At 45.7% G+C, this 72,089-nt stretch overlaps 3 protein-coding genes across 5 annotated transcripts; all 3 read right to left on the bottom strand.

The window, feature by feature from the left end:
- Positions 1 to 12,515: 12,515 nt before the first annotated feature.
- On the bottom strand, positions 12,516 to 15,100 carry LOC125517165 (cyclin-P4-1). The gene is made up of 2 exons (XM_048682351.2): positions 14,580 to 15,100; positions 12,516 to 13,025 (listed from the first exon to the last, which is right to left on the bottom strand). The coding sequence occupies exons 1-2, from the start codon at positions 14,954 to 14,956 to the stop codon at positions 12,722 to 12,724; spliced, it is 681 nt and encodes a 226-aa protein (XP_048538308.2). The 5' UTR covers positions 14,957 to 15,100; the 3' UTR covers positions 12,516 to 12,721.
- Positions 15,101 to 28,275: 13,175 nt separating this feature from the next.
- LOC125517349 (bax inhibitor 1) lies at positions 28,276 to 33,466 on the bottom strand. 3 transcript variants are annotated; one of them, XR_015607192.1, is made up of 7 exons: positions 33,074 to 33,466; positions 30,447 to 30,590; positions 30,218 to 30,309; positions 29,400 to 29,586; positions 29,142 to 29,297; positions 28,911 to 29,019; positions 28,276 to 28,610 (listed from the first exon to the last, which is right to left on the bottom strand). XR_015607192.1 is itself a non-coding variant. In XM_048682541.2 (6 exons), exons 1-6 carry the CDS (start codon positions 33,449 to 33,451, stop codon positions 28,963 to 28,965), a joined length of 1,014 nt encoding a protein of 337 aa, XP_048538498.2. In that variant the 5' UTR covers positions 33,452 to 33,466; the 3' UTR covers positions 28,655 to 28,962. The 3 variants fall into 3 exon arrangements, 1 of the variants encoding a protein (XP_048538498.2); XR_007287561.2 differs by having other exon boundaries at positions 28,276 to 28,546; XM_048682541.2 differs by lacking the exon at positions 28,276 to 28,610 and having other exon boundaries at positions 28,655 to 29,019.
- A 30,633-nt stretch (positions 33,467 to 64,099) lies between these two features.
- Positions 64,100 to 68,733, bottom strand: LOC125515908 (AT-hook motif nuclear-localized protein 1-like). The gene is made up of 5 exons (XM_048681394.2): positions 67,829 to 68,733; positions 66,551 to 66,618; positions 66,322 to 66,453; positions 64,717 to 64,878; positions 64,100 to 64,595 (listed from the first exon to the last, which is right to left on the bottom strand). The coding sequence occupies exons 1-5, from the start codon at positions 68,391 to 68,393 to the stop codon at positions 64,308 to 64,310; spliced, it is 1,215 nt and encodes a 404-aa protein (XP_048537351.1). The 5' UTR covers positions 68,394 to 68,733; the 3' UTR covers positions 64,100 to 64,307.
- Positions 68,734 to 72,089: the final 3,356 nt, after the last annotated feature.

The raw sequence follows: 72,089 nt of genomic DNA, 5'->3' as shown, positions 1-72,089 counted from the left end.
TCATGGACGTTGGAGCCATCCACGAGCTCGACAACGCCATGGGAGCGACGCGGCAAGGAACAAGGTGATGCGACGGCGGAGACGCGCGCGACCCCGCTGCGGCGAGACCAAAGGAACCGAGAGGTCCGACGGCGGAGCGGCGCGGCAATGGGTCGCTGCGGCGGCGAAGGGAAGAAGAAGGAAGGTGAGAAGGGGCGGAGCGGGGGAGAGCGTGCGAGCCTCTGCCGCTCCCCCTCCGCCCCCTACTTATAGACCCGCGCGGCGGAGCCGAGGAGGCGTGGTGTGGGGGAACGTGGGATCAACTGCGCCCACTCCCCCACGTCCCGCGATTATTGCGCCCTGATGGCGTAATAAACCGCCGCGGGAAGGCGAGCGGTCCGTTGTGGGCCGCAGAAGATCCGCGCCCGGGCTGAGGCCTAGGAGTGGCGGGCCCGGGCCTGCGGCGGCGTCGCATCACGCGCGTGCGTTGGCAGGATTTCCTCGCCACGTGGCCCGCGGGATGGCGCGCGGTCAGCTCGCAAGCCGACCCACGTTCCCGCCTACAAGAAACGGAGCTTTCCGAAGACGGCGCGCATAAGCAAAGCCGGCTCCTCAGGATAGGAAGCTGACCAAGCTTCTCGTCCCTTTGTCAGCCTCGAAGCTCGATCAGCTTCGGGGACTACTATCGGAGTAAATGACCATGGGTAGCCTAGCCGGCTCCCCCTGGCCCTTCTGAAAAAATTACGAGCCGATCCGGCCCTCAAGAATCCAAGACGTGGGGCCGCCTTCCCCTTGCCGGCTGTTTCCCAGGCCGACTATCGGAAGGCGGCCCGGCTTTAGTCCTCATGAAGAAAGCCGCGGGAGGGCCGGCTCCAAGAAGCCGGCCACGAGAAGGCCGACTCCAAGAGGCCGGCCCCCACAGAGCGGTCAAGATCGTACCCTCAAAGTCTGCGTCCACATAACGGCGATGTGGCGGGGTGTGGCTACAGTAAAGCCTGCCACCCCCAAATCCCGGAGCACGCCTGGCACAGTGCGCCGTACGGGGTGGCCATGACCCGTCCGGCGCAGCACTGTTGCCATGTTGACCCTGATGCCACCCATGATGGGCTGTCAGCGCGGCCCACGAGCGGTGGGCCCCTTCAGGCAGATTGACACCCGAAGGCGGCCAGGCCTCCCCCAGTCAGCCCAAGACAGGGCCGGCTCCCCGCAGCCGGCTTGCCTCCTCACTCGAAGGATACGCCCCATTAAGGAGACAAGACGCGGTGAGTGTTGGGGAACGTTGCAGAAAACAAAAATTTTCCTATTCGTTTCACCAAGATCCATCTAGGAGTTCATCTAGCAACGAGTCATTGGATGCATCTACATACCTTTGTAGATCGCGCACGGAAGCGTTCAAAGAACGGTGATGATGTAGTCGAACACGACGTGATCCAAATCACCGATGACCAAGCGCCGAACGGACGGCACCTCCGCGTTCAACACACGTACGGGACGGGAGACGTCTCCTCCTTCTTGATCCAGCAAGGGGGAAGGAGAGGTTGATGAAGATCCAGCAGCACGACGGCGTGGTGGTGGATGCAGGGCGTCACAGTAGCAGGGCTTCGCCTATACTACGAAGGAGAGACGTAACGGGGAGAGAGGGAGGCGCCAGGGGCTGAGGTATGAAATCCCTCCTCTCCCCCACTATATATAGGAGGGCCAAGGGGGGGTGGTGCGCAGCCTAGGAGATCCAATCTCCTAGGTGCGGCTGCCATGGGGAGGTTTCCCTCCCCCCCAAGGCACCTAGAGGTGCCTTCCACCACTTGGACTCTTCCTTTAAGTGGAACCCTAGGCGCATGGGCCTTTGGGGCTGGTGCCATTGGCCCATCTAGGCCAAGGCGCACCCCCTAGAGCCCATGTGGCCCCCCGGGACAGGTGGCCCCACCCGGTGGGCCCACGGGACCCCTCCGGTGGTCCCAGTACAATATCGATAACCCCGAAACTTGTCCCGATGGCCAAAACAGCACTTCCTATATATAATTCTTTACCTCCGGACCATTCCGGAACTCCTCGTGACGTCCGGGATCTCATCCGGGACTCCGAACAACATTCGGGTTACTGCATATACATATCTTCACAACCCTAGCGTCACCGAACCTTAAGTGTGTAGACCCTACGGGTTCGGGAGACAAGCAGACATGACCGAGACGACTCTCCGGTCAATAACCAACAGCGGGATCTGGATACCCATGTTGGCTCCCACATGCTCCACGATGATCTCATCGGATGAACCACGATGTCGAGGATTCAATCAACCCCGTACGCAATTCCCTTTGTCAATCGATATGTTACTTGCCCGAGATTCGATCGTCGGTATCCCAATACCTCGTTCAATCTCATTACCGGCAAGTCACTTTACTCGTACCGTAATGCATGATCCCGTGACCAGACACTTGGTCACTTTGAGCTCATTATGATGATGCATTACCGAGTGGGCCCGGTGATACCTCTCCGTCATACGGAGTGACAAATCCCTGTCTTGATCCATGTCAACCCAACAGACACTTTTGGAGATACCCGTAGTCTACCTTTATAGTCACCCAGTTACGTTGTGACGTTTGGTATACCCAAAGCACTCCTACGGTATCCGGGAGTTACACGATCTCATGGTCTAAGGAAAAGATACTTTGACATTGGAAAACTCTAGCAAACGAACTATACGATCTTGTGCTATGTTTAGGATTGGGTCTTGTCCATCACATCATTCTCCTAATGATGTGATCTCGTTATCAATGACATCCAATGTCCATAGTCAGGAAACCATGACTATCTGTTGATCAAAGAGCTAGTCAACTAGAGGCTTACTAGGGACATGTTGGTGTCTGTTATTGACACATGTATTACGATTTTCGGATAACACAATTATAGCATGAATAAAGACAATTATCATGAACAAGGAAATATAATAATAAAGCTTTTATTATTGCCTCTAGGGCATATTTCCAACAGTCTCCCACTTGCACTAGAGTCAATAATCTAGTTACATTGTGATGAATCGAACACCCATTGAATTCTGGTGTTGATCATGTTTTGCTCTAGGGAGAGGTTTAGTCAACGGATCCGCTACATTCAGGTCCGTATGTACTTTACAAATCTCTATGTCTCCATCTTGAACATTTTCACGAATGGAGTTGAAGCGACGCTTGATGTGCCTTGTCTTCTTGTGAAACCTGGGCTCCTTGGCAAGAGCAATAGCTCCAGTGTTGTCACAGAAGAGCTTGATCGGCCCCGACGCATTGGGTATGACTCCTAGGTCGGTGATGAACTCCTTCACCCATATTGCTTCATGTGCTGCCTCCGAGGCTGCCATGTACTCCGCTTCACATGTAGATCCCGCCACGACGCTTTGCTTGCAACTGCACCAGCTTACTGCCCCACCATTCAAAATATACACGTATCCGGTTTGTGACTTAGAGTCATCCAGATCTGTGTCAAAGCTAGCGTCGACGTAACCCTTTACGACGAGCTCTTCGTCACCTCCATAAACGAGAAACATTTCCTTAGTCCTTTTCAGGTACTTCAGGATATTCTTGACCGCTGTCCAGTGTTCCTTGCCGGGATTACTTTGGTACCTTCCTACCAAACTTACGGCAAGGTTTACATCAGGTCTGGTACACAGCATGGCATACATAATAGAACCTATGGCCGATGCATAGGGGATGACGCTCATCTCTTCTATATCTTCTGCCGTGGTCGGACATTGAGCTGAGCTCAATTTCATACCTTGTAACACAGGCAAGAACCCCTTCTTAGATTGATCCATATTGAACTTCTTCAATATCTTATCAACGTATGTACTTTGTGAAAGACCTATGAGGCGTCTCGATCTATCTCTATAGATTTTGATGCCTAATATATAAGCAGCTTCTCCAAGGTCCTTCATTGAAAAACTTTTATTCAAGTAGGCCTTGATGCTGTCCAAGAGTTCTATATCATTTCCCATCAACAGTATGTCATCTACATATAATATGAGAAATGCTACAGAGCTCCCACTCACTTTCTTGTAAACACAGGCTTCTCCATAAGTCTGCGTAAACCCAAACGCTTTGATCATCTCATCAAAGCGAATGTTCCAACTCCGAGATGCTTGCACCAGCCCATAAATCGAGCGTTGGAGCTTGCATACCTTGTCAGCATTCTTAGGATCGACAAAACCTTCCGGCTGCATCATATACAATTCTTCCTTAAGGAAACCATTAAGGAATGCCGTTTTGACGTCCATTTGCCATACCTCATAATCGTAGAATGCGGCAATTGCTAACATGATTCGGACGGACTTTAGCTTCGCTACTGGTGAGAAAGTCTCATCGTAGTCAACCCCTTGAACTTGTCGATAACCCTTAGCGACAAGCCGAGCTTTATAGATGGTCACATTACCATCCGCGTCTGTCTTCTTCTTAAAGATCCATTTATTTTCTATGGCTCGCCGTTCAACGGGCAAGTCAGTCAAAGTCCATACTTCGTTTTCATACATGGATCCTATCTCGGATTTCATGGCTTCCAGCCATTTCTCGGAATCCGGGCCTGCCATCGCTTCTTCATAGTTCGAGGGTTCACCGTTGTCTAACAACATGATTTCCAAGACAGGGTTGCCATACCACTCTGGTGCGGAACGTGTCCTTGTGGACCTTCGAATTTCAGTAGGAGCTTGATCAGAAGTATCTTGATCATTATCATTAACTTCCTCTCTAGTCGGTGCAGGCACCTCAGGAACATTTTCTTGAGTTGCGCCATTTGACGGTTCAAGAGGTAATACTTCATCAAGCTCTACTTTCCTCCCACTTACTTCTTTCGAGAGAAACTCTTTCTCTAGAAAGGACCCATTCTTGGCAACAAAGATCTTGCCTTCGGATCTGAGGTAGAAGGTATACCCAATAGTTTCTTTTGGGTATCCTATGAAGACGCATTTTTCCGACTTGGGTTCGAGCTTTTCAGGTTGAAGTTTCTTGACATAAGCATCGCATCCCCAAACTTTTAGAAACGACAGCTTAGGTTTCTTCCCAAACCATAATTCATACGGTGTCGTCTCAACGGATTTCGACGGAGCCCTATTTAAAGTGAATGTGGCAGTCTCTAAAGCATAGCCCCAAAAAGATAGCGGTAAATCGGTAAGAGACATCATAGATCGCACCATATCTAATAGAGTGCGATTACGACGTTCGGACACACCGTTACGCTGTGGTGTTCCAGGCGGCGTGAGTTGTGAAACTATTCCACATTTTCTTAAGTGTGTGCCAAATTCGTGACTCAAGTATTCTCCTCCACGATCTGATTGTAGAAACTTGATTTTCCTGTCACGTTGATTCTCAACCTCACTCTGAAATTCCTTGAACTTTTCAAAGGTTTCAGACTTGTGTTTCATTAAGTAGATATACCCATATCTACTTAAATCATCAGTGAGCGTGAGAACATAACGATAGCCACCGCGAGCCTCAACACTCATTGGACCGCACACATCAGTATGTATGATTTCCAATAAGTTGGTTGCTCGCTCCATTGTTCCTGAGAACGGAGTCTTGGTCATCTTACCCATGAGGCATGGTCCGCACGTGTCAAATGATTCATAATCAAGAGACTCTAAAAGTCCATCTGCATGGAGCTTCTTCATGCGTTTGACACCTATGTGACCAAGGCGGCAGTGCCACAAGTATGTGGGACTATCGTTATCAACCTTACATCTTTTGGTACTCACATTATGAACATGTGTAGCATCACGTTCGAGATTCATAAAGAATAAACCATTCACCATAGGAGCATGACCATAAAACATATCTCTCATATAAATGGAACAACCATTATTCTCAGATTTAAATGAGTAGCCATCTCGAATTAAACGAGATCCCGATACAATGTTCATGCTCAAAGCTGGCACTAAATAACAATTATTAAGGTTTAAAACTAATCCCGAAGGTAGATGTAGAGGTAGCGTGCCGACGGCGATCACATTGACCTTGGAACCATTCCCGACGCGCATCGTCACCTCGTCCTTTGCCAGTTTCCGCTTATTCCGCAGCCCCTGCTTTGAGTTACAAATGTGAGCAACTGCACCGGTATCAAATACCCAGGAGCTACTACGGGCACTAGTAAGGTACACATCAATTACATGTATATCACATATACCTTTTGTTTTGCCGGCCTTCTTGTCTACTAAGTATTTAGGGCAGTTCCGCTTCCAGTGACCGCTTCCCTTGCAATAAAAGCACTCAGTCTCGGGCTTGGGTCCATTCTTTGGCTTCTTCCCGGCAGCTTGCTTGCCGGGCGCAGCAACCTCCTTGCCGTCCTTCTTGAAGTTCTTTTTACCCTTGCCTTTCTTGAACTTAGTGGTTTTATTGACCATCAACACTTGATATTCCTTCTTGACTTCTACCTCCGCTGATTTCAGCATTGAGAACAACTCAGGAATGGTCTTTTGCATCCCCTGCATGTTGAAGTTCATCACAAAGCTCTTGTAGCTTGGTGGAAGCGACTGGAGGATTCTGTCAATGACCGCATCATCCGGGAGATTAACTCCCAGCTGAGACAAGCGGTTATGTAACCCAGACATAGTGAGTATGTGCTCACTGACAGAACTATTTTCCTCCATCTTACAGCTGAAGAACTTAAAGGAGACTTCATATCTCTCGATCCGGGCATGAGCTTGAAAAACCATTTTCAGCTCTTCGAACATCTCATATGATCCATGTCTCTCAAAACGCTTTTGGAGCCCCGGCTCTAAGCTGTAAAGCATGCCACACTGAACAAGGGAGTAGTCGTCAACACGTGTCTGCCAAGCGTTCATAACGTCTTGGTTCTGTGGGACGGGAGCTTCACCTAGCGGTGCTTGTAGGACATAATCTTTCTTGGCAGCTATGAGGATGATCCTCAGGTTCCGGACCCAGTCCGTATAGTTGCTACCATCGTCTTTCAGCTTGGTTTTCTCTAGGAACGCGTTGAAGTTGAGGACTACGTTGGCCATTTGATCTACAAGACATATTGCAAAGATTTTAGACTAAGTTCATGATAATTAAGTTCATCTAATCAAATTATTAATGAACTCCCACTTAGATTAGACATCCCTCTAGTCATCTAAGTATTACATGATCCGAGTTGACTAGGCCGTGTCCGATCATCACGTGAGACGGACTAGTCAACATCGGTGAACATCTTCATGTTGATCGTATCTTCTATACGACTCATGCTCGACCTTTCGGTCTTCTGTGTTCCGAGGCCATGTCTGTACATGCTAGGCTCGTCAAGTCAACCTAAGTGTTTGCATGTGTAAATCTGTCTTACACCCGTTGTATGTGAACGTCTGAATAAAACACCCGATCATCACGTGATGTTTTGAAACAGCAAACTGTCGCAACGGTGCACAGTTAGGGGGAACACTTCTTGAAATTAGTATGAGGGATCATCTTATTTACTACCGTCGTTCTAAGTAAACAAGATGCAAAACATGATAAACATCACATGCAATCAAATAATAAACGTGACATGATATGGCCAATATCACATAGCTCCTTTGATCTCCATCTTGGGGCTCCATGATCATCTTGTCACCGGCTTGACACCATGATCTCCATCATCATGATCTCCATCATCGTGTCTCCATGAAGTTGCTCGCCAACTATTACTTCTACTACTATGGCTAACGCGTTTAGCAATAAAGTAAAGTAATTTACATGGCGTTTCTCAATGACACGCAGGTCATATAAAAGAATAAAGACAACTCCTATGGCTCCTGCCGGTTGTCATACTCATCGACATGCAAGTCATGATTCCTATTACAATAGCATGAACATCTCATACATCACATATAGATCATTCATCATTCATCACAACTTTGGCCATATCATATCACAAACCACTTGCTGCAAAAACAAGTTAGACGTCCTCTAATTGTTGTTGCATGTTTTACGTGGCTGAATTAGGGTTCTAGCAAGAACGTCTTCTTACCTACGTTAAAGCCACAACGTGATTTGTCAACTTCTATTTACCCTTCATAAGGACCCTGTTCATCGAATCCGCTCCAACTAAAGTGGGAGAGACAGACACCCGCCAGCCACCTTATGCAACTAGTGCATGTTAGTCGGTGGAACCGGTCTCACGTAAGCGTACGTGTAAGGTTGGTCCAGGCCGCTTCATCCCACAATGCCGCTGAAGCAAGAAAAGACTAGTAACGGCAAGAAAGTTGACAAATCTACGCCCACAACAAATTGTGTTCTACTCGCGCAAGAAGAACTACGCATAGACCTAGCTCATGATGCCACTGTTGGGGAACGTTGCAGAAAACAAAAATTTTCCTACTCGTTCCACCAAGATCCATCTAGGAGTTCATCTAGCAACGAGTCATTGGATGCATCTACATACCTTTGTAGATCGCGCACGGAAGCGTTCAAAGAACGGTGATGATGTAGTCGAACACGACGTGATCCAAATCACCAATGACCAAGCGCCGAACGGACGGCACCTCCACGTTCAACACACGTACGGGACGGGAGACGTATCCTCCTTCTTGATCCAGCAAGGGGGAAGGAGAGGTTGATGAAGATCCAGCAGCACGACGGCGTGGTGGTGGATGCAGGGTGTCACAGTAGCAGGGCTTCGCCTATACTACGAAGGAGAGACGTAACGGGGAGAGAGAGAGGCGCCAGGGGCTGAGGTATGAAATCCCTCCTCTCCCCCACTATATATAGGAGGGCAAGGGGGGTGGTGCGCAGCCTAGGAGATCCAATCTCCTAGGTGCGGCTGCCATGGGGAGGTTTCCCTCCCCCCCAAGGCACCTAGAGGTGCCTTCCACCACTTGGACTCTTCCTTTAAGTGGAACCCTAGGCGCATGGGCCTTTGGGGCTGGTGCCCTTGGCCCATCTAGGCCAAGGCGCACCCCCTACAGCCCATGTGGCCCCCCGGGACAGGTGGCCCCACCCGGTGGGCCCGCGGGACCCCTCCGGTGGTCCCGGTACAATACCGATAACCCCGAAACTTGTCCCGATGGCCAAAACAGCACTTCCTATATATAATTCTTTACCTCCGGACCATTCCGGAACTCCTCGTGACGTCCGGGATCTCATCCGGGACTCCGAACAACATTCGGGTTACTGCATATACATATCTTCACAACCCTAGCGTCACCGAACCTTAAGTGTGTAGACCCTACGGGTTCGGGAGACAAGCAGACATGACCGAGACGACTCTCCGGTCAATAACCAACAGTGGGATCTGGATACCCATGTTGGCTCCCACATGCTCCACGATGATCTCATCGGATGAACCACGATGTCGAGGATTCAATCAACCCCGTACGCAATTCCCTTTGTCAATCGATATGTTACTTGCCCGAGATTCGATCGTCGGTATCCCAATACCTCGTTCAATCTCGTTACCGGCAAGTCACTTTACTCGTACCGTAATGCATGATCCCGTGACCAGACACTTGGTCACTTTGAGCTCATTATGATGATGCATTACCGAGTGGGCCCGGTGATACCTCTCCGTCATACGGAGTGACAAATCCCTGTCTTGATCCATGTCAACCCAACAGACACTTTCGGAGATACCCGTAGTCTACCTTTATAGTCACCCAGTTACGTTGTGACGTTTGGTATACCCAAAGCACTCCTACAGTATCCGGGAGTTACACGATCTCATGGTCTAAGGAAAAGATACTTTGACATTGGAAAACTCTAGCAAACGAACTATACGATCTTGTGCTATGTTTAGGATTGGGTCTTGTCCATCACATCATTCTCCTAATGATGTGATCTCGTTATCAATGACATCCAATGTCCATAGTCAGGAAACCATGACTATCTGTTGATCAACGAGCTAGTCAACTAGAGGCTTACTAGGGACATGTTGGTGTCTGTTATTCACACATGTATTACGATTTCCGGATAACACAATTATAGCATGAATAAAGACAATTATCATGAACAAGGAAATATAATAATAAAGCTTTTATTATTGCCTCTAGGGCATATTTCCAACAGTGAGGCTACAGCGATCGCCCGCCAGGCGGCGGCACTATAGCCACGCCCACCTCGGCGAAGCCCTCGTCACCAGGTTGAGGCAACAGTAACCAGCCACCGACAAGGCCCTGGACGGTGGGGCCTGCCTGTCGACCAAGGAGCCGGCAGCCGGCGGGACCCAGCAGCCGGCGCAGAAGCCCGCGAGCGTAGACACCAACGGCTGGGGCCCACGCCCAGCCGGATTACCATTGTACCCCCGGGGGGTGGGCCTATATAAACCCCCCGGGGCACCCACGCAAAGGGTTGATCTGAGCTAGTTTTAGACACCACATAGAGAGTAGAGGAGAGCAAGCCGTACCCTTCTTCTTCCTCTCGCCAAGCAGCTCAAGGAGCATCTTGTAGCCACTCGTTCATCTAGTGATCATGCGGAGATCCCGCAGAGCAGCAGTAGGGGTGTTATCTCCACGGAGAGCCCCGAAGCTGGGTAAGATTCGTCGGCGTGCATGTCTTCGCCTCATCCCGCTTCCAGGCACCGGCGATGTCTTACTGGCTCCCACAATGATAAGCCACCCTTTGGCATATGTCGCACCTACCACCCGACAGCCGCCGCGAAGGCCGTGATGATGCCTCCTCCCGCGACGGCCGCGAAGGCCAACTTGGAATCAACAACTTGATGGTCGAGCACTAGTAGAAAAAGGGTCAAACGTGAAGCACATTAGTGCCGGTTTGATTTTGGCCCGGTACTAATGGTACCATTAGTGCCGGTTCGAACGGATTTGCATTAATGCCGGTTCGTGTTGAACCTTTAGTACCGGTTCGTGGCACGAACCGGTACTAAAGGGGTGGTGGCAGGCTGGCGTCAGGCCGGGGCCCCATGATCACCTTTAGTACCGGTTCGTGCCATGAACCGGTACTAAAGGGGTCTGACCTTTAGTACCGGTTCGTGCCATGAACCGGTACTAAAGGGGTCTGACCTATAGTACCGGTTTGTGACACAAACCGGCACTATAGGGCAATTTTCAAACTCTAACCCCCCCCCCCCCCCCCGTGTGTCGCCATTTCAGTTCTGAAAAAATCAAAAGAAAATGATAAAAACTTCAAAAAATAAAATCCTTCGAGAGGTAGTTATATTACTACATCTACTAATTAGAAAAATTTAAAAACTACAATTTGGACATGTTTTGCAAAAAGTGTAGGGAAAATGCAAAACGGCTATAACTTTTGCATACGATGTCGGAAAAAAAACGTATAATATATCAAAAAATTCAGCACGAAAATCCGCATCCGATGGAGACCGCCTACGGCCTGTTTGGAATTTTTTAGAATTCTCAAATTCCAAAAGGAAAAAAAGATATGGTCAAATTTCAGTTTGTTTAAAAAAATTTGGTTAAATCTGGTCAAACTACTTATTCAAGAAGTATTAATGTTACTACATAATTATTCAATAACATTAGTGTTACTAAATAATTATTTCAATTTTTTGAATTTTGGTCAAATCTGGTCAAACTATGGTCAAACTTATTCAAGAAATATTTACGTTACTAAATAATTACTGTTTTTTAGAATAATAGTTTCAAACTCAAACGGTGAAATGTGTGACTTCATGCTCAAGCTAAACTCCTGAGGGTTAATAGGATTGACATCTTACTATTATCAGGAAAACAACAAGTGCAGACTCGGAAACGAAGGAGAATAGAACCCGAAAGTTAAGCGTGCTCGGGCTGGAGTAGTGAGAGGGATGGGTGACCGGTCGGCAAGTTAGATGATTTGGAATGAGTGATCCACACTTGAGCAGTTAAGAGAGGTGATTAGAGACTAAATCATCAAATAATTCAAAAAAATTAAAAATAAAAAAAATTCAAAAAAACCTTTAGTACCGGTTGGTAACCCCCATACCAGGGCGCGAGCTCACGCCACGTGGTGACACTTTAGCGCCAGTTCGTGCCGAACCGGTACTAAAGGGGGGGGGGGGGGGCTTTAGTGCCCACCCTTTAGTGCCGGTTATGAAATCGGCACTAAAGGCCCTTATAAACCGGCGCTAAAGCTCCGTTTTCTACTGGTGGAGTCAGATTGCATGGAGCTAGCAGATACGATGAACAATGGTGGCTTCATGGCATCAGGCGCTGCAGGAATTTATCTGGATGAACTAGTTAGGCATGTGATCTCGGTCTCACCTTCGATGTGCATTGAGGAGCCGCCGGCATCCATTGTAAGGTGGATGGTGGACGATGTAATAGTTTTTCAATTTAATAAAACTAATGAACTTAAAAAAAACAATGTTGGCTTCTCCAACGACATTCTTGTAATTTCCATCAGTTTTTATTGCCTTGTAGGTATGCCACTTTTTATCCATGGCGAACGCTTTTTCATGACAGTTTTTAGTTACTTCCTGAGATCTGACAGCTTTAAACGAAAAATTACCTTATTCTGAAGAAAAAGACTATCATGTTGTTTTGAAGAAGTTGTCATCCCCACACAACTAAAACTGCCGGCGAAATTGTTGGGAATGCCACCCCCTCCCGGGAAACGTTTGCCAGCTGAGAGGGTAAAAAAATGTTTCTGCCATCCGAAAGCAAGTTATTTATCCATAGCTCAAAAAGATAGAAATATACACATTCAATTGGCAACGAACTGTGGTACACCTCACCCAGAAGTTACAAAAAAAATTGAAAAAGAATTGAAAGAATCGCAACGCAGGCATCGCCCATTTTGCCCTCTGCACACGGAGGCGGGCTCGCTCGTACGTTGTCTCCGTGTCATTGGGTGATCTCGGCCACCGATACCCGAGCAGCCGCCGCGAAGGCTGTGATGGTGCCTCCTGCCGTGACGGCCGCGGTGTCCTCTTCCTCCTCCTCCGGCGAGACCGAGACCGAGGCCATGACCGCCGGCGGCGTGGTGGTGGTCATCATCTCGCCCTCGAGCGCGGCGCAGTAGGATGTGAAGTCGTCGGGCGTGACGTTGAGGCGGAATCGCAGCGCGAAGAGGAACTCCAGCTCGAGGCCGTTCATCTCCCGCAGCTCCACACCGCCCACCCGCGCGAAGTAGGCGTTGTTGTAGTGTCTGCATTCACGCACGCGTGCAAACATCATTAGTCTCTTTTCTTTTACGTTGATGCATTGTGGGAGTAGATAGATTGTAATCTAAACATTGTATAATTAACTAGTGCAATTATGCAGGCAACTATACAGGCCGATCTAGCGTGATAGTAACATGGAACTATGCACATGCGTATGATTAGCGGCTAAGTGCACTTGTTAAGTACTCCCTTCGTAAACTAATATAAAAGCATTTAGATTACTATTTTAGTTATCTAAACACTCTTATATTATTTTACGGAGGGAGTAGTTGTGGGAGACGAGCTAGCTCGTTCGCTAGTGGTGTTTGGTGCTGCGCTGATGATGTAGCATTTCTGAGTTAGGTGAGCGATCGAGTTCATGTGGGAGGGCAACGCCGTAGCGACCGGCCGGCCGGACGGACGGACGCCCCAACCGAACGTCGATCGACCATGCGCCTGCCTGCCTACCAATGAGGTGGGTGGTCCTATACATTATTTCATTTTTTTTTCATCCGGAACAACGTAACCAACGAATGTACTTACGCACTGCGCTGCGCTGGCTGCATTTTTTAAAAAACAATTATTAGTTGAAACGCCTCATGATCGCCTAAATAAAGCGAGCCCTAACTTTTTCTTCAGGGGAGGTGAGCCCTAACTGAACTATTCTTCTTCATTGCTTCCCTAGCAAAACAAATATCCCTCTCCCACTGCGGGCATGCGTGAGTTTGGTTGGAATCAAACGGAAATACGGTGCAAAGCTACGCATCATCATCGAGACCGCGCCACCACGGCTGTCACTCCTACTTACTTAATCTCATCTTCTTACAATCATTTTTTTTAATCTCATCTGATCTGGAGGGAGACAAAAAAAAGGGCGGCGGCTGCTATCCGCTTCCAGCTCGACCGGCACCGCACTCTGGCAGCGGCTGTGCCATCCGCGTCGACCGGGGGAACGGGGGTTGTGCCGGATGAGTCGGACCACACAGGTAGGCAGGCAGGCAGGCAGGCAGGCCGCCACGTCAGATCCCGGGACCGCCCCACGTGTCGGCCCTGCTCGGCGGCGACACCGACGCATGGCGGACGCGCGTTTTGACCCGGGCGCCCCTGCCGACACACCACCCTCTGCTCCAGCCAGCCAGCTCTACGCGCCGACAGCCCACAGCACACAGGCGAGATGGCTCATGTGTCCTGTCAACAGCTTCTAAATTGGACTCGTTCGATCTGAACAAGAAGCTTCTTCATCACTGTATTTTTACTAAGCTGAGAAATGAAGTGCGCAGGTGCTCGGTCGGTCCGGTCGGCCGGCATGGACGCTACGCTCAGTCGGTGATGATGCCTAGAAAATGCACTGGCAGATGAATCGATCCGAGCGCCAGCAATAACGCGGGTGCGTGGTTAATCGGCAGGCGGTCAACTCTGCCGTGCGAGTTGTTAATCTCTTTCTCTCGGAGTACGCGCTCGCTACGTCGTTGGTTCGAGAACAATGTACTCTAGCAGCGTACAAACCGGGGGGGGGGGGGCGAAGCAATGGAGGACGGGAGACGGCGGGCGCTACTCACATGTCGTCCATGAACTTGGCGGCGACCATGACGCTGGTGATGAGCAGGCGGTGCACGCTGTACGAGTCCACGGCCACCGCCTCACCGGCATCATCATCCTGCGGCGGCGCGGCGAGGCGGTCGAGGTAGGCGTAGGCGACGACGAAGCACGCGGGGCTGCACCCGGCGTACCGGTATATGCGCTCCGCGTACCGCCGCACGCCGATCTCCGGCTTCTTCTCCGTCGGGCCCCGGAACGCCGCCGAGCCGGAGCCGCACTCCGCAGCGTCGCCGCGCTTGGCGGCGCGCTCGAGCAGGCCGGCGAGGACGGCCACCACCTTGGGCGGTGCGCCGGACTCCGCGCGCTTGCTGCTGCTCGCCCGCCGCCCCGTCTCCATGGGCGCTCTGCTGTGGCGGTGGTGGGGTGGCTGGTGGGCTGTTGCGTGCGGCGGACGCGAAGGCGAAGGCGAGGTGGGTGGAGGACGAGACGAGTGCGCTCGCGTGGCCTGCTTTCCCGCTTAGCTTAATCTGTTGGCTGATATATACGCTTGCCGAGAGGAGTAAAATCGGCTGGATAGTTGGATTGGCCAGCCAGCTGGAGTGCTATATTTTGGTTTGGCTGAGCAAGGAGGACATGCGTTTTTTTTTTAGCATCAGTACAGACACAAGCGCTCATAAACACGCGCATACACTCATCCCTATGAACGCACACACGCACATCCTATCCTTATGAGCACTTCCGAAAAACTGAGCCGATATATTATCTTAAGATTTATAAAGTCACCGTAGTAACAGAGTAGGGAGTTGAAGAGGGGAAAGACCCAAGTTGACCGATCTGATAAAAGCAACTGGAATTGACTTTACAAAATCACAATGACGTGTGATTTGCGTTTAACTTCTTGGCACGGCTCTACAGCTCTTTTTTTTTTGTTGTTGTGAGACGGCACGGCTCAACAGCTTAGATAGACTCATTTCAGAATAGTTAATTCCAGCCGGACAGAATAGAAGAACACGACTACTCGAAATGATTCTGCTCGCGAGGCATCCGACCACCAGGGAACGAACTAAGGGCGTGTTTGGTTGCCTGCACGAGGCCCGGTCTTATTCATGCGGGACGTAAACGGATCGACTGGCTGCCTGATTCTACTGTTCGGCTCGTATGGCAAGAACCTTAAAGCACTTTTGGGTCTGGCTCTTTGAAAACGCTTGAATCGACAGTTTCTTCAGGGTCAGACACCAAACGGTGCATGTGGGGGGCGCCGGCTGCACGCGCGCGGCCACGCTCAAGAAGCCACGTTGTTTCCCAAAGCGCCGACAGTTATTAGCCTCACCGCCCCTGACTCTCACCCCACTCTCCCTCACTGTCCCAACTCTCACTGGTGGCGGCGGATCGGAGGAGAGCAAGAAGACCACCGGACCACATCACCGGCGAGTAGATCATCACCTGGCCCGCGGCAATGGCGGTAAGCACTTCTTTGTTCGTCATGCACTACTTTTTCGTGTTTGATCCGGCGATAGATTCGATCCACGGCGGAGAGGGGAATGGGCAATAGTGGTAGATAAGCATAGCAGTTCATATTAGTTCATACGACTTCATGCTACTTCATACTAGTTCATGCAAGATCGGAATAGAGTTAGATGTGGATGGAGTAGAAGGGGAGTTGGGGGATTGGGGGTACAGAACAGACACCGACTAACCACGGCGGCCGTCACCGGCATGCGGAGCGGCGGGTCGAGTGGCTGGCCTTCATCAGGTCGTCATTGCTGTCGGAGGAGTCGAGGCCGATCTGCCAGGTACGACGGCCTGGCTCCGGCTGCACCGGTTGTTCTTCCTCCTTACGTGTAACATCCCAAATTTTTAATTTGGAATGTTATACATTAGATCATCATTGCATATCATATTTTATTTTGCATTTTGGTTGATCCTAGAAATTCTACGCAACTCAATGACCCACGGAGAGAGTTGGGGATTTCGTTATTTTCATATTTGAGAAAACTCAAATTTTGAGAATAGGATCATTTGATTTTTATTTATTTTATCATCAATTATTTCTATTACAAAAATATGAGAGAGGGAATAAAATGACCTTTCCAAAATAAAGAAATATTGAGAATTTAATAATAAAATCAAATAAGATTTTATTTCGAAGTTTTTCGGTGTTTTATTTGAATTTAGGAAAAATGTGCGTTTTTCAAAATTGCATTTAGGTCCCAAATAAATGTTCACCTTGTGCGGCTTGATTTTAGAAGCCCGCGAAAATTTATTTCGGAATTTTTAGAGTTCGTTTAGTATTTCTTTTTATTTTTCTTCTGCGCGTAATATAAAAAAAACGAACCGACCTACGGGCCGTGTCCGGATAGGACTCCGGCCTGAGGTGGCTTTATAAGCCGGCCCACCCGGGAACCCTAGCCCCAGCCGCCCGACCCCGCCGCCACCCGCGCTGCCGCCGCCCGCCGCAGCCGCCGCCGCCGGACACCGTCGCCGCAGCCACCGGATTCCGCGCGCCGAGGTTCGCCGCGCCTCGACTTCCGTGCCATCGGTTTTTTTAAAAAAAATAGATCGGTTTTGTCGGGTTTTCCGTTGGTTTTTTTAGATTCGGTTTTTTAAATAGATCGGTTTTTCCGGTTTATTTAAATAGTGAGCGTTCGTCCGTTCGTTAGTTCTAGCGAACGTTCGCCGTTTTTCTTTTTCTCGGATTAAATCCGCGATTTTTCTGATCGCGATTCCTGATCCGATTTTTGTTTTAGTATAATTTTTCCCTCGTTTATTGGAATCACGCAATTCAAGCGCCTAGAGTTTCGTCTCGAAACCTCTATCCGTTTAACCAACTTAAACAAGATTTTGCTACTATAAAATTTGCCCTAGATCCAGATTAGTAGAACGAAGTTGTTTTCTTTCGCCGTTTGACTTTCGTTGCTTCGTTCGTTTTGATTCTTTTTGCCAACCGGAGTTCTTAAGTTGAACCTTCTGGTTAGATCTCTTATTTGAGTTTTACTCGTGCATTAGATGAGTACTTATTGTATGCTTGTTTGATTGTCTGCGATAGAATACTCGGAGTGCGCCGCTTGGTACTTCGAATCGCTAGGTTTCGCGGATCATCAGCAAGGCAAGTAACACTTTGATCATATCTTTTCTACTACCCAATTTTATTGCATTAGATCAATCCTCACACATTGCATGATTATGATCTAATTAAATTGTGGGATGGGAAGTAGATGAGGTAGTACCTATTACCTGTTTATTATCAAACCTTTGGGAGTTACTTCTACGTTTGCTTATTATGCCATGCTATGCTAGTAGACGTGGATTGGGTGAGTGATATCCATGACAGACGTGAGTTTGTTAATTAATGATTTATCTAAGGTGGCAACTTAAACACACATCTGGGTGGATTGAGGCACCTGGGTATTCCAGGACTTGCCTGTTTTCTTTTGCACCGTCACCCAGGCTCAAAGGGATCATGAGACTATTCATACTAGAAACTTCCGTGTGCAGCCACAAGCTATTATGGGCTCTAGCATAGTTGACTAAGTTGTGCGAACTCTTACAGTGGTAGACTAGCAGATGTAGGGGATGTAGGTGGTACGGTCTACCCAATCGTAAGGTGCTAGCGTTTCTGAAAGACTGTCTCGGTCATCCGTCTTCTCAAACACCATGTAGTGCGAGAAACCAAACGGAGGCGATCGAGTCTTGTAGGGAAAAGTGCGCAAACCTCTGCAGAGTGTAATAAACTAATCATGGTTAGCCATGTCTCCGGTTATGGACAACTTGAGTATCTAGTACCTGGATTATCATGTGAATCTCAACATGTTACTCTAAATTAATTTTATTGGGTTATGTTTAATGATGATGCTTAATTGGGATTGAGAATGCTGTCAACCATTCTCAATGTTTAACAACTACCATGATAGTTAAATAAATTTTATTCCTTTGAAGTAGGGAAAAATTGGCTTTACGCAAAACTGTAACCATAGAGCTTTCCACCAGCCAAATATGCATATAGTATAGCTGTTGCATTCCATTACTCTCTATGTGTTACCTTGCCAGCATATTCCATGTGCTGACCCGTTTCGGGTTGCAACGTTAATGTTGCAGACTTTTCAGACGACGATTAAGGAGTTTTTAGGTCGTGGTTCTATACTCAGTGATGCCGTTGGAGTTGATGGACTCACTTATCTTCCAAGCCTTCCGCTGTTACCGTTATTAGATGGTCTTAAGCCATATTTATTGTAATAAGTTCTCTTTTGAGACACTCGATGTAATAAGTGTGTAATTGCTACTCTGCTATAAATCCTCCGAGTACTGTGTGGTGTCAGCATTACTGATCCAGGGATGACACCGGAGCACAGAGATCAGACTGTTTGAGGTCTGATCGCTACAGAGATGGTATCAAAGCACACGCTGACTGTAGGACACGACCACTAAGCTAAAAGACCTAGATCAATATTCACTCTCTTCTCTTCTGACTTCTCATCTTTTTTACTCTTTTAGGATGGCGGATGTAAGGAACAAGTTCACGCAACCGGATGAAGATACACCCTTTGGACGTCACTTGAAGGAAGTCACTAGATACCTGAACATAGGAATACCAAGCTTCACCGGAACCTACAACGCCACTTTACCTAAAGAAGAGCGCTGGATGATTCAAGTTCAAGTTCCAGGAAGGACGTGCATGCTAGTCACTGAGCCCATAGAGTTTTCTTTTGATGCACCAACTTGGAGTCTAGGAAAGAGCATGGCAGCTCACATCGCCATGGGACGCATTGGAGAAGTCTACCGCAAGGATCTCAAGGATACTGTCTACCAGATTTGTGGGCGCCGAGATGAGCACTGGGAGATGATCAGCACTAGGAAGGATAGATCAATTGCAGCTTTTATCCATGAGTTAAATCAGCACATTCGACGACAGGAGAACCAGATGTGCGCCGACATGATAGATCTGAAGAAGGCTAAGACAAGAATCAAGGAACTGGAGGAAGAACTCAAGGCTACACGTGAAGATTATGAAGAGGAAATTAAAGTACTGGTGGAGAAGAATGACGACCTGATCAAGAAGATTAGAATATTTATGGGAGGCCCTACGCCAGTAGATGAAGACGAAGAACCCAAGGAGATTAGCCCGGAAGACTACATCATCATCGACGGCACCGACTCGGAACCAGATAGTAGCGACAAAGCTGGAGCAGATATCATGGAGTCTGCAACCGAAGAATATTTCTAGTAGACCACCTCATCAGTAGTAGTAGTCCACCATGTAAATATAGTAGTCCGAGCACTTTTGCGATAGATAGATCGATTGTATGCCCGTGTTTGATTGAATGAAGTGAATTGTTTGTTTTTGCCTCATGTGCATATGGGTAGTGTTTTCTCTTTAGACCCCCTCTATTCTTACATCTCATCTTTTCTAAACCCTCAGATGCCTCCGAGACGTGACCCCGGATTTGCCTTTCCACCGGAGCTCACCCAGTTGATCCAGCAGCAGAACACATTGATGCAGTTACTAGTCCAGAATCAGAATCAGGGGAACAACAACAACAACCCACCACCACCACCATCTGTTGACCACTTAGCCCGTTTTCTTAGGCTGAATCCGCCGGTGTTTTCCAGTAGCACCGAGCCGATAGTAGCAGATGATTGGCTCCGCAAGACAGCTAGGGATTTGACCACAGCAGGATGCACAGATGTGGAGAAGGTGAAGTTTGCCGCACATCATCTTGAAGGACCCGCATCATGGTGGGAGAATTTCACAGCCACTTTCCCAGTTGACACTGTCACATGGGACTAGTTTCAGCAGGCTTTTCGTACTGCACATGTTTCAGCAGGAGCTATGGCCATGAAGAAGCGTGAGTTTCGCAACTTGCGCCAAGGAGGAAGGACTGTTGGCTAGTATGTGGAGGACTTTAGTAAGTTAGCATGTTATGCCCCAGATGACGTTGCTACGGATGCAGCTAAGCAGGAGAAGTTTCTGGAAAGACTGAATGATGAGTTGAGCATGTAGTTGATGGTAGCCACCTTCAACAACTACCAGGAGTTGGTAGATCGTGCTCTTATGATTGAGGGCAAGCAGCAGCAAATTGAGAATCGCAAGAGGAAGTATGGACAAAGAAAATACAATTCAGGAGCTCAGCAGAAGCCACGTTTTACCCCTAGACCGGGAGGACATTTTCAGCATACCCATGGAGGAGGTATCTCGCACAATCACAATGACACCAAGAATGGTAATGGCAATGGAGGAAGCAACGGCCAGAACCGCACCAACCCATCAACCCCAGCCAAGAAGGACCTAAGCCAAGTCACTTGCTTTAAGTGTCAGAAGACCGGACATTATGCCAATGAATGTCCTGAAGGCCAAAATGGCAATGGAAGTTCTGGGAAGAAGCCGAACCCTTTCAATAGGGGACAGGTGAACCACGTTAGCGTGGAGGAGGTTGAAGCTCAGCCTGATGCAGTAATAGGTAAATTTTTGGTTAAGTCATTTACTACACTCGTTCTTTTTGATACTGGTGCATCGCATTCATACATCTCAAGGGGATTTGTGGATAAGTATAACCTATCAACCCAAGCCCTTAGGTCACCCATGTTAGTAACCCCGCCTGGAGCAGAGTATGTGGCTAGTCTATGGTGTGACCGGTTACCATTAAGGATTGGTAACTATGTTTTTCCCTCAGTCCTAATAGTATTGGAATCTCAAGGATTGGATGTGATATTAGGCATGGATTGGTTATCAAAGTATGAAGGGAATATTGAATGTGCTAGTAAGTCAATTTTGCTTACCACCCCAGAAGGGAGAAGGATCAAGTATGTATCCCGACATATGCCAAAGAGGACTCAAGTAAATTGCCTAACAGGAGTTGTACAGGAGGAAGTACCAGTGGTGAAGGATTTCCCCGATGTATTTTCAGAGGAGTTGCCAGGCATGCCACCGGATAGAGATATTGAGTTTTTGATTGAGCTATTGCCAGGCACAGGGCCAATATCAAAAAGACCATATAGGATGCCAGCAAAGGATTTGGTGGAAATTAAGAAGCAGATTAAGGAGTTACTGGATAAGGGATATATTCGCCCAAGTTCTTCGCCTTGGGATCGCCAGTACTTCTAGTGGAGAAGAAAGATGGATCGTTAAGGATGGTTGTTGATTATCGAGGATTGAATGAAGTAACCATCAAAAACAAGTACCCACTACCAATGATCAACGATCTGTTTGATCGATTGCAAGGAGCTAAGGTATTTTCCAAGATCGATCTGCGATCAGGATACCACCAGTTGAAGATTCGAGAACAGGATATTCCGAAGACAGCTTTTACCACCAGGTATGGGCTGTATGAGTATACCGTTATGTCATTTGGTCTGACTAATGCACCTGCCTATTTTATGAACATGATGAACAAAGTGTTTATGGAGTTCTTGGATAAGTTCGTCGTAGTGTTCATTGATGATATCTTGGTTTATTCAAAGAATGAAGAGGAGCATAAGGAGCATTTGCGTTTGGTACTTGGAAAGCTCAGAGAACATCAATTATATACCAAGTTCAGCAAATATGAGTTTAGGTTGAAGGAAGTAGGATTCCTTGGACATGTTATATCCGGAGAAGGAATAGCAGTAGATCCCGCTAAAGTTGAAACCGTGACCAAGTGGGAAGCCCCAACAACAGTTGGAGAGATCCGGAGTTTTCTTGGACTCGCAGGATACTACCGGAGATTTATTGAGAATTTCTCAAAGATTGCGAAGCCTATGACTGAGTTGTTGAAGAAAGATACCAAGTTCATATGGATGGAGGAATGTGAGGCTAGTTTCCAGGAGTTGAAGAAATGCTTGGTTACCTCACCAGTGTTGATTTTGCCAGACCAGACCAAAGATTATGAGGTGTATTGCGACGCTTCACGTCGAGAACTTGGAGCAGTGCTTATGCAGGAAGGGAGAGTTGTTTCATATGCCTCAAGACAACTGAAGCCTCATGAGTTGAATTATGCTACGCATGATTTGAAATTAGCAGCCGTAGTGCATGCATTGAAAACATGAAGACATTTTCTGATTGGAAATCATTGTGAGGTGTACACGGATCATAAGAGTTTGAAGTACATTTTCACACAGAAGGAGTTGAACCTCAGACAAAGGAGATGGTTGGAGCTCATCAAGGATTATGATATGAGATTGCATTATCACCCCGGAAAGGCTAATGTAGTAGCTGACGTATTAAGCCGTAAGAGCCATGTCAACACGTTAATGACGGGAGAAATACCAAGGGAGCTAGCAGAAAATCTTTGTGAACTATGTTTGACAATAGTTCCGAGAGGCTATGTAGCAGCATTGGAGATTCAGTCAACTTTGATGGATAAAATCAGGGAAGCTCAGAAAACTGACAAAGAGATTGCCGCTATTAAGGAGAAACTGAGCAAAGGAAAAGCTAAAGGCTTTCGTGAGGATGAGCACGACACCCTATGGTTTGAAGACCGCGTTTACGTGCCCAATGACCCAGAGATCAGGAAGTTGATTTTGCAAGAGGCATACGATTCACCGTATTCAATTCACCCAGGAAATACCAAGATGTATTTGGATCTGAAGGATATTTTCTGGTGAACCGGAATAAAGAAGGATATTGCGGAGTATGTAGCAGTTTGTGATGTATGTTAGAGAGTAAAGGCAGAGCATCAGAAGCCAGCAGGATTGTTACAACCATTGCCGATACCCGAATGGAAGTGGGATAAGTTAGGCATGGATTTTATCACGGGATTACCCAGGACTCATTCAGGCTATGACTCGATTTGGGTTGTAGTTGATCGATTGACGAAAGTAGCTCATTTCATCCCAGTAAAGACCACTTACACCAGTGCTAAGTTGGCAAAGATATACATGACCAGGATCGTATGTCTGCATGGAGTTCCAAGGAGTATCGTATCAGATAGAGGAACCCAGTTTACCTCAAAGTTCTGGAAGCAGTTACATGAAACTTTGGGAACCAGGCTAGAATTCAGTACAACTTTTCATCCACAGACAGATGGACAGACCGAGAGAGTCAACCAGATTTTGGAGGATATGCTGAGAGCTTGTGCGCTAGATTACGGATCTAGTTGGGACGATAATTTTCCATATGCAGAGTTCTCTTACAACAACAGTTACCAAACCAGTTTGAAGATGACCCCTTTCGAAGCGTTGTATGGAAGAAGGTGCAGGACACCGTTGTCATGCGACGAAGTTGGAGACCGCCAGTTGTTTGGTCCTGACTTGATTAAAGAGTCTGAACAGAAAGTGAACTTGATTCGCGATAGGCTCAAGGTAGCCCAGTCCAGACAGAAGAGTTATGCAGATTCTAAACGCAAGGAGATAGTTTACGAAGTTGGAGATGGAGCTTATCTTCGAGTATCTCCACTTCGGAGAACAAAGCGTTTTGGAGTTAAAGGAAAGTTAGCGCCACGATTTGTAGGACCATATCGAGTTTTGGAGCGTATGGGAGAAGTGGCCTACAAGTTGGAATTGCCTGAAGGATTGTTAGGAGTTCATGATGTGTTCCACCTTTCCCAGTTGAAGAAATGTCACGCGGAGATGGCTGATATACCGTTGAGAGACACAGTGTCATTGGAAACTATTCAGTTGGAACCAACGATTTGACCTATGAGGAGAAACCAATTAAGATTGTCGAATTTGCCAGTCGAGTCACCCGCAGCAAGATTATCAAGTTTTGCAAAGTTCAGTGGAGCCACCACACAGAAGATGAAGCCACCTGGAAATGAGAGGAAAATTTACTCAAGGACCACCTTCACCTATTTTCTAGCCAACCCGAATCTCGAGGGCGAGATTCATCTTAAGGAGGTAGGTTTGTAATATCCCAAATTTTCAATTTGGAATATTATACATTAGATCATCATTGCATACTATATTTTATTTTGCATTTTGGTTGATCCTAGAAATTCTACACAACTCAATGACCCACGAAGAGAGTTGGGGATTTCGTTATTTTCATATTTGAGTTTTCTTAAATTTTAAGAATAGGATCATTTGATTTTATTTATTTTATCGTCAATTATTTCTATTACAAAAATATGAGAGAGGGAATAAAATGACTTTCCCAAAATAAATAAATATTGAGGATTTAATAATAAAATCAAATAAGATTTTATTTCGGAGTTTTTCGGTGTTTTATTTGAATTTAGAAAAAATGTGTGTTTTTCAAAATTGCATTTAGGTCCCAAATAAATGTTCACCTTATGCGGTTTGATTTTAGAAGCCCGTGAAAATTTATTTTGAAATTTTTGGAGTCCATTTAGTATTTTTTTTATTTTTCTTCTGCGCGTAATATAAAAAAAACGAACCGACCTACGGGCCGTGTTCGGATAGGACTCCGGCCCGAGGTGGCTTTATAAGCCGGCCCACCCGGGAACCCTAGCCCCAGCCGCCCGCCCAGCCGCCTGACCCCCCCGCCGCCGCCCGTTGCCGCCGCCGGACGCCGTCGCCGCCGCCGCCGGATTCCGCGCGCCGAGGTTCGCCGCTCCTCGACTTCCGTGCCATCGGTTTTTTTTAAAATAGATCGGTTTTCATCGGTTTTTTAGATTCGGTTTTTTTTAAATAGATCAGTTTTTACGATTTATTTAAATAGTGAGCGTTCGTCCGTTCGTTCGTTCTAGCGAACGTTCATCGTTTTTCTTTTTCTCGGATTAAATCCACGATTTTTCTGATCGCGATTCCTGATCCGATTTTCGTTTTAGTATAACTTTTCGCTTGTTTATCAGAATCATGCGATTCAAGCGCCTAGAGTTTCGTCTCGAAACCCTCTATCCATTTAACCAACTTAAACAAGATTTTGCTACTATAAAATTTGCCCTAGATCCAGATTAATAGAATAAAATTGTTTTCTTTCGCCATTTGACTTTCGTTGCTTCGTTCGTTTTGATTCTTTCTGCCAACCGGAGTTCTTAAGTTGAACCTTCTGGTTAGATCTCTTATTTGAGTTTTACCCGTGCATTACATGAGTACTTATTATATGCTTGTTTGATTGTCTGCGATAGAATACCCGGAGTGCGCCGCTTGTTACTTCGAATCGCTAGGTTTCACGGATCATCAGCAAGGCAAGTAATACTTTGATCATATCTTTTCTACTACCCAGTTTTATTGCATTAGATCAATCCTCACACATTGCATGATTATGATCTAATTAAATTGTGTGATGGGAAGTGGATGAGGTAGTACCTATTACCTGTTTATTATCAAACTTTGAGAGTTACTTCTACGTTTGCTTATTATGCCATGCTATGCTAGTAGACGTGGATTGGGTGAGTGATATCCATGACAGATGTGAGTTTGTTAATTAATGATTTATCTAAGGTGACAACTTAAACACACATCTGGGTGGATTGAGGCACCTGGGTATTTCAGGACTTGCCTGTTTTTTTTGGACCGCCACCCAGACTCAAAGGGATCATGAGACTATTCATACTAGAAACTTCTGTGTGCAGCCACAAGCTATTGTGGGCTCTAGCATAGTTGACTAAGTTGTGCTAACTCTTACAGTGGTAGACTAGCAGATGTAGGGGATGTAGGTGGTACGGTCTACCCGATCGTAAGGTGCTAGCGCTTCTGAAAGACTATGTCTCGGTCATCCGTCTTCTCAAACATCATGTAGTGCGAGAAACCAAACGGAGGCGATCGAGTCTTGTGAGGAAAAATGCGCAAACCTCTGCAGAGTGTAATAAACTAATCATGGTTAGCCGTGTCCCCCGGTTATGGACATCTTGAGTATCTAGTACCTGGATTATCATGTGAATCTCAACATGTTACTCTAAATTAATTTTGTTGGGTTATGTTTAATGATGATGCTTAATTGGGATTGAGAATGCTGTCAATCATTCTCAATGTTTAACAACTACCATGATAGTTAAATAAATTTTATTCCTTTGAAGTAGGAAAAAATTGGCTTTACGCAAAACTGTAACCATAGAGCTTTCCACCAGCCAAATATGCATATAGTATAGCTGTTGCATTACATTACTCTCTATGTGTTACCTTGCCAGCATATTCCATGTGATGACCCGTTTCGAGCTGCAACATTAATGTTGCAGACTTTTCAGACGACGATTAAGGAGTTTTTAGGTCGTGGTTCTATACTCAGTGATGCCGTTGGAGTTGATGGACTCACTTATCTTCCAAGCCTTCCGCTGTTATCGTTATTAGATGGCCTTAAGCCATATTTATTGTAATAAGTTCTCTTTTGAGACACTCAATGTAATAAGTGTGTGATTGCTACTCCGCTATAAATCCTCCGAGTACTATGTGATGTCAGCATTACTGATCCAGGGATGACACCGGAGCACAGAGATCAGACTGTTTGAGGTCTGGTCGCTACATTAGGCTCCTCATCGATGACCGCCGGCGACGCGATTGCCATCTCCCAGTACACTGCGGCACGGCGGCCATTAGGACCCAGTAGTTCTTGTACTTAGACCACTTCTTTCTCTGTTTAGCATCGTCGGAGACGGTCTGATTCATGGCCCAGCGAATGATGTCGACTGCCATCGCGCCCTTTGCTGGGTCAGGAATCAGCGTCTTTAGCTCTTGTCAGTGGCCCTCATGAGCACTGCATCAGATTCCTTCTGCATGTCAGGCATGGAGCCGAAGTTCGAGCACACCTTCATGATGTTCTCGAACTTAGTGCGGTCACCAGCTGACCACCCGAGGAAGAAGGACCTCGAGCTAATACCCCAAGGGAAGGGGTTGGCGTTGGAGCTGGAGTTAGAGCTCATGGTGATAGAGAGGAGGAAGGTTGATAGTGAGAGAAGAGGGAGGGTGGGTAAGTAGTGATGGGCAGGGTGAGTAAATATAGGCACGATAGAGAAGGAAGAGTGACAGTCATGTCATTTTAACGACATTCTCTTCAATAAGACATCAACTCTGTGTTGTGCCTGACTCCATGAATTGTGTGCAGATCGAGAAGAACAATGAGATGGGCGCATAAGTGCTCCCGACCGTTGACAACAAGGGCAAGCACCGAAGATGTGCTGCCGCCCATCATCGGAAAAGCACCGAAGATGCACTGAAGGGCAAGCACCGAAGAGGGTCTCCCGGTCATTCATCCAATGTCGGAGGTTGTGCCGCCGCCCATCGCCGCCGTCCACCGCCGAGGAAGAACCGAAGATGCCTGAGGCCACTACGGTTACTACCATGAGATGGCCCAACTAATTTCTGCAAGGTCATCCTTGCACCGAAGCTTGAGTGCATCCTCATGCCCCTGGACTTCACTAGGCACTTTGTCACACTGCCGACGGAGTTCAAGTTCAGGAACAACACGATGAAGCTGATAAACGACAGGGTGATCCTGGATCAGGTTGGGCCACCTACACAGCCATTTATCATATCAAGATCGGCCACATGATGACGTTCAAGCTCCTCACTCCCGACACCCTCAAAGTCATCATCTTCGACGACGACGGCATTGAGGTCATCAACAAATGCGGGAAGCACGACGAAGCCTTCGCCACCAAGGACTAGGGCCAGGACACCTTCTTCTTAACTACTATCAGGTCTACTTTGAACTGTTTATGGTTTATGCGTTGAACTGTTATGAAGTGTGGTATGTTATGAAGTGTGATATTGCTTATATGAATTATGCTGTTAAATAGTTAATGCTCTGTTTATAATCTGCTCTGCTTATGATGTGTGGTATATGATTGTGCCAAAGTGTGCTAGTAACCTCATCAACTAGCGAAAAAAATTAGCAAACACCAGGCGTTACACACAATCAAACACCATGTCTTGGGTTTGTTCACTAACATGCATACAACAAAATATCAGGCAGTGTGATTTAGCCCATGCATGCAGACAAGAGGGCATACAGACAACGAAACAAATTGTTCACTACTGCAACCAAACACGCCCTAAAACTGGCGGACGCGGCAACCACGTTGGGGAAAAACTAGTTTTACAGCTCTACTATCAGATGCCTGGCCGAAACGCAGCGGCAGGTCCAGGGCAAGTTGGATGTGCCAGTCGAGCCAACTACCTGGAAACACGACAAGAGAAGAGCACAGGTGAACATCACAATCGGACAGGCCTTGCTCAACAACCTGCAGTACCAACATGTGTTGGACAATTTGTACACATCACAAGGTTAAAACCAACGAGCCACAATCAAGCGTAGCCATGTTCTTCGCAACCAAACCAAATCGTCTCAGGTTTCGATTATCGAGACAGTAACAGGAACGCAAGAGATCCGGAACGCAGACAGCGTCTGCAAAAGCTTCATCAGCAGCAGCAAACTCACACAAGGTTCACACGACACAGATCGCGAATTAACAAGGGTGGCACGGCGACAAGTTACTGCGCCAGCTTAATATCCTACAAGTACTTAGCAGTGGAGGTGGTACCAGTAGCGGCGGCGGCGGTGATGGTATCTACGATGTGCAGAGGACAACACGTTCAGGACCTCCTCTTCCTCTTCTTCTTGTCCTCCGACTTGTCGCCTGCGTTCTTGAGCTGCAATGGCACACAGCACCGTCAGCCATCACAATGGACCAGATCATATCAGAACGAATAGAATTTTGGCAACCAGGTAAGGTGGAGGATGAGTAGGCAGCCGAGGTGGCTAGGGTTCTCACCATGATGATGAGGATCCGGACAAGGACGGCGACAAAGTCGGTGAAGAGGGTGAGCGCGTGCTTGATGTAGTCCATGTCGCCGTGGTGCGCCCTCTCGATGATCTCCTGCGTGTCGTACACCATGTATCCCAGAAAGATCAACAGGCCAAAGTAAACCTGCAGGGCACGTAAACCATGTTTGTATCATGCTCATTCGGTCAAAAATACTGTATGAATGATCTCCGTTGTGTGGCGGGTTCCTCACAGTGTGTATCTCACCTCAAACATGAAGCTGCCAGAGGAGTGGCCAAAGATGGACGTGGCAAACTGCAGCCAGAGCAGGATCGACAGGCCGGAGGAGAGCAGGCCACCGAGGTACAGGTACTCCCTGCGCTTGGCGATGATGGCGGCGCCAGAGAAGCACCCAAAGGCGATGGCGGTTCCAACAAACCCTGTCACGAGGATGCTGGTACCACAGAGCAACAAGCAAGTTTATGTCAGCCAACATGAATAACAGGAATGTGAAACGTAGGTGAGCATTGAGCAGCAACAGACTAAAAGCAAAGCTCTGCAAAAAAACACCAGCAAATCTGCTTGTCCAAGTAACAACCAATAAGTCATATCGATTTTGTACTAGAACTGTAGGTACACAAATTCAGCATCACTAACAAAAATGAAGGCCCAAAGAGTCCATGATCAGGCCCAAACACAGGGTCCAAACCCCACGAGGAAGGGCCCAGTACAAACTGTGGATCTAGATAGCATCCCTTAAAAGACTAACAGTGGCCCATCCAAAAGAGCAGACAATGTAGGAAAAAGGAGGGTCTCAGGAGAACAATAGACTAATCCAGAAGCAGAATTTGGCACCTACACAACCTCACTAATAATGCTTGCAAGAACAACCAGACAACGATGGATAAGGACACATAATCAGCAGATATCCAATAATCCAATCACAGACAGTACATGTCGCACTCCCATGACATATCATCAAACGTCACGGCCAACTTGGTTTCGCTGCCACGGGGTTTACTCCTAAACTATTCTTAACGAGACAGGGACATTTGGAACAACAACAAAAGCAAATTTGTCTTTACCTTGGGTCAAAGTCTATGGCAAGCTCAATCAGAGGTCCAACCGAAGCCCCTTCCAGGAGGGCTGCACCCATCAGCAGCCCAAACCTCTTCCTCTGTTCACAAAAAGATAGACATCAACAAAGTCAGCGCACCATGTCATGACATTTCCAGGACGACAACTTCTTGTGAATTTCTACCCGTGCGGTAATCAAACAAGTTATCACGGTCAGGAGAAGAAGGCAAGACAAACCTCCTCATAGACTGGCACAGAGAACATCCAGGCAATGGTTCCAATACACGCAAGCATTGTCAGCATCCCACCGATGTTCAGGGCAATGTGCAGGTAAGCACCCACGGCAGATGAGGCCAGGGCAAAGCATAGGGTCAGGTAAACCTGCAGAAAACCCAGCAGAATTGAGTCACTTCAACTACCCATAATCAATCTGATAACAATCGTATCTCGTAACTCGTGACCGTGATCAGTTTCCTAAAATTTTGGAAGCTTTTCTGGTTCTCCAGTAGATGCTATAACCATGACCGTGATTGAGGGAAGTACTAGCTACCCAGCCCACGCCAGCCCACGTTTTACTATCACATCAACGATTGAGAGAAGTATGATCCCTAGCAGTGCCCATATCCGACACGCTCTCTTTCTTTTTGTTCACATCACACAACAAGAGCTTGCAGGAGCGAGCCGCCGCCGCATGGAATCGCCTCTTTTCATCATCAATGGATCACTCTATGCTGTGATTTTTGTTTTACCATTCTTTTGCTGCATGCTTAATTGTATGTACTCGTGTATTTAAAGCTGATTTGTTTCTCTCGATGGACTAGGGCCACCCCTCCTTTGCAGCCGTTGCAACCAGCCATGGATAGCTCTTCTTCGGCAAAGAAGAGGTCCACAAAGAAGAAGGCTCGACGACGACTGAGCATAAAAAATAAATTACGAAGCAGATCGACAACATCAACAGTTGACGGCAAAGAGAAACCTTCAGAAGAAAGACAAGAAGCCGACACTGGTAAATCGTCAGCCGGATTTTCATTCGGCCTTGTCGGCTTCTTGTGTTCTTTTCTAAAGGTTTTTCTTTGCCATCTACTGTAGATGTTGTCTAGGAGATCTGCTTTGTAATTTTATCTTTTTTGACACTGAATCGTCCTCGAGCCTTTGCTTTGGACCTCTTCTTTGGTGAAGAAAAGGTATCCATGCTGGTTGAAACGGCTGAAAAGGAGGGGAGGCCCTAGTCCATCGAGAGGAACAAATCAGAGAGAGCGTGGGGGATTTTCTCTAGATCATTTACGTGATCAGCGATGCATATTTCAGGTTTACTTGCCAATCGTAAATCATGAGGGACAAAAAGGAAGGAAATCAAAGAGAACTGCTAATGATTATATGGCATGATGAAAAGCATCCAGTGCATTATGATTCTACATTCCAGATCCCCAAATTTTCTGTACAGAGCGGCAGAATTGGCACCTGGTGGAATCTCCAAGCAACGTGATTAATCACCACAGCAGGTCAGCAACTCCCAAAGGCTAATAATCCAGCGGGAGATCAACCGTAATGCTAATAATCCAGCAGGAGAAACACAATCCGGCGCGAGATCGAGCTCCAAACCACCAAATTGGTGGGGAACGAACCAGCCAGCCAGCGCTAACGAACAGCACAGCACCGACCGCATTGCAACCGCACCGAACAAATCCCCTCACAGGGAACTCGCACAAAAATCTGCGGTCGCGTCGCATCGTGTGCGCGAAACCAATTCAGGAAATAGCAGGAAATTGTCAACAAGAGCACCTCATTCAGGAAATAGGGGAAGGGAAAACTTAACAACCACTCTAACTAGGACATGTAAGCATTCAGTTTCTGCCGAGGGTTCAGACACGCATCCACAGCAACTAGCTAGAATAAACAAATCTACAGCCAAAACTATGCCCAGCCAAGTAGCATCTGTGGAATTTTGTAGCATATCCATTCTGACAAGGACGCTTGGTAGGAACGTGTAATACAGAAATTGTTGCATGACAAGCACAACTGTTCGTTGAAGAAACGAGGAAAAAGCAAGATACATCTGTATCTAGACAAATCTAAGACAAGAATTTTGGGATGGAGGGAGTAACTGGTAGTCATAATTGTGACACGAACGGATTCAGTTCAGGCAGAATTAGGTGACCCCAACCATTAAACATCCATATCCGATCTGATAACGACATAAATGAAAATTACTCCATTATGATTCTACGTTTTGGGGGGGGGGGGGGGGGGGGGATACTCTGCCATGCCTACCGAGAGAGAGAGAGAGAGAGAGAGAGAAGGAAGGAAATCAAAGAGAAGTGCTCATAATTATGCATAATGAATGATGAAAAAAAGCATCCATTATGATTCTACGTTTGGGGGGGCATACTCTGCACAAACAGTCACAATAGCACAGCGTATACGCAGGCAACCACCTAGCGTATACTAGGGAAATCTACGCCTACCCCGTCATCAGGTAGCGTTCCCCGAAATTTCCGAACAGAGCGGCAGAACTGGCGCTTGGGATCTCCAAGCGAACGCGATTAATCACCACAGCAGGTGAGCAACTCCCCCAATCTAATCAACCAACGAGATGAGACCTAATGCTAACAATCCAGCGGGGGAAACCCAATCCGGCGCGAAATCGAGCGCCAACCCACCGAATCGGCGGGGAACGAACCGTCCAGCGCTAACGAACAGCCCAGCACCGGCCGCATTGCCGCCGCGCAAATCGACGGCCCGCGCGGAAACCCGCGGCCGCGTCCGTACGCGAAACCCTAGAATCTACGTACGGACGGAAAGGTTTCCCCAAATTTATCTGCAATCGGAGGGAGAGGGGGAGAATGGGGGAGGGGGGCGCGTACGAGCTTGAGGTGGGACTGCACGGCGGGGGAGATCTCGCGGAAGTTCTTGAGCGAGTCGTAGCCCCATCCGCTCGCCGCCGCCGACGAGGTCGAGTAGAAGGCGTCCATCCCTGCCCTGCGTCTGTCGAATCGGAGCGGCCTCGCCTCGCCTCGCACGCAAAGCTGCCTTGGCCTTTGCTCGCGCTTCCGGATGGATTTTTCTCTTTTCCTTTTCTTCTTCTTCCGCTGCTTTGGATGGATGGATGGATTTCGATACCGGTGATGGGAGGGGTGAGACGCGAGGCGGAGGCTATATAGGGTGGTGCGACGCACGCGTGGACGATCGGTTGGTTGATTCGTGTGGAAGGAAAAAAGGAGAGGGAGGAAGCGGCGGGGCATCGGTGCGGTACTTGTCTCGAACTTGTGGTGTGCCTGCCCGGTCCGTCGCGAGGGCGCCAGAAGCTTCCGGCCGTCGCGCTGCACGCAGTTTTCCTCTTTTTTTTTCTTTTTTTTTATGAGGGAGCAGTTTTCTTTTCTCGTCACGTAACCGGAAGCAGGGCCGGCGTTTCACGTGAATTTTCATGTGAAAACCCTGCGCTCGGAATTTCAAAATGTGCGTGCCGCCGTCGGGTCGGCCGGTTGCTGTTGGCTGGCGCGCCGTCCGGCACTGTTGCCTACATTAACCACACCTCCATTCAGGGTTGTGCTACCCTTTGGGCCTCCACGGTCGTTTTGTGTTTGAATTTTGACAAAATACAAGAAGGCCAGCACGTATATACTGATATACTCCTGGCTCTACCTTCTTCTTTTAATTATTATTTTTTGCTATATACCTTCTGTACATGTCACACTGTGAAAAATGTCTCCAAGCCATGGTCCTAGAAAGAAAATAATCATGCTCCTCCATCCAAGCCTTTGGGTTGACCAATGAAGGCAACGCACACATCTTGATCGAGAAGGAAATGGCCGACCCAGGGATGACCATGTCACACCCTGATCGCTCGACAAATGGATCACGCCACGCGGTCCACACGTACGTTCCGAGCCTTGGGCCGCACGAACGTCACATCACCACCACCTTATCCCGAGGCCGACGGCGACGGATCGGTGCCGGATGACGCGAACTCTCTGTACATGACCAATCTGGTCGCGCCACGTGGCCGGAATACGGGAGACGTCCTTGAGAAGAAATAAGAGATTGAAGTGAATGGAGTAGTTTTATTGATGTTACTGTTCAGCCTTATATACCATCTGAACAGGCGTGTTACAACGTCGGTTACAATGATTGTGCCTGTTTAAACAGGCATGATGTCCCTTCGCCATACACAGCGTATGGACAACGCTAACTGTAGGTAGTTAGCCTATAGGAAATCCTAACTGCTATGCTAGTCTAAAACTGACGCTAACATCTTAATTAATAATATTTCCTAACAGTCCTCATGTACGTGCGGGAAGCTTCGCAGCAGAGCGCGGGAAGGGCTGGTCGTTGGGGCGTCGAACGTTTTTTTCTAATGAAAGCTTGGCTGGGGGCGTCGAACTTGCGCGAACAATGCCCGGTGCTTTCTGTCTCTTCCAGAAGCTTGGACCCCGCCGTGCAGTGGGACACCGTGGGATCATGTAGGGGCCAGTCCGGAGAACTTGCTTCACGGAACACTCTTTACCGGACGGAGTGAGTAGGAAATAAACTATCTACAGCCTTATCATTTTTTTTGCGAGGTTATAGCCTTGTTTCTTTTCTTGTACTTTTTTTGAGTACCTTTTCTTGTACTATTTTATCAAGGTGAAATGTGCTCCCGGCAGTGCATCGTGCATCCCCGTTGACAGGGGTGCATACATGGCATGTATGTGTCTACGCGGTACATATGAGTACATGGGTGTTCTCGGCTAACTCTACGCAAGAGACTACATATACAGCAGATTCTACCGGCCGGTCGTCACCGGCATCACGATACATAGTACGTATGTGTGTGTCGCGGTATATCGATCGTCATCGTCATGCATGTCGTCTGCCAGCACATTGGCATTCAGCAAATTTAGCCGCCGTCGGCTCTAGGGATAGATGCGCACTTCCTCAGTGTGCTTTTCCTTCCAAGTGCCGGAAGGAGTGTGGATATATATGCTCTTGAATTATTGGCAGCATGTTCCTATCGACTGGTCTATCGTTTTCAAGCACCTTACACAGAGAGAGCATAAAATAATACTCCCTCTGCCCTATAGAAATGGATGCATCTAGAATTAAAAATCTGTCTAGATACTACATCCATTTATGCGACAAGCAATTCATAACGGAGAGAGTAGTATGTGGAATCTATAGCATTGAGATTGAGCCCTGGCTAGCCACACACACTTGGTTGTCAACCGGCATGTCGCTTATACCACTGAAGGAATAAAACCTTAAAGTTATGAAGTAAATCAAAAGTACGAGCACCAATGCAAAATATAGAACTTGAATCCAGATAGAGAAGTTCCACCACAAGGAATCTGGCATTCACTTAGCACATCATGCCTACTCCCTCCGTTTTAAAATAGATGACCCAACTTTATACTAATTTGTACTAAAATTAGTATAAAGTTGGATTATCTATTTTGAAACGGAGGGAATAACTCTAAAGAGGGAGTATGCATCAAAATTGTACGATATCCTTATTGGAAAAAAAAATCACCAGACTTCCTTGATTTGAAGGATTACAAAAGGAGGGGAATACGAAAAATGCAAGACTTCAATGTCATACCTGCTTGATTCGTACACGATTTTGTGTTCGTACAGAAAAGTTCCTTGACTGGTCCGTATGAAGAAAATTGAATCTCTCTGGCTCCTTAATTAGTTCAAAGGGATTTCATAGAAATTTTGCAAGACTTTATTCCTTAGGATTTTTTTATTTCAATGATGATGCATGCTTTTTCATATATGCATGGAAACCGAGGCCCTTTTCGTGAGAAAAATATGACCGGAAAGTACATGGATTTTCCATGGTCTACTTGAGATGCAAATAGTAGTGAAAATAAATTGTAAATCGAATATGGCCTTGTTGGGCCTACAAAAATTCTGTGAATTCTCTTCCTTTTCAAGTCGGCTCCAGATCACACGGAAAGGGTTGAGAATTCAACGACTTCATCTACCATTGAAGACGCTCCGCTCTTACCAGGAAGTGACTTGATCGCTAAAGTTCAAAGGGATAAAAGTCACTAGCTATGCAGCCGACGAGAAAAACCGGGGAGCTCAAACCGGGAGAAGTAAACAACGAGCGGGACTCGGCTCGTGGGAGAAGAAACGAAGAAGTTTTTTTTAGCAGCCGACGCGCCCAACACGCAGGCCACGGACAAAAGAAAACCTCGATCTAGAGCAAGTAGTGATCCAAAAGGATTACGTGGTCGCGCGCACCAATATGTTTCCGAAACCACCTGCATGCCGTGGTCGATCTCTCCGTCGAAACTTCGTGGACCAATATGCGTCCAAGGCTCCAAGCTAGCCAAGAGAAGACAGTCCGTGCTTCGGAATTTTTTTTTTTTGAAAGACAGCAGGAGAGCTGCTGTGATTCCATTAAGAAGAACGTGCTTCGGAATTAGCAAGAGAGATCCAAACCATCGAGAGACCCGAGTCTGGACATGGGGGCGTAGGATCGGAGCTTAGATTAATTTGATGTTGACGATTGTGCTTCAATTCCTTCCTCAAACGCAGTGAATGCCTATGCGCATTTGCAAAATGCAACGCCGGATGAGCTCCCGCGGCAGCTTCTGAATCACCAGGGAGCAATCCATGGAGTCACGCTCACGCAGCAGGGCTAGCTAGCTGGGTAAGTTGTCTGTTGACCTGATCTGCGACAGACGACGGCGTCCTCCTCGGCTCAGCTAGCCGGCGGCACTGTCGCTGGTGCGTCGTCTAGTGGGATCTCCACCGTGGAGTTGCCGCCCTGCTGCCGCTGCAGTGGGGGCGTGCATACGACAGTTTTGGTGGATCTTCCGCTACCTCTAAACAAACACAGTATTTTAAATTATATACGGCAGATTATACGTATGAAAGATCTCTCCTAGCTACGGGGTCGTCGCAGTACCAGCATGCAGGAAATTTCGTGAGGGGCAGCTAGTTAGAGTGTCAGGGGATATCGATCGATCGTCATCGTCATGCATGTCGTCTGCCGGCCAACACATTGGCATGTAGCTAATCTAGCAGCCGCCGGCTAAAGAATAGATCATAGACGTAGACATCTTCACTGCGCTTTTCTTGCTTCCAAGTGTAGGTAGGCAGGATAGTGTGGCCATGCATGGCAGCGTGCTTCCATCGATCGGTCTACCACGCGTGACACGTCCACATGATCACTGCATCATACGCAAACACAAGATAAAAATGATATCCGTCGGCTTTCCTTGTTGGCCCAAACATGGGTCCCGTATAGGGTTGGAAAAAAAGCTCGAAGCTCGTGAGCTAAATGAGTAGTTCGTGACTCGAAACTATTTCACAAACGACACTGCTGGACGACTCAGGCACGATATGTTTAATCCACTGGCTGAGTTGCACCTAGTCCTTTGTATGGATGGTCTGATTTGCACTATCGTCCAGGAATCGTCCAACAGCTATCATCTGCATAGCAGCACTCCTCGTCACTTGGCTCGAATCGACTCGAACTCGAAGAATAATGAGCCGAGTCGAGCTTTAGTTTAAGATCGTTTACATACCAAGTTAAACGAGCTGATCTCACGAGTACTCGTGTAACTCGTTAAGCTTGGTAAAAAAATCTGCGTTTTTTAGGGGTAGTAAAATACAACCACTAAACACCTTGCGTCCCAACACAAGGCTCAGTCCCTCAAGGCCGAGCCATCCAGAAGACTCACACGTACATGACCACATATGCACATACTAAATTCTCATTTAATCTTTTTATCATATTCTTAAGGTTTAATGTTCATATCTTTAACGAGCTTAACAAGCTAAACGAGTCAGCTCGCGAGTTATACGAGTCGAGCCAATTTTGGATTTGAGCTCGCTATAGTAACGAGTCGAGTCGAGCTAGCTCATTAAAGAAACGAGCTTTAGCGAGTCAAGTCGAGGTGGCTCGACTCGACTCGAATTCCACCCCTAGTCCCATGTGCACACGCGACTGCACAATGACACGGGGCTTTAACCCCGATCGAGGCAATAATATAGCGAATAATTCAAAGAGTACTTCATCACGGGCAGCTATTCGGCCAACTTTCCAATCAATAGACCATCGATTTCTTCCTCGGTCGACGGGAGTGAAAACCCTCTCATTTCCGATGCACAACGCATCAAAACTCTCAAACTTTTTGATTTCTATTAATGTATTGTAACTAGTCAGTGCGAATATCCACCTCATCCCCCAAACATGGGTTCCATGTCCACACACTTTAATTTTGTGAAATACCTGCACTTACTTCAAAAGTGGATTTTTTCGATAAAGAACATTTCATTTAATTGATATATCAAGGTAATACAACCGCATTGAAGGAATGACCGACCTCTGCATAGGGCGATGCACATAACCAACATGTCCAACACAACAAAATACATATGCTACACACATTGGGGAGTTCATATCTCTAGTATTTCCTTCAATATGATCCATTCATCCGCTCCCGCCGCTAGAGTCCCGACCGGCTTTAATCACGGGAATATAAGAAATACAATACCCTCTCGATTTGCTGGTTCATATTGCTGGAATGTGAGGCAAATTTGTTATTAATTCCAGTAATTCATCACTAGAACAATAATTAGCATGCAACAGTTTAGCATATTAGATGGACGGAAAAATATGCACAACAACACGACACATGTAACAACAACCATAACTTAAGACATGAACAGATTACGACACACATATTGTTTGTTAGTAGTCGTAGTTTCTGTTGGAGCGACGTTGTTGATGACGATGTTGGTGATGACCTGACGCATATAGCATTGAAGACAACAATGAGTAGCGCTGCTTGACTTGGATGGAAGACGACCTGTGGTGACGAACTTGAGCAGTCGCACGCGCTTCTCAAAACCTAATTTGTCCTCACCCGATGGAAGATCACAAGGACGAACGGTTCCGAAGATATGCTCTCCTGTATGAAGATGCACAACGATGTTCTTGATGGAGTTGACAATGCTGGCGGCGCAAGGTGCGAGATGAGGCAAAACCCCACGTTTCTGTCTGTCTTTGGCCGCGGCCGGTAAGTAGTATATATAGGAGGACCAAGGTTGTATCGTGTCGTGATCACGATATCAATCCAACTTTATTTTCAAGTTGTGAACTTACCAGACAAGTAAACGACCAACTTGTCTGCCAAGACATCAAAAAAATTAAAACGACATAAGGAAGCCGCGCCCCTGCAAGATCACGAACCAGATTTCGGTGGCCGAGCCCGGTGTGGCGAGACGAGTGCGTGTGTGGTTTTATCTCTCTCTTCTCAACACATCATTTAGTGTGGTGGCGAGAACCGGCGATATAAAGATAGCTTTCGAGGTGGGAATAAACTTTATAGCCACCACTTTGTTGGGGAACGTAGTAATTTCAAAAAAATTCCTACGCACACGCAAGATCATGGTGATGCATAGCAACAAGAGGGGAGAGTGTGATCTACGTACCCTTCTAGACCGACAGCGGAAGCGTTAGCACAACGCGGTTGATGTAGTCGTACGTCTTCACGGCCCGACCGATCAAGCACCGAATACGGCACCTCCGAGTTCTAGCACACGTTCAGCTCGATGACGATCCCCGGACTCCGATCCAGCAAAGTGTCGGGGAAGAGTTCCGTCAGCACGACGGCGTGGTGACGATCTTGATGTACTACTGTCGCAGGGCTTCGTCTAAGCACCGCTACAATATTATCGAGGATTATGGTGGAAGGGGGCACCGCACACGGCTAAGAATATGATCATGTGGATCAACTTGTGTGTCTAGGGGTGCCCCTGCCCCCGTATATAAAGGAGCAGGGGGAGGTGCGGCCGGCCAGGAGGAGGGCGCGCCAGGAGGAGTCCTACTCCCACCGGGAGTAGGATTCCCCCCCTTTCCTAGTTGGAATAGGATTCGGGAGGGGGAAAGAGGAGAGAGAGAAGGAAGGGGGGGCGCGGCCCCCCTCTCCTTGTCCTATTCGGACTAGGGGGGGAGGGGCGCGCGGCCCAGCCCTGGCCACCTCTCCTCTCTTCCACTAAAGCCCACTAAGGCCCATATACCTCCCGGGGGGGTTCCGGTAACCTCCCGGTACTCCGGTAAAATCCCGATTTCACCCGGAACACTTTCGATATCCAAATATAGGCTTCCAATATATCAATCTTTATGTCTCGACCATTTCGAGACTCCTCGTCATGTCCGTGATCACATCCGGGACTCTGAACAAACTTCGGTACATCAAAATGCATAAACTCATAATATAACTGTCATCAAAACCTTAAGCGTGCGGACCCTACGGGTTCGAGAACAATGTAGACATGACCGAGACACGTCTCCGGTCAATAACCAATAGCGGAACCTGGATGCTCATATTGGCTCCCACATATTCTACGAAGATCTTTATCGGTCAGACCGCATAACAACATACGTTGTTCCCTTTGTCATCGGTATGTTACTTGCCCGAGATTCGATCGTCGGTATCTTAATACCTAGTTCAATCTCGTTGCCGGCAAGTCTCTTTACTCGTTCCGTAATACATCATCTCACAACTAACTCATTAGTTGTAATGCTTGCAAGGCTTATGTGATGTGCATTACCGAGAGGGCCCAGAGATACCTCTCCGACAATCGAAGTGACAAATCCTAATCTTGAAATACGCCAACCCAACATGTACCTTTGGAGACACCTGTAGAGCTCCTTTTATAATCACCCAGTTACGTTGTGACGTTTGGTAGCACACAAAGTGTTCCTCCGGTAAACGGGAGTTGCATAATCTCATAGTCATAGGAACATGTATAAGTCATGAAGAAAGCAATAGCAACATACTAAATGATCGAGTGCTAAGCTAACGGAATGGGTCAAGTCAATCACATCATTCTCCTAATGATGTGATCCTGTTAATCAAATAACAACTCTTTGTCTATGGTTAGGAAACATAACCATCTTTGATTAACGAGCTAGTCAAGTAGAGGCATACTAGTGACACTCTGTTTGTCTATGTATTCACACATGTATTATGTTTCCGGTTAATACAATTCTAGCATGAATAATAAACATTTATCATGAAATAAGAAAATAAATAATAACTTTATTATTGCCTCTAGGGCATATTTCCTTCAGTCTCCCACTTGCACTAGAGTCAATAATCTAGTTCATATTGCCATGTGATTTAGCACCAATAGTTCACATCATTATGTGACCAACACTCAAAGGGTTTACTAGAGTCAATAATCTAGTTCACATTGCTATGTGATTAACACCCAAAGAGTACTAAGGTGTGATCATGTTTTTCCTGTGAGAGAAGTTTAGTCAACGGGTCTGCTATATTCAGATCCGTATGTATTTTGCAAATTTCTATGTCAACAATGCTCTGCACGGAGCTACTATAGCTAATTGCTCCCACTTTCAATATGTATCCAGATTGAGACTTAGAGTCATCTATATCAGTGTCAAAATTTGCATCGACATAACCCTTTACGACGAACCTTTTTGTCATGTCCATAATCGAGAAAATATATCCTTATTCCACTAAGGATAATTTTGACCGCTGTCCAGTGATCTACTCCTAGATCACTATTGTATTCCCTTGCCAAAATCAGTGTAGGGTATACAATAGATCTGGTACACAGCATGGCATACTTTATAGAACCTATGGCTGAGGCATAGGGAATGATTTTCATTCTCGTTCTATCTTCTGCCGTGGTCGGGCTTTGAGTCTTACTCAATTTCACACCTTGTAACATAGCCAAGAACTGTTTTCTTTGACTGTTCCATTTTGAACTACTTCAAAATCTTGTCAAGGTATGTACTCATTGAAAAAACTTATCAAGCGTCTTGATCTATCTCTATAGATCTTGATGCTCAATATGTAAGCAGCTTCACCGAGGCCTTTCTTTTGAAAAAATCCTTTCAAACACTCCTTTATGCTTTGCAGAATAATTCTACATTATTTCCGATCAACAATATGCCATACACATATACTTATTAGAAATGTTGTGGTGCTCCCACTCACTTTCTTGTAAATACAGGCTTCACCACAAGTCTGTATAAAACTATATGCTTTGATCAACTTATCAAAGCGTATATTCCAACTCCGAGATGCTTGCACCAGTCCATAGATGGATCGCTGGAGCTTGTGAAAGACCTATGAGGCGTCTTGATCTATCTCTGTAGATCTTGATGCCTAATATATAAGCAGCTTCTCCAAGGTCCTTCATTAAAAAAACTCTTATTCAAGTAGGCCTTTATGCTGTCCAAGAGTTCTATATCATTTCCCATTCAAAAGTATGTCATCTACATATAATATGAGAAATGCTACAGAGCTCCCACTCACTTTCATGTAAACACAGGCTTCTCCATAAGTCTGCGTAAACCCAAACGCTTTGATCATCTCATCAAAGCGAATATTCCAACTCCGAGATGCTTGCACCAGCCCATAAATCGAGCGTTGGAGCTTGCACACCTTGTCAGCATTCTTAGGATCGACAAAACCTTCCGGTTGCATCATATAAAATTCTTCCTTAAGGAAACCATTAAGGAATGCCGTTTTGACGTCCATTTGCCATATTTCATAATCATAGAATGCGGCAATCGCTAACATGATTCGAACGGACTTCAGCTTCGCTACCGGTGAGAAAGTCTCATCGTAGTCAACCCCTTGAACTTGTCGATAACCCTTAGCGACAAGCCGAGCTTTATAGATGGTCACATTACCATCCGCGTCTGTCTTCTTCTTAAAGATCCATTTATTTTCTATGGCTCGCCGCTCAACGGGCAAGTCAGTCAAAGTCCATACTTCGTTTTCATACATGGATCCTATCTCGGATTTCATGGCTTCTAGCCATTTGTCGGAATCCGGGCCCGCCATCGCTTCTTCATAGTTCGAAGGTTCACCGTTGTCTAACAACATGATTTCCAAGACAGGGTTGCCGTACCACTCTGGTGCGGAACGTGTCCTTGTGGACCTTCGAATTTCAGTAGGAGCTTGATCAGAAGTATCTTGATCATCATCATTAACTTCCTCTCTAGTCGGTGCAGGCACCTCAGGAACATTTTCTTGAATTGCGCCATTTTCCGGTTCAAGAGGTAATACTTCATCAAGTTCTACTTTCCTCCCACTTACTTCTTTCGAGAGAAACTCTTTCTCCAGAAAGGATCCATTCTTGGCAACAGAGATCTTGCCTTCGGATCTGAGGTAGAAGGTATACCCAATAGTTTCTTTAGGGTATCCTATGAAGACGCATTTTTCCGATTTGGGTTCGAGCTTTTCAGGTTGAAGTTTCTTGACATAAGCATCGCATCCCCAAACTTTTAGAAACGACAGCTTAGGTTTCTTCCTAAACCATAATTCAAACGGTGTCGTCTCAACGGATTTCGACGGAGCCCTATTTAAAGTGAATGCGGCAGTTTCTAAAGCATAGCCCCAAAAAGATAACGGTAAATCGGCAAGAGACATCATAGATCGCACCATATCTAATAGAGTGCAATTACGATGTTCGGACACACCATTACGCTGAGGTGTTCTAGGCGGCGTGAGCTGTGAAACTATTCCACATTTTCTTAAGTGTGTGGCAAACTCGTGACTCAAGTATTCTCCTCCACGATCTGATCGTAGGAACTTGATTTTTCTGTCACGTTGATTCTCAACCTCACTCTGAAATTCCTTGAACTTTTCAAAGGTCTCAGACTTGTGTTTCATTAAGTAGACATACCCATATCTACTTAAGTCATCAGTGAGGGTGAGAACATAACGATAGCCACCGCGAGCCTCAACACTCATTGGACCGCACACATCAGTATGTATGATTTCCAATAAGTTGGTTGCTCGCTCCATTGTTCCTGAGAACGGAGTCTTGGTCATTTTACCCATGAGGCATGGTTCGCACGTGTCAAATGATTCGTAATCAAGAGACTCTAAAAGTCCATCAGCATGGAGCTTCTTCATGCGTTTGACACCTATGTGACCAAGGCGGCAGTGCCACAAGTATGTGGGACTATCATTATCAACCTTACATCTTTTGGTACTCACACTATGAATATGTGTAGCATTACGCTCGAGATTCATTAAGAATAAACCATTTACCATTGGAGCATGACCATAAAACATATCTCTCATATAAATAGAACAACCATTATTCTCGGATTTAAATGAGTAGCCATCTCGAATTAAACGAGATCCTGATACAATGTTCATGCTCAAACTTGGCACTAAATAACAATTATTGAGGTTTAAAACTAATCCCGTAGGTAAATGAAGAGGCAGCGTGCCGACGGCGATCACATCGACCTTGGAACCATTCCCGACGCGCATCGTCACCTCGTCCTTCGCCAGTCTCCGCTTATTCCGCAGCTCCTGCTTTGAGTTACAAATGTGAGCAACTGCACCGGTATCAAATACCCAGGAGCTACTACGAGTACTGGTAAGGTACACATCAATTACATGTATATCACATATACCTTTCGTTTTGCCGGCCTTCTTGTCCGCTAAGTATTTGGGGCAGTTCCGCTTCCAGTGACCACTTTCCTTGCAATAAAAGCACTCAGTCTCGGGCTTGGGTCCATTCTTTGGCTTCTTCCCAGCAGCTTGCTTACCGGGCGCGGCAACTCCCTTGCCGTCCTTCTTGAAGTTCTTTTTACCCTTGCCCTTCTTGAACTTAGTGGTTGTATTGACCATCAACACTTGATGTTCCTTCTTGACTTCTACCTCTGCTGATTTCAGCATTGCAAATACCTCAGGAATGGTCTTTTCCATCCCCTGCATATTGAAGTTCATCACAAAGCTCTTGTAGCTTGGTGGAAGCGACTGGAGGATTCTGTCAATGACCGCATCATCCGGGAGATTAACTCCCAGCTGAGTCAAGCGGTTATGTAACCCAGACATAGTGAGTATGTGCTCACTGACAGAACTATTTTCCTCCATCTTACAGCTAAAGAATTTTTCGAAGACTTCATATCTCTCGACCCGGGCATGAGCTTGAAAAACCATTTTCAGCTCTTCGAACATCTCATATGCCCCATGTCTCTCAAAACACTTTTGGAGCCCCGGCTCTAAACTGTAAAGCATGCCGCACTGAACGAGGGAGTAGTCATCAGCACGTGTCTGCCAAGCGTTCATAACGTCTTGGTTCTGTGGGACAGGCGGGTCACCTAGCGGTGCTTGTAGGACATAATCTTTCTTGGCAGCTATGAGGATGATCGTCAGGTTCCGGACCCAGTCCGTATAGTTGCTGCCATCGTCTTTCAGCTTGGTTTTCTCTAGGAACGCGTTGAAATTGAGGACAACGTTGGCCATTTGATCTACAAGACATATTGTAAATATTTTAGACTAAGTTCATGATAATTAAGTTCATCTAATCAAATTATTCAATGAACTCCCACTTAGATAGACATCCCTCTTCTAGTCATCTAAGTATAACATGATTCGAGTCAACTAGGCCGTGTCCGATCATCACGTGAGACGGACTAGTCACCCTCGGTGAACATCTTCATGTTGATCGTATCTTCTATACGACTCATGCTCGACCTTTCGGTCTTCTGTGTTCCGAGGCCATGTCTGTACATGCTAGGCTCGTCAAGTCAACCTAAGTGTTTGCATGTGTAAATCTGTCTTACACCCGTTGTATGTGAACGTTGGAATCTATCACACCCGATCATCACGTGGTGCTTAGAAACGAACGAACTGTCGCAACGGTGCACAGTTAGAGGGAACACTTTCTTGAAATTATTATGAGGGATCATCTTATTTACTACCGTCGTTCTAAGTAAACAAGACGCAAAAAACATGATAAACATCACATGCAATCAAATAATAATAGTGACATGATATGGCCAATATCACATAGCTCCTTTGATCTCCATCTTGGGGCTCCATGATCATCTTGTCACCGGCATGACACCATGATCTCCATCATCATGATCTCATCATCGTGTCTCCATGAAGTTGCTCGCCAACTATTACTTCTACTACTATGGCTAACGCGTTTAGCAATAAAGTAAAGTAATTTACATGGCGTTTCTCAATGACACGCAGGTCATATAAAAAATAAAGACAACTCCTATGGCTCCTGCCGGTTGTCATACTCATCGACATGCAAGTCGTGATTCCTATTACAATAGCACGAACATCTCATAAATCACATATGTATCATTCATCACAACTTTTTGTCCATATCACATCACAAAGCACTTGCTGCAAAAACAAGTTAGACGTCCTCTAATTGTTGTTGCAAGTTTTACGTGGCTGAAATAGGGTTCTAGCAAGAACGTTTTCTTACCTACGTGAAAGCCACAACGTGATTTGTCAACTTCTATTTACCCTTCATAAGGACCCTTTTCATCGAATCCGCTCCAACTAAAGTGGGAGAGACAGACACCCGCCAGCCACCTTATGCAACTAGTGCATGTCAGTCGGTGGAACTGGTCTCACGTAAGCGTACGTGTAAGGTTGGTCCGGGCCGCTTCATCCCACAATACCGTTGAAGCAAGATAAGACTAGTAGCGGCAAGAAAGTTGACAACATTACGCCCACAACAAATTGTGTTCTACTCGCGCAAGAAGAACTACGCATAGACCTAGCTCATGATGCCACTGTTGGGGAACATTGCAGAAAACAAAAATTTTCCTACGGTTTCACCAAGATCCATCTATGAGTTCATCTAGCAACGAGTGATTGGATTGCATCTACATACCTTTGTAGATCACGCGCGGAAGCGTTCAAAGAACGGGGATGAGGAAGTCGTACATGACGTGATCCAAATCACCGAAGACCTAGGCCGAACGGACGGCACCTCCGGGTTCAACACACGTACGGTCAGCGTAACGTATCCTTCTTCTTGATCCAGCAAGGGGGAAGGAGAGGTTGAGGAAGATGGCTCCAGCAGCAGCACGACGGCGTGGTGGTGATGGAGCTGCAGTACTCCGGCAGGGCTTTGCCAAGCGCTATGGAGGAGGAGGAGGTGTTGGAGAGGGAGAGGGAGGCACCAAAGGCTGAGGTATGAAGTCCTCCATCTCCCCCTACTATATATAGGGGTGCCTAGGGGGGGGGCGCCGGCCCTAGGAGATCCAATCTCCTAGGGGGGCGGCGGCCAAGGGAGGATTCCCTTCCCCCCAAGGCACCTAGGGGTGCCTTCCCCTTGTGGGACTCTTCCCTTCTTGAAACCCTAGGCGCATGGGCCTCTTGGGGCTGGTGCCCTTGGCCCATGTAGGCCAAGGCGCACCCCCTACAGCCCATGTGGCCCCCCGGGGCAGGTGGCCCCACCCGGTGGACCCCCGGGACCCTTCCGGTGGTCCCGGTACAATACCGGTAACCCCAAAACTTGTCCCGATGGCCGAAATAGCACTTCCTATATATAATTATTTACCTCCGGACCATTCCGGAACTCCTCGTGACGTCCGGGATCTCATTCGGGACTCCGAACAACATTCGGGTTACTGCATATACATATCCCTACAACCCTAGCATCACCGAACCTTAAGTGTGTAGACCCTACGGGTTCGGGAGACATGTAGACATGACCGAGACGACTCTCCGGTTAATAACCAACAGCGGGATCTGGATACCCATGTTAGCTCCCACATGCTCCTCGATGATCTCATCGGATGAACCACGATGTCGAGGATTCAAGCAACCCTGTATACAATTCCCTTTGTCAATCGGTATGTTACTTGCCCGAGATTCGATCGTCGGTATCCCAATACCTCGTTCAATCTCGTTACCGGCAAGTCACTTTACTCGTACCGTAATGCATGATCCCGTGACCAGACACTTGGTCACTTTGAGCTCATAATGATGATGCATTACCGAGTGGGCCCAGTGATACCTCTCCGTCATACGGAGTGACAAATCCCAGTCTTGATCCGTGTTAACCCAACAGACACTTTCGGAAATACCCGTAGTATACCTTTATAGTCACCCAGTTACGTTGTGACGTTTGGTATACCCAAAGCACTCCTACGGTATCCGGGAGTTACACGATCTCATGGTCAAAGGAAAAGATACTTGACATTGGAAAAGCTCTAGCAAACGAACTACACGATCTTTGTGCTATGCTTAGGATTGGGTCTTGTCCATCACATCATTCTCCTAATGATGTGATCTCGTTATCAATGACATCCAATGTCCATAGTCAGGAAACCATGACTATCTGTTGATCAACGAGCTAGTCAACTAGAGGCTTACTAGGGACATGTTGGTGTCTATTATTCACACATGTATTACGATTTCCGGATAACACAATTATAGCATGAATAAAGACAATTATCATGAACAAGGAAATATAATAATAATGCTTTTATTATTTCCTCTAGGGTATATTTCCAACAGTTAGCACCTTTAGGATTGACAAAACCTTCTGGTTGCATCATATACAACTCTTCTTTAAATACATTAAGGAATGTAGTTTTGTTTATCTATTTGCCAGATTTCATAAAAATGCGGCAATTGCTAACATGATTTGGACAGACTTAAGCATCGCTACGAGTGAGAAAATTTCATCGTAGTCAACACCTTGAACTTTGTCAAAAACCTTTTTCGACAAGTCTAGCTTTGTAGATAGTAACACTACTATCAGCGTCCATCTTCCTCTTGAAGATCCATTTATTTTCTATTGCTTGCCGATCATTGGGCAAGTCAACCAAAGTCCATACTTTGTTCTCATACATGGATCCCATCTCAGATTTCATGGCTTCAAGCCATTTTGCGGAATCTGGGCTCACCATCACTTCTTCATAGTTCGTAGGTTCATCATGATCTAGTAGCATATCTTCCAGAACAGGATTACCATACCACTCTGGCGCGGATCTTACTCTGGTTGATCTACGAGGTTCAGTAGTATCTTGTCCTGAAGTTTCATGATCATTATCATTAGCTTCCTCACTAATTGGTGTAGGTGTCACAGAAACTGGTTTCTGTGATGTACTACTTTCCAATAAGGGAGCAGGTACATTTACCTCGTCAAGTTCTACTTTCCTCCCACTCACTTCTTTCGAGAGAAACTCCTTCTCTAGAAAGTTTCCGAATTTAGCAACAAAAGTCTTGCCTTCGGATCTGTGATAGAAGGTGTATCCAATAGTTTCCTTTGGATATCCTATGAAGACACATTTCACCGATTTGGGTTCGAGCTTATCAGGTTGAAGTTTTTTTCACATAAGCATCGCGGCCCCAAACTTTCAGAAACGATAACTTTGGTTTCTTGCCAAACCACAGTTCATATGGCGTCGTCTCAACGGATTTTGATGGTGCCCTATTTAACGTGAATGCAGCCGTCTCTAGAGCATATCCCCAAAACGATAGTGGTAGATTGGTAAGAGACATCATAGTTCGCACTATATCTAATAAAGTACGGTTATGACGTTCGGACACACCATTATGCTGTGGTGTTCCAGGTGGCGTGAGTAGTGAAACTATTTCACATTGTTTTTAACTGAAGGCCAAACTCGTAACTCAAATATTTTACTTCTGCGATCATATCGTAGAAACTTTTTATTTTTGTTACGATGATTCTCCACTTCACTCTGAAATTCTTTGAACTTTTCAAATGTTTCAGACTTGTGTTTCATCAAGTAGATATACCCATATCTGCTCAAATCATCTGTGAAGGTCAGAAAATAACGATACCCGCCGTGAGCCTCAACACTCATCGGATCACATACATCAGTATGTATTATTTCCAATAAGTCAGTTGCTCGCTCCATTGTTCCAGAGAACGGAGTCTTAGTCATCTTGCCCATAAGGCATGGTTCGCAAGCATCAAGTGATTCATAATCAAGTGATTCCAAAATCCCATCAGCATGGAGTTTCTTCATGCGCTTTACACCAATATGACCTAAACGGCAGTGCCACAAATAAGTTGCACTATCATTATTAACTTTGCATCTTTTTTCTTCAATATTATGAATATGTGTATCACTACGATCGAGATCCAATGAACCATTTTCATTGGGTGTGTAACCATATAAGGTTTTATTCATGTAAACAGAACAACAATTATTCTCTAACTTAAATGAATAACCGTATTGCAATAAACATGATCAAATCATATTCATGCTCAACGCAAACACCAAATAACACTTATTTAGGTTCAACACTAATCCCGAAAGTATAGGGAGTGTGCGATGATGATCATATCAATCTTGGAACTACTTCCAACACACATCGTCACTTCACCCTTAACTAGTTTCTGTTCATTCTGCAACTTCCGTTTCGAGTATCAAATACCGAGGGGTTGCTACGAACACTAGTAAAATACGCATTAATAATCTGTATATCAAAATATACCTTTGTTCACTTTGCCATCCTTCTTATCCGCCAAATACTTGGGGCAGTTCCGCTTCCAGTGACCAGTCCCTTTGCAGTAGAAGCACTTAGTCTCAGGCTTAGGACCAGACTTGGGCTTCTTCACTTGAGCAGCAACTTGCTTGCCGTTCTTCTTAAAGTTCCCCTTCTTCCCTTTGCCCTTTTATTGAAACTAGTGGTCTTGTCTACCATCAACACTTGATGCTCTTTCTTGATTTCTACCTTCATCGATTTCATCATCATGAAAAGCTCGGGAGTCGTTTTCATCATCCCTTGCATACTATAGTTCATCACGAAGTTCTACTAACTTGGTGATGGTGACTAGAGAATTCTGTCAATCACTATCTTATCTGGAAGATTAACTCCCACTTGATTCAAGCGATTGTAGTACCCAGACAATCTGAGCACATGCTCACTAGTTGAACGATTCTCCTCCATCTTTTGGCTATAGAACTTGTTGGAGACTTCATATCTCTCAACTCGGGTATTTGCTTGAAATATTAACTTCAACTCCTGGAACATCTCATATGGTCCATGACGTTCAAAACGTCTTTGAAGTCCCGATTCTAAGCTGTTTAAGCATGATGCACTAAACTATCAAGTAGTCATCATATTGAGCTAGCCAAATGTTCATAACATCTGCATCTGCTCCTGCAATAGGTTTGTCACCTAGCGGTGCATCAAAGACATAATTTTTTTCTGTGCAGAGATGAGGATAAACCTCAGATCATGGATCCAATCCGCATCATTGCTACTAACATCTTTCAACACAATTTTCTCTAGGAACATATAAAAATAAACACAGGGAAGCAACAACGCGAGCTATTGATCTACAACATGATTTGCAAAATACTACCAGGACTAAGTTCATGATAAATTTAAGTTCAATTAATCATATTACTTAAGAACTCCCACTTAGATAGACATCCCTCTAATCCTCTAAGTGATCACGTGATCCAAATCAACTAAACCATGTCCGATCATCACGTGAGATGGAGTAGTTTCATTGGTGAACATCACTATGTTGATCATATCTACTATATGATTCACGCTCGACCTTTCGGTCTCCGTATTTCGAGGCCATATCTGTATATGCTTGGCTCGTCAAGTATAACCTGAGTATTCCGCGTGTGCAACTGTTTTGCACTAGTTGTATTTGAACGTAGAGCCTATCACACCCGATCATCACGTGGTGTCTCAACACGAAGAACTTATGCAACGGTGCATACTTAGGGAGAACACTTCTTGATAATTAGTGAGAGGTCATCTTATAATGCTACCATTAATCAAAGCAAGATAAGATGCATAAAAGATAAACATCACATGCAATCAATATAAGTGATATGATATGGCCATCATCATCTTGTGCTTGTGATATCCATCTTCGAAACACCGTCATGATCACCATCGTCACCGGCGCGACACCTTGATCACCATCGTAGCATCGTTGTCGTCTCGCCAATCTTATGCTTCCACGACTATCGCTACTGCTTAGTGATAAAGTAAAGCATTACAGCGCGATTGCATTGCATACAATAAAGCAACAACCATATGGCTCCTGCCAGTTGCCGATAACTCGGTTACAAAACATAATTATCTCATACAATAAAATTTAGCATCATGTCTTGACCATATCACTGTTGGGGAACGCAGCAGAAATTCAAAATTTTCCTACGTGTCACCAAGATCTATCTGTGGAGAAACCAACAACGAGGGGAAGGAGAGTGCATCTACATACCCTTGTAGATTGCTAAGCGGAAGCGTTCAAGAGAACGGGGTTGAAGGAGTCGTACTCGTCGTGATCCAAATCACCGGAGATCCTAGTGCCGAACGGACGGCACCTCTGCGTTCAACACACGTACAGCCCGGTGACGTCTCCCATGCCTTGATCCAGCAAGGAGAGAGGGAGAGGTTGAGGAAGACTCCATCCAGCAGCAGCACAACGGCGTGGTGGTGGTGGAGGAGCGTGGTGATCCAGCAGGGCTTCGCCAAGCACCGCGAGATATGAGGAGAAAGAGAGGTAGGGCTGCGCCAGAGAGGTCAGAAACTCCTGTGTTGGCAGCCCCAAAGACCTCAACTATATATAGGGGAGAGGGAGGGGGCTGCGCCCCCACCTAGGGTTCCACCCTAGGGGCGTCGGCCAGCCCAGATCCCATCTGGTGGCGGCCAAGTGGAGGGGGAGAGGGAGGCGCACCAGGCATGGGCCCTAAGGCCCATCTGCCCTTAGGGTTTGCCCCCCTTCCTCCCCTAGGCGCCTCGGGCTCTTGTGGGGGGCGCACCGGCCCACCTGGGGCTGGTCCCCTCCCACACTTGGCCCATGCAGCCCTCCGGGGCTTGTGGCCCCACTTGGTGGACCCCCGGGACCCTCCCGGTGGTCCCGGTACGTTACCGATAAAACCCGAAACTTTTCCGGTGACCAAAACAGGACTTCCCATATATAAATCTTTACCTCCGGACCATTCCGGAACTCCTCGTGACGTCCAGGATCTCATCCGGGACTCCGAACAACATTCGGTAACCACATACAAACTTCCTTTATAACCCTAGCGTCATCGAACCTTAAGTGTGTAGACCCTACGGGTTCGGGAACCATGCAGACATGACCGAGACGTTCTCCGGTCAATAACCAACAGCGGGATCTGGATACCCATGTTGGTTCCCACATGTTCCATGATGATCTCATCGGATGAACCACGATGTCGAGGATTCGATCAATCCCGTATACAATTCCCTTTGTCTAGAGGTACGATACTTGCCCGAGATTCGATCGTCGGTATCCCGATACCTTGTTCAATCTCGTTACCGGCAAGTCTCTTTACTCGTTCCGTAACACATCATCCCGTGATCAACTCCTTGATCACATTGTGCACATTATGATGATGTCCTACCGAGTGGGCCCAGAGATACCTCTCCATCACACGGAGTGACAAATCCCAGTCTCGATTCGTGCCAACCCAACAGACACTTTCGGAGATACCCGTAGTGCACCTTTATAGCCACCCAGTTACGTTGTGACGTTTGGCACACCCAAAGTATTCCTACGGTATCCGGGAGTTGCATAATCTCATGGTCTAAGGAAATGATACTTGACATTAGAAAAGCTTTAGCATGCGAACTACACGATCTTGTGCTATGCTTAGGATTGGGTCTTGTCCATCACATCATTCTTCTAATGATGTGATCCCGTTATCAATGACATCCAATGTCCATGGTCAGGAAACCGTAAACATTTATTGATCAACGAGCTAGTCAACTAGAGGCTTACTAGGGACATGGTGTTGTCTATGTATCCACACATGTATCTGAGTTTCCTATCAATACAATTCTAGCATGGATAATAAATGATTATCATGAACAAGGAAATATAATAATAACTAATTTATTATTGCCTATAGGGCATATTTCCAACAGTCTCCCACTTGCACTAGAGTCAATAATCTAGTTCACATCGCCATGTGATTAACACTCACAGGTCACATTGCCATGTGACCAACATCCAAAGAGTTTACTAGTGTCACTAAACTAGTTCACATCATCATGTGATTAAGACTCAATGAGTTCTGGGGTTTGATTATGTTTTGCTTGTGAGAGAGGTTTTAGTCAATGGGTCTGCAACAATCAGATCCGTATGTACTTTGCAAATCTCTAGGTCATATTATAAATGCTGCTTCCACGCTCCACTTGGAGCTATTCCAAATGGTTGCTCCACTATACGTATCCGGTTTGCTACTCAGAGTCATTCGGATAGGTGTTAAAGCTTGCATCGATGTAACCCTTTACGCCGAACTCTTTATCACCTCCATAATCGAGAAACATGTCCTTATTACTCCAAGGATAATTTTGACCGCTATCTAGTGATCCACTCCTGGATCACCTTTGTACCCTCTTGCCAGACATGTGGCAAGGCACACATCAGGTGCGGTACTCAGCATGGCATACCGTATAGAGCCTATGACAAAAGCATAGGGGACGACATTCGTCCTTTGTCTTTCTTCTGCCGTGGTCCAGCTTTAAGTCTTAACTTCATACCTTACAACTCAGGCAAGAACTCCTTCCTTGACTGATCCATCTTGAACACCTTCAAGATCATGTCAAGGTATGTGCTCATTTGAAAGTACCATTTAGCGTTTTTGATCTATCCTCATGGATCTTGATGCTCAATGTTCAAGTAGCCTAATCCAGGTTTTCTATTGAAAAACACTTTTGAAATAACCCTATATGCTTTCCAGAAATTCTACATCATTTCTGATCCACAATATGTCAACAACATATACTCATCAGAAATTCTATAGTGCTCCCACTCACTTCTTTGGAAATACAAGTTTCTCATAAACTTTGTATAAACCCAAAATCTTTGATCATCATCAAAGCATACATTCCAACTCCGAGATGCTTACTCCAGTCCTTAGAAGGATTGCTGGAGCTTTGCATACTTATTAGCATTTTTCAGGATTGACAAAACCTTCCGGTTGTATCACATACAACGTTTCCTCAAGAATATCGTTGAGAAAACAATGTTTTTGACATCCTATCTGCAAGATTTCATAAATAATGCAGTAATCGCTAATATAATTCCAACAGACTCTTAGCATCGCTACGAGTGAGCAAGTCTCATCATAGTCAACTCCTTGAACTTGTCGAAAAACATCTTAACGACAAGTCGAGCTTTCTTAATGGTGATACTTACCATCATTGTCCGTCTTCCTTTTAAAATCCATCTGTACTCAACAACCTTACGACCATCGAGCCGTTCTGCCAAAGTCTACACTTTGTTTTCATACATGGATCCTCTCTCAGATTTTATGGCCTCGAGCCATTTATCGGAATTCGGGCCCACCATCGCTTCTCCATAGCTCGTAGGTTCATTGTTGCCTAGCAACATGACTTCCAAGACAAGATTAAGTACCACTCTGAAGTAGTACGCATCCTTGTCATCCCACGAGGTTTGGTAGTGACTTGATCTGAAGTTTCATGATCACTATCATAAGCTTCCACCTCAATTGGTGTAGGTGCCACAGGAACAACTTCCTGTGCCCTGCCACACACTAGTTGAAGAGACGGTTTAATAACCTCATCAAGTCTCCACCATCCTCCCACTCAATTCTTTCGAGAGAAACTTTTCCTTGAGAAAGGACCAGATTCTAGAAACAATCCCTTATTGCTTTCGGATCTGAGACAGGAGGTATACCCAACTATTTTGGGTGTCCTATGAAAATGCATCTATCCGCTTTGGGTTCAAGCTTATCAGCCTGAAACTTTTTCACATAAGCGTCGCAGCCCCAAACTAAGAAATGACAGCTTAGGTTTCTCTAAACCATAGTTCATACGATGTCATCTCATCGGAATTACGTGGTGCCCTATTTAAAGTGAATGTGGTTGTCTCTAATGCCTAACCCATAAACTATCGTGGTAATTCGATAAGAGACATCATGGTATGCATCATATCCAATAGGGTGCAGTTATGATATTCGGACACACCATCACAGTATGGTGTTCCAGGCTGTATTAGTTGTGAAACAATTTCTACAATGTCTTAATTCTGTGCCAAACTCGTAATTCAGATATTCATCTCTATGATCATATCATAGATCTTTTATCCTCTTGTCACGATGATCTTTCAACTTCACCCTGAAATTACTTGAACCTTTCAATAATTCAGACTCATGATTCATCAAGTAAACATCTACTCAAATCATCTGTGAAGTAAGAACATAACGATATCCACTACATGCCTCAGCACTCATTGGACTGCACACATCAAAATGTATTACTTCCAGCAAGTTGCTTTCTAGTTCCATTTTACTGAAAACGAGGCTTTCAGTCATCTTGCCCATGTGGTATGATTTGCATGTCTCAAGTGATTCAAAAACAAGTGAGTCCAAACGGTCCATTTGCATGGAGTTTCTTCATGCATATACACCAATAGACATGGTTCGCATGTCTCAAACTCTTCAAAACGAGTGAGCCCAAAGATCCATCAACATGGAGCTTCTTCATGCGTTTTATACCAATACGACTTACGTGGCAGTGCCACAAGTAGGTGCTACTATCATTACTATCTTATATCTTTTGGAATGAACATGTGTATCACTACGATCGAGATTCAACAAACCATTCATTTTAGGTGCAAGACCATTGAAGGTATTATTCAAATAAACAGAGTAACCATTATTCTCCTTAAATGAATAACCGTATTGCGATAGACATAATCCAATCATGTCTATGCTCAACGCAAACACCAATCTCGATGGTAGAGGGAGCGTGCGATGCTTGATCACATCAAGCTTGGAAAAAACTTCCAACACATATTGCCAGCTCACCTTTAGCTAGTCTCCGTTTACTCCGCAGCCTTTTATTTCGAGTTTACTAATATTTAGCAACCGAACCGGTATCTAATACCATGGTGCTACTAGGAGTACTAGTAAAGTACACATTAACACAATGTACATCCAATATACTTCTATCGACCTTGCCAGCCTTCTTATCTACCAAGTATCTAGGGTAATTCTGCTCCAGTGGCTGTTCCCCTTATTACAGAAGCACTTAGTCTCGGGTTTGGGTTCAACCTTGGGTTTCTTCACTAGAGCAGCAGCTGATTTGCCGTTTCATGAAGTATCCCTTCTTGCCCTTGCCCTTCTTGAAACTAGTGGTTTCACCAACCATCAACAATTGATGCTCCTTCTTGATTTCTGCTTTTGTGGTGTCAAACATCGCGAATATCTCAAGGATCATCATATATGTCCCTGATATATTATAGTTCATCACGAAGCTCTAGCAGCTTGGTGGTAATGACTTCGGAGAAACATCACTATCTCATCTGGAAGATCAACTCCCACTCGATTCAAATGATTGTTGTACTCAGACAATCTGAGCACAAGCTCAACAATTGAGGTTTTCTCCCTTAGTTTGCAGGCTAAGAAAATCGTCGGAGGTCTTATACCTCTTGACGTGGGCACGAGCCTGAAATCCCAATTTCAGCCCTCGAAACATCTCATATGTTTCGCGATGTTTCAAAACGTCTTCGGTGCCTCAACTCTAAACCGTTTAACTGAACTATCACGTAGTTATCAAAATGTGTATGTCAGATGTTCGCAACATCCACAGACGACGTTCGAGGTTCAGCACACTGAGCGGTGCATTAAGGACATAAGCCTTCTATTAAGCAATGAGGACAATCCTCAGTTTACGGACCTAGTCCGCATAATTGCTACTATCAACTTTCAACTAAATTTTCTCTAGGAACATATCTAAACAGTAGAACTGAAGTGCGAGTTACGACATAATTTGCGAAGACCTTTTGACTATGTTCAGGATAATTAAGTTCATCTTATGAACTCCCACTCAGATAGACATCCCTCTAGTCATCAAAGTAATTACATGATCCGAGTCAACTAGGCCGTGTCCGATCTTCACGTGAGACGGACTAGTCAACATCGGTGAACATCTTCATGTTGATCGTATCTACCATACGACTCATGCTCGACCTTTCGGTCTCTTGTGTTCCGAGGCCTTGTCTGTACATGCTAGGCTCGTCAAGTCAACCTAAGTGTTTCGCGTGTGTAAATCTGTCTTACACCCGTTGTATGTGAACGTTAGAATCTATCACACCCGATCATCATGTGGTGCTTCGAAACGACGAACTTTCGCAACGGTGCACAGTTAGGGGGAACACTTTCTTGAAATTTTAATGAGGGATCATCTTATTTACTACCATTGTTCTAAGCAAATAAGATGCATAAACATGATAAACATCACATGCAATCAAATAATAGTGACATGATATGGCCAATATCATATAGCTCCTTTGATCTCCATCTTGGGGCTCCATGATCATCTTGTCACCAGCATGACACCATGATCTCCATCATCATGATCTCCATCATCATGTCTCCATGAAGTTGTCTCGCCAACTTATTACTTCTACTACTATGGCTACCGGTTAGCAATAAAGTAAAGTAATTACATGGCGTTGTTCAATGACACGCAGGTCATACAATAAATAAAGACAACTCCTATGGCTCCTGCCGGTTGTCATACTCATCGACATGCAAGTCGTGATTCCTATTACAAGAACATGATCAATCTCATACATCACATATCATTCATCACATTCTTCTTGGCCATATCACATCACATAGCATACCCTGCAAAAACAAGTTAGACGTCCTCTAATTGTTGTTTGCATGTTTTACGTGGCTGCTATGAGTTTCTAGCAAGAACGTTTCTTACCTACGCAAAACCACAACGTGATATGCCAATTGCTATTTACCCTTCATAAGGACCCTTTTCATCGAATCCGTTCCGACTAAAGTGGGAGAGACTGGCACCCGCTAGCCACCTTATGCAACTAGTGCATGTCAGTCAGTGGAACCAGTCTCACGTAAGAGTACGTGTAAGGTCGGTCCGGGCCGCTTCATCCCACAATACCGTCGAAACAAGATTGGTCTAGTAACGGTAAGCATATTGAACAAAATCAACGTCCACAACTACTTTGTGTTCTACTCGTGCATAGAATCTACGCAATAGACCTAGCTCATGATGCCACTATTGGGGAACGCAGCAGAAATTCAAAATTTTCCTACGTGTCACCAAGATCTATCTGTGAAGAAACCAGCAACGAGGGGAAGGAGAGTGCATCTACATACCCTTGTAGATCGCTAAGCAGAAGCGTTCAAGAGAACGGGGTTGAAGGAGTCGTACTCGTTGTGATCCAAATCACCGGAGATCCTAGTGCCGAACGGACAGCACCTTCGTGTTCAACACACGTACAGCCCGGTGACGTCTCCCATGCCTTGATCCAGCAAGGAGAGAGGGAGAGGTTGAGGAAGACTCCATCCAGCAGCAGCACAAGGACGTGGTGGTGGTGGAGGAGCGTGGTGATCCAGCAGGGCTTCCCCAAGCACCGCGAGATATGAGGAGAAAGAGAGGTAGGGCTGCGCCAGGGAGAGGTCAGAAACTCCTGTGTTGGCAGCCCCAAAGACCTCAACTATATATAGGGGAGAGGGAGGAGGCTACGCCCCCACCTAGGGTTCCACCCTAGGGGCGGCGGCCAGCCCAGATCCCATCTGGTGGCGGCCAAGTGGAGGGGGAGAGGGAGGCGCACCAGGCATGGGCCCTAAGGCCCATCTGCCCTTAGGGTTTGCCCCCCTTCCTCCCCTTAGGCGCCTTGGGCCCTTGTGGGGGGGCGCACCAGCCCACCTGGGGCTGGTCCCCTCCCACACTTGGCCCATGCAGCCCTCCGGGGCTTGTGGCCCCACTTGGTGGACCCCCGGGACCCTCCCGGTGGTCCCGGTACGTTACCGATAAAACCCGAAACTTTTCCGGTGACCAAAACAGGACTTCCCATATATAAATCTTTACCTCCGGACCATTCCGGAACTCCTCGTGACGTCCAGGATCTCATCCGGGACTCCGAACAACATTCGGTAACCACATACAAACTTCCTTTATAACCCTAGCGTCATCGAACCTTAAGTGTGTAGACCCTACGGGTTCGGGAACCATGCAGGCATGACCGAGACGTTCTCCGGTCAATAACCAACAGCGGGATCTGGATACCCATGTTGGTTCCCACATGTTCCATGATGATCTCATCGGATGAACCACGATGTCGAGGATTCGATCAATCCCGTATACAATTCCCTTTGTCTAGTGGTACGATACTTGCCCGAGATTCGATCGTCGGTATCCCGATACCTTGTTCAATCTCGTTACCGGCAAGTCTCTTTACTCGTTCCGTAACACATCATCCCGTGATCAACTCGTTGATCACATTTTGCACATTATGATGATGTCCTACCGAGTGGGCCCAGAGATACCTCTCCGTCACACGGAGTGACAAATCCCAGTCTCGATTCGTGCCAACCCAACAGACACTTTCGAAGATACCCGTAGTGCACCTTTATAGCCGCCCAGTTACGTTGTGACGTTTGGCACACCCAAAGTATTCCTACGGTATCCAGGAGTTGCATAATCTCATGGTCTAAGGAAATGATACTTGACATTAGAAAAGCTTTAGCATGCGAACTACACGATCTTGTGCTATGCTTAGGATTGGGTCTTGTCCATCACATCATTCTTCTAATGATGTGATCCCATTATCAATGACATCCAATGTCCATGGTCAGGAAACCGTAACCATCTATTGATCAACGAGCTAGTCAACTAGAGGCTTACTAGGGACATGGTGTTGTCTATGTATCCACACATGTATCTGAGTTTCCTATCAATACAATTCTAGCATGGATAATAAACGATTATCATGAACAAGGAAATATAATAATAACTAATTTATTAGTGCCTCTAGGGCATATTTCCAACAATCACATCACAACATGCCCTGCAAAAACAAGTTAGACGTCCTCTACTTTGTTGTTGCAAGTTTTACGTGGCTGCTACGGGCTTAAGCAAGAACCAATCTTACCTACGCATCAAAACCACAACGATAGTTTGTCAAGTTGGTGTTGTTTTAACCTTCGCAAGGACCGGGCGTAGCCGCACTCGGTTCAACTAAAGTTGGAGAAACTGTCACCCGCTAGCCACCTTTGTGCAAAGCACGTCGGGAGAACCGGTCTCGCGTAAGCGTACGCGTAATGTCGGTCCGGGCCGCTTCGTCCAACAATACCGCCGAACCAAAGTATGACATGCTGATAAGCAGTATGACTTATATCGCCCACAACTCACTTGTGTTCTACTCGTGCATATAACATCAACACATAAAACCTAGGCTCGGATGCCACTGTTGGGGAACGTAGTAATTTCAAAAAATTTCCTACGCACACGCAAGATCATGGTGATGCATAGCAACAAGAGGGGAGAGTGTGATCTACGTACCCTTGTAGACCGACAGCGGAAGCGTTAGCACAACGCGGTTGATGTAGTCGTACGTCTTCACGGCCCGACCGATCAAGCACCGAATACGGCACCTCCGAGTTCTAGCACACGTTCAGCTCGATGACGATCCCCGGACTCCGATCCAGCAAAGTGTCGGGGAAGAGTTCCGTCAGCACGACGACGTGGTGACGATCTTGATGTACTACTGTCGCAGGGCTTCGTCTAAGCACCGCTACAATATTATCGAGGATTATGGTGGAAGGGGGCACCGCACACGGCTAAGAATATGATCACGTGGATCAACTTGTGTGTCTAGGGGTGCCCCCTGCCCCCGTATATAAAGGAGCAGGGGGAGGTGCGGCCGGCCAGGAGGAGGGCGCGCCAGGAGGAGTCCTACTCCCACCGGGAGTAGGATTCCCCCCCTTTCCTAGTTGGAATAGGATTCGGGAGGGAGAAAGAGGAGAGAGAGAGAAGGAAGGGGGGGGGCGCCGCCCCCCTCTCCTTGTCCTATTCGGACTAGGGGGGAGGGGCGCGCGGCCCAGCCCTGGCCACCTCTCCTCTCTTCCACTAAAGCCCACTAAGGCCCATATACCTCCCGGGGGGGTTCCGGTAACCTCCCGGTACTCCGGTAAAATCCCGATTTCACCCGGAACACTTTCGATATCCAAATATAGGCTTCCAATATATCAATCTTTATGTCTCGACCATTTCGAGACTCCTCGTCATGTCCGTGATCACATCCGGGACTCTGAACAAACTTCGGTACATCAAAATGCATAAACTCATAATATAACTGTCATCAAAACCTTAAGCGTGCGGACCCTACGGGTTCGAGAACAATGTAGACATGACCGAGACACGTCTCCGGTCAATAACCAATAGCGGAACCTGGATGCTCATATTGGCTCCCACATATTCTACGAAGATCTTTATCGGTCAGACTGCATAACAACATACGTTGTTCCCTTTGTCATCGGTATGTTACTTGCCCGAGATTCGATCGTCGGTATCTTAATACCTAGTTCAATCTCGTTACCGGCAAGTCTCTTTACTCGTTCCGTAATACATCATCTCACAACTAACTCATTAGTTGTAATGCTTGCAAGGCTTATGTGATGTGCATTACCGAGAGGGCCCAGAGATACCTCTCCGACAATCGGAGTGACAAATCCTAATCTCGAAATACGCCAACCCAACATGTACCTTTGGAGACACCTGTAGAGCTCCTTTTATAATCACCCAGTTACGTTGTGACGTTTGGTAGCACACAAAGTGTTCCTCCGGTAAACGGGAGTTGCATAATCTCATAGTCATAGGAACATGTATAAGTCATGAAGAAAGCAATAGCAACATACTAAATGATCGAGTGCTAAGCTAACGGAATGGGTCAAGTCAATCACATCATTCTCCTAATGATGTGATCCTGTTAATCAAATAACAACTCTTTGTCTATGGTTAGGAAACATAACCATCTTTGATTAACGAGCTAGTCAAGTAGAGGCATACTAGTGACACTCTGTTTGTCTATGTATTCACACATGTATTATGTTTCCGGTTAATACAATTCTAGCATGAATAATAAACATTTATCATGAAATAAGGAAATAAATAATAACTTTATTATTGCCTCTAGGGCATATTTCCTTCACACTTGACATTTTATTCATGGGCCAATTTGAGATTTCAGAAGTTATACATGGGAATAACCACTTATTTCTAACACATATAGGATTGTATTGTACAATTTTTTCATTCCATTGAATCATGTGGAGAGAACCAGAGCTGAATCTTTATAGCTTTTTGTTAAAGAAAAGTTTGTACAAATTTCAAAGGATCTTATTTCTTAGGATTTTTATTCCTGTGATGATGCATGTTTGGTTCATAGGAATGAAAAAAGCAGGAATTTTTGTGTGACCGCATGCAAATAGTAACGAGAATTATGAGTCGTCAAATACGACCTCGTAGCATGAAAATCATAGGACATGGATTTGGTGAACATGGTTCCACACGCGTAGGAAGTAAATATTAAATTCAAAAAATACTAGAGAAAATAAAAACATCTCTTTTTCTTGTAATATACATACTCAACCGGTGTACTCGCGTATGAGATTTCACAAAAAAATCACATCCGTGGTAATCTGGACAAAAATGACAAAATCGAAGCTATATTAGGAAACACTGTTTGATGAATAGTATGGTCCCAATTGTATATTCTTCACTAAGATTATCATGGGTGTCAATACATCACGAAACTTCACACGTGAGTAGAATGGTCAATTAAGTTTCATACCCAAAAATTTCTGGATTTTTTAAATTTTCCAGTATTTTTTTTTGAATTCACTATTCATGCGGGTGCGTGTGGAACCATGTTCACATTCGTATTTTTGGAAAATCACATCCCAAAAGAAGCGTATGAAAAGCCACTTTAGCTTGCAGGAACATGACATGAACTTTGCAGGATATTACAAAATTACGTAGTACAGAGTTGACCACAGTCGTGTATGGTCATATCAAAAGACAAATCTACCCTAGAGTCAATTTAACCATCGTGGAGTCAGTCCAGGTCACACCGAAAGTGTTGAAGGTTCAACGACTTCCTCTGCCTTTTCAGACGCTATTACCGGGAAATGACCCCATCACTAAAGTTCAAAAAGGGTAAAACACAACTGAAGGTCACCAGCCTGCCTGAACCAGTAAAGCCGGCAGAAGTAAACGACGACGTAGGTCGTGGGAGAAGAAACGAAGAAGTTGATCAGTAGCTTCGGATTTTTGAAGTGAGTACCATATATTTAACCATAGGAACAAACAAAATGGATCCACAAGGAATACTAATTAATTGCAAGGTGTAAGTATTTTGATACATGTAAATTTTTAACTATTGGCGGCATCGATCAGTTCAGTTCAGTTCACATGGTGTATAAATTTCCAACTATTTGAATTCCTCCGAATTTCTCCGCACGTTTGCAGAGCCCTGAGAGCTTCTGAGCAGGGCTGGCTGGCTGGCGAGCTCTCCTCCTCTTCACCCTCCGGAGACGGGGACCTTGGCCGCCTCCGACGACGGCGTCCTCCTCGCCTCGGCTGCGGGCGGCGCCGATGCCACCGGCTGGGCGGTCCAGTTCTCCACCCTGAACGCTGACGCACCCTTGCCGGCCCGTGCCTGGCTTCCGCTGTACGAGTCCTCCATGTCGCCGCCGCTGGAGATGGTGAACCCCATGGCCGGCTGCGCCGCCACCGTCTTCATCTCGATCACCGGCTTCTTGCCGTTCTGCTCCATCTGGTAGCTCGGAAGGAAGCTTCCCACCACAACCTGACAGCAAACCGTATCAGACACTGAGATAGAGTTCAGAGAAACTGTGCTACCAACATCTCATTCGATTTAGCACATTCATCAATGTAACTAGCTCAAGTAACAATGGCTGGTCGATCACCTGAACCGGGCTTGCGGCAACAAGGAGGCCAGCCACGCCGCCTCCGATGACGCGGCCATCGGCGGCCGCTAGAGAGACGCTCATCCCGCCGCAGCGGTCTCTGGATCCGCCCTTCTCGGTCGGCGTGAAAGATCCGGACAGGGAAAGCAGCTCAAACCGGCCCTGAATCAACCATACATAGTGGGAATATAAACTGATCAGTTCTTTGGTACAAAAATGTTCATGGCTGTTATTAATATGCATATCTGATGATCAAAACACCGAAACATCAAACATGGATGATGGTGAAAAGGTGGCGCAGATTGAAACGTAAGTTTTTGCAATTATTTACGCAGTTAATTAGTATGAGGTTAGTATTTCTAGGCAAAACACGCAATTAGGATAAGATTAAGTGATTGGTATTGCAGAGATTTTTCACAAGTTTGTATAGAGTAAAGGCAGATAAGTTGTCCAGGTAGTATAGGCAGAAAAGTTGGTATGATTGGGAGGTCACCACCGTTCTTATATTTACCCACCACTTACAAGTACAGTACTGACCATGTACGACTGAGATGCGTATGGACAATATGCACATAAATTCCATGCAACTTCTTCAGAGTGACCTGCTTTCAGTTTCCACTTTCCACCAAATTTTGTTGTATTTGCAGTTCAACTTGGAGATGACAAAGTTAGTTCTGGATCATGGAAACTTCCTGACAGTGACTTGGCCTAATGTACTCTCAAGTCAAATAATGGCGGCAGCACACTCATTTCGCCTTCGTGTGGTTTCAGTTGCTACTCCCTTCTGTTTCCTTCTTATTTTCACCTGTTGTAGAGTGGCTGAACAATTCCGAGAAAGTTCTCAGAACTAGACAAATTTACGCCAGGGTACTGCAGTATCAGAATTGGCACTCACAGTGTGCAAATGCCGCCATCGTTGTTGGAACTAGTGATGTGCGTCAGGGGTTGGAACTTTCAGGGGCTAGATGTTTATCAAATTGACCTAGTGATATGCACACATCAGTTGCTGGAAATTTGGAGGTCACCAAGGTTCGTGTATTTTCCACTACGTGTGCACATAAATTCCATGTAACTTCTTCGGAGTGACCTGCTACTAGTTTCCACTAAATTTCCTTGCATCTACAAATTCATCATGGAGATGATAAAAGTAGTTTTGGATTATAGAAAATTCCTGGTCATGACTTAGCGCAAATACTCAGGGCCAACCATGGTGGCATGGCAGCACACAGATTCGATTTGGTGTGGTTTTGGTTTTGACTGCAGCTTCTTTTGCGTCTCATTTTCCATCCCCTTGGTTTCCACCTGGTCTCAAGGTGACTGCACAGTTCTGCTCAGCATGACCTTACATTTTTGGGACAATTCTGAAAATTAGCCAACTTTCTACCAGGGCTACTACAGTCAGAACTAGTACTCACAATGTTGGGATTTTGAAAGGCTAGATTTATTTTAGGTAATGTAAAAGTATAGTTGGTGAAAAGAGATGATACAATAAGTAACAACCAAATTCAATCCACTGGATTCATCAACTCATAACTGAAACATGGACACAGCAAAAAGGAACCGAATACAGGAATATCACTGGTTTGCAGAGAAAAGCGAACAAACCTCGTAAGTCACTGTACCACCTAAAGAATCATGCTGACGCAACGTAACATTCGAAATCACACCATTGGCGGACAGAATGCAAATCGCCCTTGGGCCTTGTTGGGAGAAAGATATGACCTTCATATTAATATCCTGATACAACAAAACAAAGACGGTAACTAGTCATGGCATGAAAAATTGCATATGAAATTCAGATAGAGCTAGGTAAAGGGGTTTCATGGTATCATACCTCACCGGTAGCAACATTCAAGATATGAGGTGTAAAATTCGCACCGGAAGCACATCCTACCACATCGCCTGTTCATGAATACAGAGCCTTTGAGGATTGAGGTAGATAATCTTCAGGAGATTGTGCATTTTGAATATTCAACAAGTATTGATGTTTATAGGCATGAGGTGGAAATAACAATGTCTTCAACAAATTTTGATCAGACGTTATGTCCTTGTATAATGTATAGTTACTACGAACAATCAACAGCCATATCAGCTATAACACTCACCATAGAAGCATCAACTCGTTTTTTTTTTGTTTTGCGATGAAGCACAATTTATTCGATCAATGCACCCAGACTAGCGTTGTTTTCCGACACTAACTCTCATAGGGGGAAAAAATACTGGGGGTCACTTTCAGAAATGCACCCGAAGCAACTTCACATATAGTTTTCCCTGATACAAGATGCTTGGAAGAGGCACCTTATATGCCATTCAAACCATGGCCTTTGCAGCAAAAACCATGACCAAAAATTATATTCAGACAACACCTACGCATCTGCAAACCAAGTAGTCCGATCGATATAGTAACTAGTCATACGAGTTATTTCTACAACTACACGTAAACAAATTTACAGGTCCCAAATCAAAGGGCACCTCTTCCTTTTAACACACCAAGCAGGTCAGCATACAACTCCAGACAGTGGCACACAAATGCTCCACACCTCAAGTTCTGCACCACTGAAAACAGAGTCCTGGACAGGCACACCTGGAACTTTTGAAGGGAGATGCATACACCAGGCTTAACAACTTGCATACCAATCAGCTCACAAGTGTTGCATAACTGGTTCAGCAAGTCAGTCAGTCAGTCTCGAGGGCCTACTTGGCCGTGATTTCGCGCGATTTTGTTTGGCAAGATTCGGCCAAGTTAGGCGCGTGTTTGGTTCGCCGTCACTCTTAGGGGCAAACAGAGCATCTGAAAGGTGCTTGGGTCTTCAGGTTCACCTAGACCTACCTAAGACTAAGACCAGATGGTCCCTGTCCCTCGGTCTCTTCCTCCTGGTCCTGGCTGTCTCTCTCAGCCACCACCCACCCAAGCCCCGGATATGCCCATCTAATCTGAACTAAAATAATCAATCAATCATAATAAAATGCTGCGGCCTTGGATTCCGATTTGAGACGGACGAAGATCGCACGAAATTACCGAGATTTTCTCGGAAATTCGCGAGGAGTAGTACGACTCACAACTCTGTATGATGATGATGGATAACTGAGGAAGTGGGAGGGGTTCCGGTACCTAGGGGCGGCACGAGCTGCTGCGTCGGGGCGGCGGCGGCGGCGGCGGATGAGGACATGGGCGCGGGGGGCGGCGGCGTGGAGACGACCACCGCGGGGGTCGGCGTGGCGGCCGTCACCGGCACCGGCATCGGCATCGCCACCACGGGCGCCGCGCGGCTGATGAACCCCACGGGCCGCCCCCTGCCCCGCTTCATGGCGGCCCCCACGGCGGACGCGGGCGTGTAGTGCCCCCCGCCGGAGTCGTCCGGCACCGACGCCGAGATCGGCGTCGCGTTCAGAGGCCGCAGCAGGCCCCCGTCCGGTCCGTACTTCCTCGGCCGCCCCCTCTTCCGCTTCCCGTCCCCTCTCGCTGCCACCACCACCGCCGCCGCCGGCGCGGGAGGAGGAGCAGAAGGAGCAGGAGCCGGCGGCGTCGGCTCCTTCTTGGTCTCTGGCACAGGCTGCGCGACCGCAGGCGGCGTCGGCCCCTTCTTGGTCTCTGCCGCAGGCTGCGTGGCCGCAGGCGGCGTCGGCTCCTTCTTGGTCTCTGCCGCCGGCGGCGAGGTCTCCATCGCCGTCTCCATGCCAAGCCCTACTTTCCTCCCCGCCGGGACGCCTCGACCATCAGACGGAGACCAGTCTCCGCTTCTCCACACGAGCACCACGATCAAAGCAGCGGCGGGAGGAGAAGCAAACTCGAACCAAAAGCCCCAACCCCGACGTCCAAACCTGAGTTCTAGCCCAGAACCCGAACTCCGACGGGAACAACCAACCGGCGTAGTTCTCCGGCGAGCCGGCCGGCCGGCGAGGAACTCAAGAGCAGGAGAGAGACAGGGGAGCGAGAGAAGGAAGGAGGAAACGAACAGAGGCAGGAAGAGATGGCACAGAAAGAAATGCAGAGAGGAAATAAAAGAGATGGAATTGGTTTTTTTTAATAAATACAAAATTAAAACTGATAATCTAAACAAAGGAAACATTTATTGCAAATGGGGTGGAATATTTTAAAAATATTGTATGATTCTTTCTGTATTTTTTTGGGTTGGTGAACCGGTTAATTAATAGGGAGGGGAAAATGATGGTGGTGGGGGGTTCATTATTTAATTGTTTTCTTTTGTTTTGTTTTAGTCCAGGGGGTTGATTTTTTAATCTTGGTGGTGCTAATTTCGAAATATGCGGTGTGACTGGCGACTTGTTTAATGTTTATGTTTTCTGGTGCTTTTTTTGTGATTTGGTCATCTCAATTGTGAGAAATTGGAGACAGGTGAGGGAGAGTTTTTGAATGCTGCCCACTTTAATTGTCCCCCTTTTTTTTGCATGGGGCATTTTAATTGTCATCTGTCTGCTCACACAAATGTATCTCTATTCTGCTTTGGATTTTACACACCATCAATCTATTTTAGAAAATTACCTCGCAAAAAGAATCTATTTTAGAAAATTATACATACTTGGTTTTGATAACTTTTCTCCATTTGACGTTATATAAATTAAATGTATTTTGCTAAGTAATCTATATATTGATATAAAAGCACAAGTTAGGATGGTGCTATATCTATATATTTTTGGTTTGGAGAATTTAACGAGGGCAAGTGCACAAAACGATGTATCTTATCATTTTCTTCTTCCACATCAGTATTCAAGAGAAAAAAAAATATGTAAATAAGAAAATGTACTTTAAAATTCCAAAGAAATTACTTTTAGTGTTAAAATTTGGTTAGTGAACCATGCTTTGCAAGTGAAAGGTTACTATTATGTTTCTAACTAGGTCGTATATGTGGTTTGTATTGAAACTGTCATTGTTTTCACAAATACATATATGTCTAAAAGTAAAAAAAATCAGTTACTATATATAGGACAAATTTATTAAAATTCATAACTATGCTTACTTACTGATATTTTTCTAAAAATGCCGGCTATTTTAATATGTAGTACCACAAAAGCACTTTGATGAAAAATATGCAAACCATCTCCCTGTGATTTCCCTAAATATTTTGTAAATGGGTTGTTAGGTAAAAAGGATTGGTATTATGCTTGACAATGGGGTATTTACATTAAAAAATGCATGGAATAAAAAATAATCTAAATCAGGTATAAAGGTGATTGTGTGCAGAGGAATAACTTTATCAGAAATGCTAATGTATGATAGTTACTCGAGAATTCAAGGTAATCAGTGGCTTGTGGTTCCATATATGTTTAGTGACGATAAAGATTCATGAAGCCAACTCAATTTCTGCGGAAATTCAAAAATCCAGCATTCATCAGGGACCTAAGTTCCTAACCATCTCACTTGGCTGGTTTGAATTTTGCAAACGGCTGGCCGGGTCTCTTGCATATTTTCTTTAGCTACACAATCCATCTACCTTTTGTTCACCAATGGAAACAATATTAAAAAAATGATTGTCAAATTTATAGAACTTGTACAAAGCACAATAGGGTTGGGCATGTGATAGGTGCAGGCCATAGTTAGGTTCAGAATATTTCATGTATATTTTAATCTAACTCAAACGGTAGCCTATGGATAAGAACAATTTGGGTTGCCACTTGGTGTGCCGTTCAGTCCCAATGAAAACCAAACGGCATGTATGATCTGAACTTGTAGAAACTTTCAGGTGTCTTTTGTAAAAGAGCATTTTTATATGGTTATTTCTTTTTCATGGACAATTTTATAACCCCCGTCTCGATGAGAACATTATAATTAATAAACGTATAGATGGTGGATGGAAAGCAAAAGTATAGCTTTATTTTTCAATCTAAAAATTCCATGGATTTTTAATTGAGTACTTAGTGGAAAAGGGCCTCTCGCCCACCACTGAACAACCTATATAGTTCAATATGAAAAATATTAGATATAGACTATTGAAAATACATTAAAAATATCTTTGCCGCTGCAAGATGGATCTGTTCCATTTTACCTATCCAGATTAATCTGATCAATGTTATCGACTAGCTAATTAATTGATTAAGTCAATTAGTACTTGGTTTTAACTAGAGAGATGAATCATCGAGGCAGTTGGATATGATGATGGGTGTTATTATTCTAGCCTAGATCGATGATAACACCTTGGAATTAATAATATACAAAATGAACTTTGGCCAAGGAAAGATCAGTGCATGCCAAACCAGCTTTAGCGCAAGTGGCGTGGCACTAGATTATCCTACGAAGAACATGCTTCAACCCACACACAAACTTTCAACTGTTCTAACCTAATTAAATAGTACCATATGGTATGAACAAGGAGAGAAATTTAGTTGAATCTTACCCACTAATATGCTATACTATGCGCTTTACCTAGAAACATGTCACCGGTACAATATGGTCAACTCCAAGTCAACTCTGAGCTGGATTCTTAGAGGGAGTTTTTCCTGTACGACCATGGGATTTCAGGTCAAACTCCGGTTTTTTTTGTGAGGTACTACAGTTTGAATATATGATTTGTGCAAAGTTCATATGTCACAAAGAAACTCACCAAATTGGCCTCTGTAAAATTAAAGTTGTTCAAGCAAAGAGCAGTCTTGTACCCTTTTCTTTTGAGAAAAAAAATCATACTTGGATACAAAGTTATACAAGTAAATGACATTTAAATATATTATTATATGTGTACTACTATTAATTAGTACTAGTTGATAACGTGTGCTACTAGTTTATGCATTACAGAAGAGTGTAGAAGCAGCTACTTGATTATCTTCCAAAGTATTCACATGCATCTGGGTCCATTTCATGGTGGCCGCCGTACTATATTATTAATCAGCACATCATACAATATATATTCTATTTTGGAGACACAATAATTTGACTGAATTGTTATTATATCAGGGAACATATTTTGACTGGTACGAATATGATATATATGACAAGCTTGTGGCTTCTTGTTTAATACAAAAATGCAGATTTGTGTGATCTATGTAAACAATAAAATATAAAGCTTTAGTTCCGGTTTGACTCAGAAGTAATAGCACTGCTAAACATCATTCACATCTATATTTTACAGTGGGAACTGGGAACTATAGCTATAGTGTGTACTCCATGCCGCAGGTATCCCAATCCACCGGACGCAACTTCAGTCACTTATTGCACTTGCCTTTAGGTGTATGGCAGTGATACGTCTCTAACGTATTCATAATTTACAAAGTATTCATGTCATGTTTACGATAGTTTTATATGGATTTGATGCATTTTTATATTATTTTTATGGGCTACCTTATTAATCTAGTGCCCAATGCCAGTTTCTATTTTTTGCATGTTTTTGTTTCGCAAAAAACCATACCAAACGAAGTCCAAACGC

Source organism: Triticum urartu, chromosome 6A, assembly GCF_056163025.1.
Source record: "Triticum urartu cultivar PI428250 chromosome 6A, HENAU_Tu73, whole genome shotgun sequence".
Classification (NCBI taxonomy): Eukaryota; Viridiplantae; Streptophyta; class Magnoliopsida; order Poales; family Poaceae; genus Triticum; species Triticum urartu.
This window is presented reverse-complemented; position numbering and strand designations above follow the sequence as displayed.

Coding starts and splice junctions, on each gene's coding strand:
- LOC125517165 (XM_048682351.2), bottom strand. CDS start 14,956: ATGGAGACGGGGCGGCGGGCGAGCAGCAGCAAGCGCGCGGAGTCCGGC. Junction 13,026..14,579: donor GCCAAGTTCATGGACGACAT/GTGAGTAGCGCC, acceptor GCGTGAATGCAG/ACACTACAACAACGCCTACT.
- LOC125517349 (XM_048682541.2), bottom strand. CDS start 33,451: ATGCCCCGCCGCTTCCTCCCTCTCCTTTTTTCCTTCCACACGAATCAA. Junction 29,587..30,217: donor GCCATAGACTTTGACCCAAG/GTAAAGACAAAT, acceptor CTGTGGTACCAG/CATCCTCGTGACAGGGTTTG. Junction 29,298..29,399: donor CTGGCAGCTTCATGTTTGAG/GTGAGATACACA, acceptor CGTGCCCTGCAG/GTTTACTTTGGCCTGTTGAT.
- LOC125515908 (XM_048681394.2), bottom strand. CDS start 68,393: ATGGAGACGGCGATGGAGACCTCGCCGCCGGCGGCAGAGACCAAGAAG. Junction 66,454..66,550: donor TGAATGTTGCTACCGGTGAG/GTATGATACCAT, acceptor TTGTTGTATCAG/GATATTAATATGAAGGTCAT. Junction 64,596..64,716: donor TTGCCGCAAGCCCGGTTCAG/GTGATCGACCAG, acceptor GTTTGCTGTCAG/GTTGTGGTGGGAAGCTTCCT.